Source organism: Eleutherodactylus coqui, chromosome 13, assembly GCF_035609145.1.
Source record: "Eleutherodactylus coqui strain aEleCoq1 chromosome 13, aEleCoq1.hap1, whole genome shotgun sequence".
NCBI lineage: Eukaryota > Metazoa > Chordata > Amphibia > Anura > Eleutherodactylidae > Eleutherodactylus > Eleutherodactylus coqui.
In genome coordinates this window covers 123,686,357-123,747,304 of record NC_089849.1, presented here as the reverse complement: position 1 = coordinate 123,747,304, position 60,948 = coordinate 123,686,357, and the positions used below count along the sequence as shown (strand labels likewise).

The following is a 60,948-nucleotide window of genomic DNA, read 5'->3' as shown; positions in this document are numbered from 1 at the left end:
TGAAACTGATGCTGGAAAAGCCGCTCCCACCATGAGTTTGCTGAATGCATCCCCAGAAGGAGTGGACAAGTCCTACACCCCCTTGAAGACCCTAAAACGAACCTTCAACGCGCTCCAGTTATAGGCTCATGCGCAGAGAACTGTGAAAATTAGATAGAGAATTAGAGGATAGACATTTTAAGGGGGGATTGTGATAGACAGGATGATCATTTAGTATAAAATGTCTATCGATTTGTATAACGTAAATGTATTTTGCTGTTGTAATGACTTTTAGCTCTGGAGTTTGATCGACACACAATCTAATCATAGTATTTACTAGACAATGGGATGGTGAAGGATGTCTGATCTAATGTTAGCTAAGTACATAGGGATTGCACAAGAGACCTCTAAGAGTTAAGGGCTATAGTGTTATGTGTATATCCTGTGTTCAATACTGAGTGTTTACCTAGGCCCCCTTCCACTCCTCACCCAAGCTAGTTAAACAATGACTTCAACTACACAGAATTCCTTAAGGCTGTCTGCATGCTAAAGAAGACAAAGTCCATACTATGGCGGACGTGAGGGAGGGTGGGCAGAGAGGTGGGAGATTCTATATGATCCGACAAATGAGAATCTTATATGTTACTGATGTAATCTGTTGCACGCCCATTGAAGGGCGGTTGTCATGTGTTATAATAAAAAGCCTGAGCCTCTACACATTGTAGAGACTCTCCCAGTTTTAGACCAGCATTTGTGTCTGATCTGGTTCGATGATGTGTGCACACGATACAATTCGGAAGCGGCAAAATACCCCAAAGCCTGCTGGAGAAATCATAATCCAGAACAGTTCGAGTAATTGGCTTTATCCGAGTATCGCTGTGCTCGGGGCTAAAGATTCGGGTGCCGGCACGGAGCGGGGAGGAACGGAGGTAAGATCTTTCTCTCCTTCTCTCCCGCCCGCTCTCCCCTGCTCCCCGCTGCGACTCACCTGTCAGCCGCAGCGGCACCCGAATCTTCAGGGACGAGCACAGCGATACTCGGATAAAGCCAATTACTCGAGCGAGTAGTGCTTATCCGAGTACGCTCGCTCATCTCTAGTGGCCATATTTACTTACCAAAGTACTAGTAGGACATAGATGGGAAGGCAAATACACCACCTCCCATTAGACGCAGACAGTCCCACTGCTAAATAGAGGAGCTTATAACAGGTGCCAAGTACTAATGAACAACTGGTCACATGTCCACTATATAAAGAGGAGAGTGGCTACACAGTGCTACACTTGCATATAGAAAAAGCATACAAAGGGTGGCAGGCCGACTGAAATGTGTTATGCCCCATGCAGATCCAAAGCCCACAATTTAAAAGCAGGCTGAACCGCACCCCAAAAGCAATCCACATTGGCACTGACACCCTGGGCTCTGCCAGCACCCAATGCCATACCACAAGATGCAGATGAATACTGATAAAAACAAACACGCAGGCAGCCTAAGTACATATGGAATGTGAATTGGGTAACACATCATGGGAGGGTTTTTCTGCTTTTGGCCTCACAAAATTTAAAAATCTGAGGCTGAACCTACATATTACTATTATGTGCGCAAACAGCAGTTTACGTCCACATGTAGGGCATTGCTAAAAAATGAAGAATCCAAGAATGGCCTCATGCCCACGGCCATGGCGGACTCTGCAAGCAGAATATCCCTGACACGGCGCCCCACAAAGACCCCATACTCATCTCTCTGGATCCGCCACACGAGTCCCAACCGCTGAGCACGCGTGTGCGCAGGGCAGCGCATGACGCGCCAGCGGTGGGTGATTATGCCTAATCACGAGATACTTACGATTATCAAATCAGCAGGGGTCCGCTACTCATGAATCTCCAGTGATCAGCTGTTCCCCCAGGCTGGTCAGTGTGTGTACTGAGCTATGTCTGTTAACACTTTATCATCTTCATTTGCGTGTAAAAGGGCCCCTAGGAGCTGTTTGCAGAGCCCAGCTATGCACACAGCTGCATTGTTCTTGTCAGGGCTGCTGGTAGAATACAATGTTATCTCTCAACTCCCGTAGAGAATACAGCATGCGGTCTTGTTGAGAGATAATTTATCTCTCTGTGGCTTAAAAACATCGTTTAGACAAAAAGTGTACAACGGCAGCATACGATTATCGCTCATTTGAAGTTGTTTGAATGAATTTTGAGTGATAAACGTTGCATGTAAATGGGCCTTAAGTCACTGAAAAGACTGAATGAACTGCATTCAAATGGAACAATTTCTCAGTAGGCTTAACGATGGATTTTATGCCGGCTAAAAACCAGCGCTGAAAGACAATTGAATGAATAGTGCACGACTGCCTGCGTTTACATGGAACAATTAGCGCTTACTTTCAGCCGTTTGAACAAATTTTGAGTAATAATTGTTGTGTTTAAAAGGGCCTTAAATTAATTTTTGCTCCAAAAGAAGCACAGGGTCTTATTTTCGGGGGATGTGTACCCCCTTTTTAGTTTCACTTTCAGAGGCAGCTTTAGTGCACCCCATCATTAACGCAAAAAATAGAACAGACCACTTGAAAATGGTGTTTGAGCGCATGTCTGTGAGGCTCCTATTGAAATCAATTGGAGCGTAATACCATGGTTGCCGCGGTCTGTGTGATACTTACCTAGCACGAACTGTATCCCTCATGCTGGTCTGTGGTTGCTTGCAGTCGCCGACATAACACTGCTTCCTGGTAACGGAGTTTGTAAACCACACCTCCAGGAGGATGGCATTGATTGGCTTTTAAACGCTGCGGCTCAGCCAATCAGCTCGATGAACCATTTACAGCTATTGCATTGAATGGCTGTGATTGGTTCATCGAAGGCTGTATTGATGAGTTCAGCGCTGGAGGCGGGGCTTATGAGCTGGCCCTCTGTGAAAGGCTGTTCCTCCCCATAATAATATAGACAGAGTCCGCATTTGATGTGTTCCCTGTAGAGATGAGCGAACGTACTCGGTAAGGGCGATTTCGCAATCGAGCACCGCGATTTTCGAGTACTTCACTACTCGGGTGAAAAGTACTCGGGTGCGCCGGGGGGTGGGGAGAGGCGTGGCGGCGCGGGGGGTAGCAGCGGGGAACAGGGGGGAGCCCTCTCTCTCTCCCTCTCCCCCCCCACTCCCCGCTGCAACCCCCCCGCGCTGCCACGGCAACCCCCGAATTTTTTCGCCCGAGTACGGAAGTACTCGAAAATCGCGGTATTCGGGCGAAAAAGGGGCGTGGCCGAGCACGTTCGCTCATCTCTAGTTCCCTGTGATTTCTCTGAGCTCGTGCTAACTGCAGCTAATATGGCCGCCGCAGTCTATCTAACAGCGGAATCGCACTAAGAGTCAGCAGAGCTCTCCTGGCCTAAGTTCCCTACAGAAAAAAAGGCGGCTTCTTCCCCTCCCCCTTCAGATAAAACTTTTCTTGAAACCCCACATATTTGGCATCATTGTATCCATAACAACCCGTACAATAAGCGGAACACTATTTATCCTGCGGCAAAAAGTGAAGAAAAAAGAGAGGAAAAAGGCAACCTCAAAACGGTAACAATAAAAACTACAAAAAACGGGCGGCGCAGAGCTGCGTCCGCGGAGAAATAAAAAGGCATGGGGCGTTTAATGCAACAATGTGAAAGAAGAATTTCCAAAAAAGGGGCTTTTTATTGTGAAAAAGTAGAAAAACCTAAAAAAAATAAATTTGGTATCGCGATCATACCAACCGGCAGAAACAATGACCGCGGCATTTATTCTGCATAACGCTGCAGGGAAAAAAAACGGCAGAATTCATGTTTTTTCTCTTTGCCCTCAAAAAAAAAATCTAAAGTTTTATACTATATTATATGTACCAAAAATGGTGCCAACAAAACTGCCGCTCGCCGCGCAAAAATCGGGCCTCATCCCGCCACGGGGCGGAGAAAGTAAAAATGTTATGGTTTGTGAAGAATGGCGAAGAAAACCCAAATAATAGTTGTGTCCTTAAAGGGGTTAAAGGGGATTTCCAGAAGGAAGTAATTTTAGGAACAGACCCTGATAAGGACCACCGGCAGGAGGGGCACATAGTGGGCAGCGACATACTTAGGTCATACCTGTGGCCAGAGAATGAAGGGAATAAGAGCGACACAACTGCCGGTGCGACGCCGTATACAACACAGCCAATGGGAACCGCGGCCACTGCTGTGTTGGGGAAAGGGTTTTCACCTAAATGCATGTATTTCGGGCCGAAAACCAGTTTTGCAACTACACATCACTGTATACAGACATTGCCTGGCAGGAGCTGCACTGCCTGCACTGCTCACACCTCAGTCACTGCCTGGCAGGAGCTGCACTGCCTGCACTGCTCACACCTCAGTCACTGCCTGGCAGGAGCTGCACTGCCTGCACTGCTCACACCTCAGTCACTGCCTGCACTGCTCACACCTCAGTCACTGCCTGCACTGCTCACACCTCAGTCACTGCCTGGCAGGAGCTGCACTGCCTGCACTGCTCACACCTCAGTCACTGCCTGGCAGGAGCTGCACTGCCTGCACTGCTCTCTCGTCAGTCACTGCCTGCACTGCTCACACCTCAGTCACCGCCTGGCAGGAGCTGCACTGCTCTCTCCTTCTCTGGCTCTCACGTGACCCCTTGCTGTCAGTCTCTACTACACGGCCGCCGGCCTCCAATCCACAAACCTGCGCTGTCTGAAGGGAGGATTGGACTACAAGAAAATGGCTTCCACTCCCCTGCCGGCAGACAGTCCGCCGCTCGGTGACGTCACTCCGATCACCCACGGGCTGCAGAAAGCGAAACAGCGCTGAGGGGGCGGGGCCACGATGACGTCGTCACTCGCATCCAGGAGGACAGCGCAGAGGCAGGAAGTGGAGGGTGACAAAGAGGAGGTAGCAGGTAACGGGGCAGGAGCAGCACTGTGTGATGGACGGCTGAGGGAGCGGCTTGTAGATTCCTGCAAGAGGTATCACCCATACAGACGTCAGTGTGCTGCCTGCAGGGGGAGCAGCTTGTAGTGTCCTGCCTGCCTGCAGGGGGAGTAGCTTGTAGTGTCCTGCCTGCCTGCAGGGGGAGTAGCTTGTAGTGTCCTGCCTGCCTGCCTGCAGGGGGATCAGCTTGTAGTGTCCTGCCTGCAGGGGAAGCAGCTTGTAGTGTCCTGCCTGCCTGCAGGGGGAGTAGCTTGTAGTGTCCTGCCTGCAGGGGGAGTAGCTTGTAGTGTCCTGCCTGCCTGCAGGGGGAGTAGCTTGTTGTTTCCTGCCTGCCTGCAGGGGGAGTAGCTTGTAGTGTCCTGCCTGCAGGGGGAGTAGCTTGTAGTGTCCTGCCTGCCTGCAGGGGAAGCAGCTTGTAGTGTCCTGCCTGCCTGCCTGCAGGAGAAGCAGCTTGTAGTGTCCTGCCTGCCTGCAGGGGGAGTAGCTTGTTGTTTCCTGCCTGCCTGCAGGGGGAGTAGCTTGTTGTTTCCTGCCTGCCTGCAGGGGGAGCAGCTTGTAGTTTCCTGCCTGCCTGCAGGGGGAGCAGCTTGTAGTGTCCTGCCTGCCTGCAGGGGGAGTAGCTTGTAGTGTCCTGCCTGCCTGCAGGGGAAGCAGCTTGTAGTGTCCTGCCTGCCTGCAGGGGGAGCAGCTTCCAGAGTCCTCCTGCCTGCAGGGGGAGCAGCTTCCAGAGTCCTCCTGCCTGCAGGGGCAGTAGCTTCTAGAGTCCTCCTGCCTGCAGGGGCAGTAGCTTCTAGAGTCCTCCTGCCTGCAGGGGCAGTAGCGTCTAGAGTCCTCCTGCCTGCCTGCAGGGGCAGTAGCGTCTAGAGTCCTCCTGCCTGCAGGGGCAGTAGCGTCTAGAGTCCTCCTGCCTGCAGGGGCAGTAGCGTCTAGAGTCCTCCTGCCTGCAGGGGCAGTAGCGTCTAGAGTCCTCCTGCCTGCCTGCAGGGGCAGTAGCGTCTAGAGTCCTCCTGCCTGCCTGCAGGGGCAGTAGCGTCTAGAGTCCTCCTGCCTGCCTGCAGGGGCAGTAGCGTCTAGTGTCCTCCTGCCTGCCTGCAGGGGCAGTAGCGTCTAGAGTCCTCCTGCCTGCCTGCAGGGGGAGCAGCTTCCAGAGTCCTCCTGCCTGCCTGCAGGGGGAGCAGCTTCCAGAGTCCTCCTGCCTGCCTGCAGGGGGAGCAGCTTCCAGAGTCCTCCTGCCTGCCTGCAGGGGGAGCAGCTTCCAGAGTCCTCCTGCCTGCCTGCAGGGGGAGCAGCTTCCAGAGTCCTCCTGCCTGCCTGCAGGGGGAGCAGCTTCCAGAGTCCTCCTGCCTGCCTGCAGGGGGAGCAGCTTCCAGAGTCCTCCTGCCTGCCTGCAGGGGGAGCAGCTTCCAGAGTCCTCCTGCCTGCCTGCAGGGGGAGCAGCTTCCAGAGTCCTCCTGCCTGCCTGCAGGGGGAGCAGCTTCCAGAGTCCTCCTGCCTGCCTGCAGGGGGAGCAGCTTCCAGAGTCGTCCTGCCTGCCTGCAGGGGGAGCTGCTTGTGGCGGCCCGCCTGCCTGCCTGCAGGGGGGAGCTGCTTGTGGCGGCCCGCCTGCCTGCCTGCAGGGGGGAGCTGCTTGTGGCGGCCCGCCTGCCTGCCTGCAGGGGGGAGCTGCTTGTGGCGGCCCGCCTGCCTGCCTGCAGGGGGGAGCTGCTTGTGGCGGCCCGCCTGCCTGCCTGCAGGGGGGAGCTGCTTGTGGCGGCCCGCCTGCCTGCCTGCAGGGGGAGCTGCTTGTGGCGGCCCGCCTGCCTGCCTGCAGGGGGAGCTGCTTGTGGCGGCCCGCCTGCCTGCCTGCAGGGGGAGCTGCTTGTGGCGGCCCGCCTGCAGGGGAAGCAGCTTGTGGCGGCCTGCCTGCAGGGAGAGCTGCTTGTGGCGGCCCGCCTGCCTGCCTGCAGGGGGAGCTGCTTGTGGCGGCCTGCCTGCAGGGGAAGCAGCTTGTGGCGGCCCGCCTGCCTGCAGGGGGACCAGCTTGTGGCCGCCCGCCCGCAGGGGGAGCAGCTTGTGGTGGCCGCCCGCCTGGCTGCAGGGGGAGCGGCTTGTGGTGGCCGGCCTGCCTGGCTGCAGGGGGAGGGGCTTGTGGTGGCCGGCCTTCCTGGCTGCAGGGGGAGGGGCTTGTGGTGGCCAGCCTGCCTGGCTGCAAGGAGAACGGCTGGTAGTGGCCTGCCTGGCTGCAGGGGGAGCGGCTGGTAGTGGCCGGCCTGCAGGGGGAGCGGCTTGTTAGAGTCCTCCTGCCTGGCTGCAGGGGGAGGGGCTTGTCGTGGCCGGCCTGCCTGGCTGCAAGGAGAACGGCTGGTAGTGGCCTGCCTGGCTGCAGGGGGAGCGGCTTGTTAGAGTCCTCCTGCCTGTAGGCACTGGGGCTCCTCTAGTACGCGGGACTCCCATTGGATACGATGTAGATGCAATAAGTAGGTGAATAATAGGAATTTAGTAAATAAAATAAAGATATAAGAATAAATATAAAAATAAGTGACACAAACCCTGAGGCCCAGCGCCCACGGGCAAAACAGAATTAAGAAATCCGCGCGGGTGTCCCACACACGTGATCTGCGCCCATGGGGAATCGTTGGACACCCACAGGTAATTACCCACGGATGTCATTTTTCTCTGGTGCGCGGCTCACATGTGCGGGAAACCACCCGCAGCATGCTCCATTTCATGCAGTTTTCCGGTACGGACGGCTCCCGCGGCACACCAGCCGCTGTAATAGTGCTATGCAGCAGGAAAGCAAGAGTTCCAAAAAAAAAGTGCCAAGCACATCCGCTGGGCCAAAGAAAGTAGATCCGGCCGCGACGGGGGGGAGCTTCCTGACAGGTAGGTATATCATATTTATTGGCCTCAAATCTGCAGGACAGGAGGGACAAATAGGCCGAGAATAAATCATTAGATCACTTCCCTTCAGTCTGTCCTCAAAGAAAACACAGGGGATCCAGGAGATCCACAAGAGCACCAATCACAGGAGGACGGGAACAGGTCTTCAGGACTAGGGTGACTGTATGGAGAGCGGATATCCCCTCCGCATGATTAAACTCGGCTGCTTGGACTCCAGATTCATGTTTTATAATAGTTGCCCATTAATTAGATTGTTAACTCCTTAAAAAAATGAATTCTTACTTACATTTCCTGTCAGTGTGATGTACTATAGTCGCTGCAGGTTGTTGTGTATTATCTGTATTATACTATAGGAGCAGAGTCCTGTCTGTGTGATGTACTACAGAAGCTGCAGGTTGTAGTGTATTATCTGTATTATACTATGAGGACAGTCCTGCCTGTGTGATGTACTACAGTCGCTGCAGGTTGTTGTGTATTATCTGTATTATACTATAGGGAGACAGTTCTGTCTGTGTGATGTACTACAGAAGCTGCAGGTTGTAGTGTCCTGTCTGTATTATACTAGAGGAGGACAGTCCTGTCTGTATGATGTACTACAGAAGCTGCAGGTTGTTGTGTCTTGTCCGTATTATACTACAGGAGGAGAGTCCTGTCTGTGTGATGTATTACAGAAGCTGCAGGTTGTTGTGTATTATCTGTATTATACTATAGGAGAGTCCTGTCAGTGTGATGTACTACAGAAGCTGCAGGTTGTAGTGTCCTGTCTGTATTATACTATAGGAGGAGAGTCCTGTCAGTGTGATGTACTACAGAAGCTGCAGGTTGTTGTGTATTATCTGTATTATACTATGGGAGGACAGTCCTGTCTGTATGATGTACTACAGAAGCTGCAGGTTGTTGTGTCTTGTCCGTATTATACTACAGGAGCAGAGTCCTGTCTGTGTGATGTACTACAGAAGCTGCAGGTTGTTGTGTATTATCTGTATTATACTATAGGCGGAGAGTCCTGTCAGCGTGATGTACTGCAGAAGCTGCAGGTTGTAGTGTCTTGTCTGTATTATACTATAGGAGGAGAGTCCTGTCAGTGTGATGTACTACAGAAGGTGCAGATTGTAGTGTCCTGTCTGTATTATACTATAGGAGGAGAGTCCTGTCTGTATGATGTACTACAGAAGCTGCAGGTTGTAGTATCCTGTCTGTATTATACTATAGGAGGAGATGTCAGTGTGATGTACTACAGAAGCTGCAGATTGTAGTGTCTTGTCTGTATTATACTATAGGAGGGCAGTCCTGTCTGTATGATGTACTACAGAAGCTGCAGGTTGTTGTGTATTATCTGTATTATACTATAGGAGGAGAGTGCTGTCTGTGTGATGTACTGCAGAAGCTGCAGATTGTAGTATCCTGTCTGTATTATAGTATAGGAGGACAGTCCTGTCAGCGTGATGTACTACAGAAGCTGCAGATTGTAGTGTCTTGTCTGTATTATACTATAGAAGGAGATGTCAGCGTGATGTACTACAGAGGCTGCAGATTGTAGTGTCTTGTCCGTATTATACTACAGGAGGACAGTCCTGTCTGCATGATGTACTACAGTCGCTGCAGGTTGTTGTGCATTATCTGTATTATACTACAGGAGGAGAGTCCTGTCTGTATGATGTACTACAGAAGCTGCAGATTGTAGTATCCTGTCTGTATTATACTATAGGAGGACAGTCCTGTCAGCGTGATGTACTACAGAAGCTGCAGATTGTAGTGTCTTGTCTGTATTATACTATAGAAGGAGATGTCAGCGTGATGTACTACAGAAGCTGCAGATTGTAGTGTCTTGTCTGTATTATACTATAGGAGGAGAGTCCTGTCTGTGTGATGTACTGCAGAAGCTGCAGATTGTAGTGTCCTGTCTGTATTATACTATAGGAGGAGATGTCAGTGTGATGTACTACAGAAGCTGCAGATTGTAGTATCCTGTCTGTATTATACTATAGGAGGAGAGTCCTGTCTGTGTGATGTACTACAGAAGCTGCAGGTTGTAGTATCCTGTCTGTATTATACTATAGGAGGAGAGTCCTGTCTGTATGATGTACTACAGAGGCTGCAGATTGTAGTGTCTTGTCCGTATTATACTACAGGAGGACAGTCCTGTCTGCATGATGTACTACAGTCGCTGCAGGTTGTTGTGTATTATCTGTATTATACTACAGGAGGAGAGTCCTGTCTGTATGATGTACCACAGAAGCTGCAGGTTGTAGTGTCCTGTCTGTATTATACTATAGGAGGAGAGTCCTGTCTGTATGATGTACTACAGAAGCTGCAGGTTGTAGTGTCCTGTCTGTATTATACTATAGGAGGAGAGTCCTGTCTGTATGATGTACCACAGAAGCTGCAGGTTGTAGTGTCCTGTCTGTATTATACTATAGGAGGAGAGTCCTGTCTGTATGATGTACTACAGAAGCTGCAGGTTGTAGTATCCTGTCTGTATTATACTAAACCGGGGGTTGTTCTGGCTGTGTAATGTACTACAGAAGCTGCATTTTGTTGTGTCCTGTCTGTATTTGTAACAACTGCAGATGTGGAACCACTGTGTCAACCTACTGGGTAGGTGATGATCCAGTTCAGTACGGTTGACAGCCGACCCCAGTGTGGGAGGTAAGATACCAGATGTACAAACCCTGTATTCAGATGGAAACTAGGAAGAGCATCTTACTGTGAACTAATAACCAGTAGCGGGATACCCCTGCTTGTAAGCGGAGCACTTGTCCCAATAAGGACGACCCCATGGTGTTCTTCTAGGTGCTGAGTGACCCTGACAGGACAAAACACCTATAAAACAAACGACAGAACAATACCGGGATGTACAAGAACAAAGGAGGTACAGACTGACAAGGATAAACAGAGAGGCAGACTCAGGAGGAAAACAGCTGGATACACAAACGGAGGACACAGAACACGAGCAGAAAGCAAGGTAGCAGGGAAACTGCAGGAGCAGCGGCTAAACATGGAGTTATGGACACGAATCACACAACAACACTACAGCAGTGACTGAAAGGCTCAGGGCAGCTATATAGGGAGGTGATTAGAAAAGGTGCATCAGCTGAGCAGAAGGCCCAGAAGCAATTAACCCTAGAAGTGCTGGAAGAGAATAAATGTAAGTTCAGTGAACAGGGAGAGCAGGACGACTCCCTCGCCTGCCAGACATGGAAGCAGAGGATTGTGTTTGAACAGTGCACCTAACAGAACCTCCCCCCTGCTGGTTCTTTGCAGAAATTCCTGAATCCGACGTGGGGCATTTATGTTTTCCAGATGGCTCCTATCACCTCTCCTCCGGTCCGTAACCCTTCCCATCCACTAGGAAAAAGGTCTTGTTTCTAACCTTCTTAACATCAAGAATATTCGTCACCTTGAAGATGTTCTCTGAACTGACCTGAGTGGCATATGGTCTGGGATTTTTGGAAAACCCATTGAGCACAATTGGTTTGAGGAGAGAGACATGGGGATAGGGAGGGAGTCACAGACTGTAACAAACAGAATTACTTCTCTCCAAAACTTTAAACTGACTTCAAAACGTGGGGCAAACTTATAAGACGGAACTCTTAGCCTGATCTCTTTGGAGGAAAGCCACACTTTATCCCCTGGGACAAATTGCGATGAGGGACTACACCTGCAATCGGCAAACCTCTTTATGGAAGTGACTGACCTCTCCAGATTCACCTTGGTCTCCTGCCAAATCTTAGCAAATCTCTATGCTGAAGAGGCTGTGGCTGAAAGCTAAGAAGTAGTGGAGACTGGCAGGGGAATTCTGGGTTGATGCCCATATACTATGAAGAAGTGAGAAGACTTTGTGGAGTCGCTGATGTGCTGGTTATGAGAAAACTCTGCCCAGGACGGTAGACTGACCTAATCATCCTGGTGGGCATTGGTAAAATGGTGGAGGTATAAGGTCAGGATTTGGTTGGTGTGCTCGACCTGCCCATTGGACTGTGGATGATAGGCCGAGGAGAAGTCTGATAATATATCCATCAATTTACAAAGTAGGTGTAAATTGCACCCCTCTATCCAACACAATATGCTTAGGAAAGCCATGGAGACGAAAAATGTGATCAATGAATTTCTCCGCAAGTTGACTGGTAGAAGGCAAACCGGGCAGAGGCACAAAATGTCCATTTTAAAAAATATGTCCACTACTACCCATTTAACAGTACAGCCACTGGACGGAGGCAAATCTGTAATAAAGTCCATGGCAATATGCTGCCATGGGACCTCAGATATAGGCAACGGACATAACAGACCTGCGGGTCTCAGTTTCTGCAGTTTATATTGAGTGCAGGAAGACATGAAATCGCAGATATCCTTTATCATGGACGGCCACCAGTACCGACGGCGAATTAACTTGCTAGTCTTGCGTTGCCCAGAATGACCAGCTAATTTGGAACAGTGACTATAGGACAGGACACCTCTTCGCTTGGCCTCAGGCACAAAGGTCTTCCCCGGCGGGATATCCTTAACCCGAACAGGAGCTATTGTTACCAATTTGGCAGGTTCGATGATAAATTGTGGAACCTCTTCATTGTCATTACAGTTAAATGCTCTGGATATCCTGGTCAGCAGGCTGAAAATACAAAATAAAATCGAACCGTGTGAAAAACAAGGCCCACCGAGCTTGGCAGGGCTTAAGCCACTGTGAAGTCTGAAGATACGTGAGTTTTTTATGGTTAGTGTAAATTACGATGGGACGAGAAGCTCCCTCCAGCAGATACCGCCAAAATTCCAGGGCCATCTTGATAGGTAGTAAATCATAATTCCGCTCTGCCGTGGAAAATGACTTCGAGAAAAAAACTCATGTCACCCTCTTGCCAGATGCACCTTCTTGCAGTAAGACTGCCCCTGCACCCAAGGAAGAAGCATCAACCTCCAGAAAGAACTGCTTTGTACCCTCTGGTCAGTGCAGCACGGGTGCAGCTGAGAAATCTACCTTTAGAGCTTGAAAAGCGGATTCTGCCTCCGGCGGCCATTGCCTGGCATCAGCTCTCTCCGTGTGAGAGCAGAGATGGGAGAAGTCAGGGAGAAGAAGTGCAGAATAAACTGATGATAATAGTTCACAAAGCTCAGGAATTGTTGGATTGCCCGAAGGCCAGAGGGACGAGGCCAATTGAGCGCTGCAGTGACTTTTTCAGGGTCCATCTCAAAACCCTGCCTGGAGGCAACATATCCCAAATAAGGAAGCAACTCGCATCCAAAGGCACATTTCTCCAATTTAGCAAACAGACGATTCTCCCCTAACCCTTTCCAATCCACTGTCTGACGTCTGAAGACATTATGATTTAAGGCTGTACAGCTCTGATGTTGGAAGACATTCGTCGGGGTTCTCTTACTGTATATTGCCAGCCTCTCTGCTGTTGGAGCCTATCCAACGTGTCACCTCATGCAGTACTGGCTTTAGCCAGCAGATAGCGCCGTTGTATAACAGCAGAAAAAGAGTAAGCCCCCTAGGAAAAGCGGGATACAAATTGGATTGGAAAGGGTTAATCGCTGGAGCACCCTGCGAACCTGTTTCCAGTGCGAGTGTATATCCAGGGGAAAACAGGATATCGTTCAAGTACACGACAACGCATTGCTGACAGAGATCTCCGAAAATGTCCTTAACAAATTCTTGAAAGACAGCAGGAGCGTTAACCAGACCAAATGGCATCACCAAGTATTCATAGTGTCCATCTCGGGTATTGAAGGTCGTCTTTCACTCATCTTCCTTGCAGATGCGGATCAAATTATAAGTACCACGCATGTCAAGCTTGGTGAAAATCCAAGCGCCCCGCAGGCGATCAAATAGCTCTGGGATCAAGGGTAACGCATATTTATTCTTGACAGTGATCGCGTTAAGACAACAATAGTCGATACAGGGCGGTAGCAACTTGTAATTCTATCTAACGAAGAAAAAAAAAACAGCCCCAGCAGGAGACAAGGACATACGGATGAACCCTTTGGCCAGGTTCTCCTTAACATATTTAGCCGTGGCCTGGGTCTCGGGCAGAGAAAGAGGGTATACTCTGCCGCAAGGAGGCACATAACCAGGCACAAGCTCAATAGGACAATTGTATGGGCGATGCGATGGCAGACATTCAGCCTTTTTCTTTTTTTGTCAAAGACGTCTGCAAATCTATGATAAGGCTCTGGTAGGCCTTGGAGGTTATATGATAAGGTGACCCGGTGAACAGGGCACAAGCACTTGGTATAGCAGGTGGTACCCCAACTTAATACCTCACCCGTACTCCAGTGCAAGGTGGGGTTATGTAATCAGAGCCACGGCAAACCTAGAAGTAGAGAGCTGGTCGCCATAGGCAGCACCAGCAGGGAGATCCTCTCAGAATGGAGGGCGCCAATTCTCAACTCCAGCAGCTCCTTAACAAACTGGATCGTCTCAGAGAGGGTACTACCGTTAACTGTGGTTACCACGAGTGGTCTCTCGAGACGCCAAACAGGAATCCAGTAATGGTCCAAGCTTGTTGGAGGAAGTTGCCAGCAGAGCCGGAATCCAGGAGACCGCCACTGAAACCTAGATACTGGACAGCACCATGGTTACAGGTAAGTTCAGCCTTGGAGAGGAGCAGTCCTCACCTAGGGTAGCCTCTCCAACTGGCCCTAGGTGGAGGAGTGTCCCCGTTTCAGGGGACAAGCATGAACAAGGTGACATGGAGAACCACAATATAAGCAAAAATTCTTAGTATGTCTGTGTGTGCGCTCCTCCCCAGATAGTCTAAACCGATCCACCTGCATTGGCTCAGGATAGCTAGACTAACGGTCGGCGGGGAACAAGTGATTTCTGGAACCGAGGCACCAGACGGATAATCTCTTTCATAACCTCCTTAGATGTTTCTTGGAACCGCAGATCAATCCTCGTAGCCAGAGAAATCAGAGCGTCCAAAGAGGTAGGGACCTCACGACCTGCCAACTTGTCTTTGATGCGCCCTACTAGTTCCTCTCAAAATGCTGCTACCAGAGCTGCGTTCTTCTACCCAGCTCTGAGGCCAATGTTCGTAATTGAATAGCATATTGGCCCACAGTGAGGTTATTTTGACGGAGACGTAACAGGGTGGAGGCAGCTAAAGAAGATCGTCCGGGCTCGTCAAAAACCTTCTGAAAAGGCTCTGAACAGACCAAGGTTATTAACCAGTGGATCACAGCACTCCTAGAGAGGATCGATCCACGCCAAAGCCTGGCCAGAAATGTGAGACATTAGGTGCGGTCTGACGGCAAAAAATGTGTCAAAAGCTCAAAGTACAAGTTACATTGGTTAACAAAACTGCAAGATTGTCCGGAGTCTCCATCATAACGAGGCGGTGCAGCCAAGCAAGGGCTGGAGCCAGAAACCGAGGCTGCTAGTGGGGATAGCACAGCAGTTGCTGCAACAGCAGAGGGCTGCGGTACCACTATGGCAGGGAAAAATATTCCAAGACAGGTATTCACATTGTGAAGATATGCCAGGACTTACTCTTGCCTCTCATGTTGATGCATCATCTCCTGGAAGAATTCAGGAAGACCTCTGTGGTTTGGAGCCAGCGGGATCCATGGCTGTACTGTACTGTAACGACTGTGGATGTGGAACTACTGTGTCAACCTACCGGGTAGGTGATGATTCAGTCCAGCACGAATGGCAGCCGACCCCAGTAAGATACTGGATGCAATTAACCCTAGGAGTGCTGAAAGAGAATAAATGTAAGTTCAGTGAATAGGGAGAGCAGGACGACGCCTTCGCCTGCCAGACATAGAAGCAGAGGATTGTGTCTGAACAGTGCACCTAGCAGTATTATACGATAGGAGGAGAGTCCTGTCTGTATAATGTGCTATGGAAACTGCAGATTGTTGTGTACTGTCTGTATTACATCATAGGAGGAAAGTCATGGCTGTGGGATGTACCACAGAAGCTGCAGATTGTAGTATCCTGTCTGTATTATACTATGGGAGGAGAGTCCTGTCAGTGTGATGGACTACAGTAGCTGCAGATTGTAGTATCCTGTCTATATTATTTTATAGCAGGAGAGTCCTGTCTATGTGGTGTAGTACAAGAAGCTGCAGATTGTAGTGTCCTGTCTATATTATTTTATTGGAGGAGACTCCTGTCTATCTGGTGTACTACAGAAGCTGCAGATTGTAGTGTCCTGTCTGTATTATACTATAGGAGGACAGTCCTGTCTGTGTGATGTACTACAGAAGTTGCAGATTGTAGTATACTGTCTGTATTATACTATGGGAGGAGAGTCCTGTCTGTATGATGTACTACAGAAGCTGCAGACTATACTATCCTGTCTGTATTATACTATAGGAGGACAGTCCTGTCTGTATGATGTACTATAGTCGCTGCAGGTTGTTGTGTATTATCTGTATTATACTATAGGAGGAGAGTCCTGTCTGTATGATGTACTACAGAAGCTGCAGGTTGTAGTGTCCTGTCTGTATTATACTATAGGAGGAGAGTCCTGTCTGTGTGATGTACTACAGAGGCTGCAGGTTGTTGTGTATTATATGTATTATACTATAGGAGGAGAGTCCTGTCTGTGTGATGTACTACAGAGGCTGCAGGTTGTTGTGTATTATATGTATTATACTATAGGAGGAGAGTCCTGTCTGTGTGATCTACTACAGAGGCTGCAGGTTGTTGTGTATTATATGTATTCTACTATAGGAGGAGAGTCCTGTCTGTGTGATGTACTACAGAGGCTGCAGGTTGTTGTGTATTATATGTATTATACTATAGGAGGACAGTCCTGTCTGTATGATGTACTACAGAAGCTGCAGGTTGTAGTGTCCTGTATGTATTATACTATGGGAGGAGAGTCCTGTCAGTGTGATGGACTACAGTAGCTGCAGATTGTAGTGTCCTGTCTACATTATTTTATTGGAGGAGACTCCTGTCTATCTGGTGTACTACAGAAGCTGCAGGTTGTTGTGTATTATCTGTATTATACTATAGGAGGACAGTCCTGTCAGTGTGATGTACTACAGAAGCTGCAGATTGTAGTGTCCTGTCTGTATTATACTATAGGAGGACAGTCCTGTCTGTATGATGTACTACAGAAGCTGCAGATTGTAGTATTCTGTCTGTATTATACTATAGGAGGAGAGTCCTGTCTGTGTGATGTACTACAGAAGCTGCAGGTTGTTGTGTATTATCTGTATTATACTATAGGAGGACAGTCCTGTCAGTGTGATGTACTACAGAAGCTGCAGGTTGTTGTGTATTATCTGTATTATACTATAGGAGGACAGTCCTGTCAGTGTGATGTACTACAGAAGCTGCAGATTGTAGTGTCCTGTCTGTATTATACTATAGGAGGACAGTCCTGTCAGTGTGATGTACTACAGAAGCTGCAGATTGTAGTGTCCTGTCTGTATTATACTATAGGAGGACAGTCCTGTCTGTATGATGTACTACAGAAGCTGCAGATTGTAGTATTCTGTCTGTATTATACTATAGGAGGACAGTCCTGTCTGTGTGATGTACTACAGAAGTTGCAGATTGTAGTATACTGTCTGTATTATACTATGGGAGGAGAGTCCTGTCTGTATGATGTACTACAGAAGCTGCAGATTATAGTGTCCTGTCTGTATTATACTATAGGGAGACAGTCCTGTCTTTATGATGTACTACAGAAGCTGCAGATTATAGTATCCTGTCTGTATTATACTATAGAAGGAGAGACCTGTCTGTGTGATGTACTACAGAAGCTGCAGATTATAGTGTCCTGTCTGTATTATACTATAGGGAGACAGTCCTGTCTTTATGATGTACTACAGAAGCTGCAGATTATAGTATCCTGTCTGTATTATACTATAGGAGGAGAGTCCTGTCTGTATGATGTACTGCAGAAGCTGCAGATTGTAGTGTCCATCTGTATTATACTATAGGAGGAGAGTCCTGTCTGTGTGATGTACTACAGAAGCTGCAGGTTGTTGTGTATTATCTGTATTATACTATAGGAGGAGAGTCCTGTCAGCGTGATGTACTGCAGAAGCTGCAGGTTGTTGTGTATTATCTGTATTATACTATAGGAGAAGAGTCCTGTCAGTGTGATGTACTACAGAAGCTGCAGATTGTAGTGTCCATCTGTGTTAAACTATAGGAGGAGAGGAGATCAGTGACAGTATGATTTACCTGCTGATCACCTAGTATATGGCCAGACTGTATTGCTGTGCGTCTGTGACTAAGCTTTAAATATGATGTTGATGTACTATGCTGCGCAATGACTATCATAGAGTCATTATACAATGGCTGCAGCAACCAGTGACCTCCAATACACAGGCTGCTGCAGGCTGTAAACAATGGAGCTGCATCGCAGGAAGTCGGGAGAGGTGAGGTCTAGGTTTCTTATTTTTATACATGAGGGGCCTGTTTGCATAAAAATTTAATAAGTCACATAACCCCTTTGAAGGGAACCCGTCGTCTCCTTTGGGGCCCATAAACTACATTACAATGCTCAGAGACGAGGGAACGGGGAGTCCGGGGAGCTGTGTTTTTTATGCTCCCCGATGCCCCGTCGCGCAGCTTGTGCGCTCACACAGCGCTGCTCTTTTTCATCTCCATGGGAGGTGCGTACACACAGCTGTGTGGAAAGAGTCATGCTGTGTGCATGTGCCAACCTCACAGGGCACAGTAATACGGGTGAGTGTGTGACGCAGCTCCCCAGACCCCTTAGCCCTGTAATGTAGTTTATGGGCCTTAAGCACTACAACTCATTATCATAGTATGCGTGGTCTTCAGGGCACGTCCACTTTTGGTTTACTACATACTTCTTCCTTTTTATTTTTTATCTTAGAAGTAGATATATATATTTTTATTCCAGACATATTTAACCCCTTCCTGCCCCCATGATGTACTGTTATGTCTTGGGAACCAAGCAGTTCCCTCCATTTGCCATAATACTACATCCTGGAGGTCATATGAGCACAGAAGCTGTAATGGGATCCCCCTGCAATGGCTTAGAACTCTAAACCCGGCCGTTGAACAGCTTACCAAGTTGCGTTTTTTTCTGTGTACATCTCTGCTCCCAAAAAATGCTATGAAGGGTGTGTAAAAAACCATCTATACGGCCAAATAGTAGCGATGAAAGAACTCATTCTGCAAAGAAAAGGCCCTCGCAGCGCTGCAGATGGAAGAGGTAAAGCTTTGTATGGCTCTTCCCCGGGAGAAGCGGCGGCGGCGAAGCGTGTCACGGTGGCGCAGGGCAATCCATCCAGTTGGTCTTCTCCGTCCCATCGTGGTATTCTGCATCCCGTCAGCATGTGTTTAGTTCTCATTTCTACTTGGTGATTTTCCACCATATACCTCCATGTGTTGTGATGCTGGTTGTCTTAATACTAGTATAAGATTGTCATATTTGTCCCTCTCATATATCCACTTTGCTATCTTACGCCTCTTTCTTGTGTTTGGCTGTTTATTTTTTTATGATTTCTGTGTTTTCAATAAACTCTTCTATTATTTGGTATTTGTGGATTTGGTGTATATTTTCTCTGGGAGGTATTGTTTATAATGTATGCTGGCCTATAGCTATTTTGCCCTATGGTGTGTATATAGGTGTTAATTGTGAATACATAGATTTGGGGTCAAACGTACATTTTATTGCAATTTTTCATATTAATGACCCAATGTTACCAAAATTCAGAAAACACGTTAAGGGTCTAAACACTCACTACACCCATTGATGAATTCCTTAAGTTGGGCAATTTCCAAAATGTGGTTGCTTTTGGGCTTGGTTCCCATGTACTGCAAATGCAACATAGCTACCGCAAATCATTCCAGCAAGATCAGTGCTCCTTCCCTTCTGAGCCCAGTTTTTAAAATGGGGGGATTTATGTGTCGTGTTTTTTTAAAAAATTATTAAGGCCTCTTATATCCATTTTATAACCGAATGGATTTGTTGGGCAGCCGAATGGTTAATTTGGCTACCTAGGGACTGAGGAGCGGAGATTAGTCAGGATTGGGCAACCATAGTTTAATAAAGTTTGGGGAGGAGCTAAAGAGATGTAAGCCAGAGTAGGGGTTATCAGGGAAAGTTCTAGAAGCGTGTATAGGAAAGAGTAGACGCCCGCCCAGGAGTTGGGTAGGTGAAGGGTGGTGTTGGACGTTGCCACAGCTGGGATAGCGGAGAGCTTCTCATGCCAGATTGGGTTAGAGAAAGGCGGGCCTTTTAGCCCGGTTTGAGACCTCAATGGGCTTACAGGCGCCTTATGGGACCATATTGGTTTCTTTGGAAAGCTTGGGAAGCCGGTTTAATAAGGTCAGGTTATTAAAAATATATTTAAATTCATGCTAATAAATGTTAATTTAATAAAGCTGTGGCCCACCCCACGTGGTAGAATGCCAGATGGTGTCATGGCGTTTTATTGGGTACAAGGGAGCCGTTGGGAAAAGGTGTAGAGTACCGAAATCCCCTAAAAATATAAAATGTTGAATTTTTCTTCAAAATGTGAAAAATTGCAGCTAGCCCTATGTTGGCATAGTTTATTAAATGTCCTTTAACATATAATGTAGATATCTGGTAAATGTTCGTTTTGTGTGGTATAGCTATCTGACTGGCTCCATTCGATAGCGACGGCCATGCAAGGTGTATTTTGATTAAAAATTGCATTGCTGTTATGAAAGTGCAACTCTCACGCGCGCGTCAGCATAGCAAGTGTTCTGCATTGACTTCAATGGGAAACATTGCTTCACATACGCATGCACATCGCACAACATGTGAGAGCCATGCAATGTGTTTTAAGGTCCCATTGAAAACAAGGGAACGCCCAAAGATAGAATGTGCGGCAATTCTTTTCTTTGCTCGTGTGATTGAAGCCATGAAACCAATGGACGCAGTGCGCAAAACCCATCTGAGAACATAGTTTGAATAGGCCCTACAGATGCATTCACACAGGGAGTCCATGACACTCAAGACTGATATCGCACTCCTAAACCTGCGTTTTTTTTTTGTTTTTTGTTTTTTTTTCACGTGAATCTGTGTGCGCACAAATCAGTTTTTTTTTTAAATAATAAAAATAGTAAAGTCTGCATCTGCACATGGGGGCGATTTTTGTTTCTATATGTGCTGCGATTTTTCTATTTCCTATCTTTAAAAAAGAATCGCTCATGTCAACAAACACATTGAAAAGAATGCGCCATTCTAAAGTCTGAGCCCCGCCCATAGCGCTACAAGATGGATCTCCTTAGTGTGAATGCACCCTTGGGCCAGATTCACATGCGTGTATCCATGTCCGGCACACGTCACACAGCCCGCGGTGCGAGCGGCCCGGACCCCACACATTGTATATCCTCGCCTTTCTTATAAAAATGGACAAGACGAAGGCACACTGCGGTCTGTTTCCTCTGGACCCCGGTCCGTGTGACGGATCACGTCGGAGCGTCACGCACACACAGTGCGACCAGCTGACATGACATTCTGCACACAGTGAAGGTTATGTGCTAAAAAAATTCAGAAATGCTGTTGTCTTGGCAACCTTCTTTGCATATTTTTGCCTTTCCTTGAATTTTAATGCAGCAAACCCCAAATTAGCTTTCCCGATGGATTCTACAACTCGATTCAGTATTCCTGGTTATTTCCAACAAGTAATTCCCACTAGAAGAGTCAGACTGAGCGGTGGACATGATCTGTCCACAGACAGGAATACATGGAGCAACCAGGGATTGAAAACTGTTGCCCATAGAAACCAATCACAGAGCAGCTTTCATGTTACCTCAGCGGTATAATATATAACACCCAATCACAGAGCAGCTTTCATGTTACCTCAGCAGTATAATATATAACACCCAATCACAGAGCAGCTTTCATGTTACCTCAGTATAATATAGAACACCCAATCACAGAGCAGCTTTCATGTTACCTCAGCAGTATAATATATAACACCCAATCACAGAGCAGCTTTCATGTTACCTCAGCAGTATAATATATAACACCCAATCACAGAGCAGCTTTCATGTTACCTCAACGGTATAATATATAACACCCAATCACAGAGCAGCTTTCATGTTACCTCAACGGTATAATATATAACACCCAATCACAGAGCAGCTTTCATGTTACCTCAACGGTATAATATATAACACCCAATCACAGAGCAGCTTTCATGTTACCTCAACGGTATAATATATAACACCCAATCACAGAGCAGCTTTCATGTTACCTCAACGGTATAATATATAACACCCAATCACAGAGCAGCTTTCATGTTACCTCAGCAGTATAATATATAACACCCAATCACAGAGCAGCTTTCATGTTACCTCAGCAGTATAATATATAACACCCAATCACAGAGCAGCTTTCATGTTACCTCAGCAGTATAATATATAACACCCAATCACAGAGCAGCTTTCATGTTACCTCAGCGGTATAATATATAACACCCAATCACAGAGCAGCTTTCATGTTACCTCAACGGTATAATATATAACACCCAATCACAGAGCAGCTTTCATGTTACCTCAACGGTATAATATATAACACCCAATCACAGAGCAGCTTTCATGTTACCTCAACGGTATAATATATAACACCCAATCACAGAGCAGCTTTCATGTTACCTCAACGGTATAATATATAACACCCAATCACAGAGCAGCTTTCATGTTACCTCAACGGTATAATATATAACACCCAATCACAGAGCAGCTTTCATGTTACCTCAACGGTATAATATATAACACCCAATCACAGAGCAGCTTTCATGTTACCTCAGCGGTATAATATATAACACCCAATCACAGAGCAGCTTTCATGTTACCTCAGCAGTATAATATATAACACCCAATCACAGAGCAGCTTTCATGTTACCTCAGCAGTATAATATATAACACCCAATCACAGAGCAGCTTTCATGTTACCTCAGCAGTATAATATATAACACCCAATCACAGAGCAGCTTTCATGTTACCTCAGCAGTATAATATATGGCCAACACATTCACCAGCATTAATCAGCATCGGTGCCTCCACATATTTATGTGTACGTTCTGATATCCTCTTTTCTTACATAAAATGCCCCGTTTTGTATCGCCCGTGTATTGGGTACCCGAGATATATATATATATATATATATATATATATGTAACGCACAATCTGTTTTTCTGTCATATGCAAATCCACAGTTCTGGTCCGATTTAGGCCTCATGTCGGACTGTGCAAGTGGAATATCGCAGTGGAGTCTGACACGGCGCTCCCCAGGGACCCCATACTCTCCCTCCGGATCCAGCGTGAATGCACAGTGCAGGGTATGACACACTGGCGGTGGGCGATGACGTGTAATCACGTGATACTTCTGCTCTGCTTACAGAAGTATCGTGTGACGGATGGCTTCCATTAACTACAATGGAAGCCGGCCGCGTGTTTTTCCATGGCAATTTGAACATGCCGCGATTTCTTTTATTTCAGTAGGAAATCCTACTTTCAAAGCCCTAAACTAAGTCCTGACTGCAGGAAAAATAAAAAACGACACATACATCACCTAACAGGCGCTCTCCGATGCCGCAGCAGCTTTTCCCTGGGTCCTGGCACTGTTTCTCTTCATCTTCTGACCGCGGATTGAAAAATCCCCACCCTCTGGAAGTGCTGGCTGTGAGTGGCTGAGCGTCAGCCAATCACAGCCAGTGCTTCCAGAAGGCGGGGATTTTTTAATCCCTCGCCAGAAGAGGATGAAGAGAAAGTGTCGGGGACCAAGAAGAAGCTGCAGCGGCGCCCCGGACAAAGCAGGAGAGGTGATGTATACTTATTTTTTTTCTTCAGCTACGACTTATTTTCGGGGTAGGGCTTATATTTCAAGATCCACACCCACCCCGAAGTAGGACCATATGCGACTTTGTAGCGCTACAAAGTCGCGGTATCACCGCGAGAAGACACTGCGATATCACACCGACCAGTGATGTGATATCGCTGCGAGTTTCTTACAGCAATGCCATGTCGCTCGTGTGAACGAGGCCTTAAAGAATACAAAAATTGCTTTGTTGCCATTTTGTGACGCCCATAACTTTTTTTCCCCTATCTATGGAGCTGTGCGGGGCTAGTTGTTTGGTATCATTTTGAAGTACATGGAACTTTTTGATTTGAGTTTTGAGCTTTATTCTTTCATTCCACCAGGATATTTGCTTGCACAATATACTATATACTATAAAATTCCAACCCTCATCTTAGGTGATTTTAACATCCAACTCGCCATCCGCCTCTCAGCTTCTTTCGCTCACCTCCTCCCTTGGTCTCTCTCAACTCACAGCCTCTCCCACTCACAGGGATGGAAACACTCTTGATCTGATCTTCCTCTGTCTGCTCTGTTCCAACTTCACTAACTCCCCTCTCCCGCTCTCAGATCATAACCTCCTCTCTTTCTCTGTCACGCTCCCTAACATCTCTCCAGACCCACCTGCTTACCGTACCTACAGGAACCTTAAGGCCACTCACACCCAGGACTTTGCTGAATCCCTACAGTCCTCTCTGTCCCCTATCTCTCTCCCCTCCTGCCCCAACCTGGCTGCCGCTCACTACAACACCGCTCTCAAACATGCCCTGGATGAAGCGACGCCCCCCATGACCCGAGCCATCCGATGTAGACCGCGGCAACCCTGGCTCACGCCTCAAACACGCTTCATCCGGCGGTGCTCTAGAAGTGCTGAACGGCTGTGGAGGAAGTCGCAAACGTCCGCAGACTTTCTCCACTACAAATTCATGCTCAGAACCTACAACCTCGCCCTCCACCACGCCAAACAAGTCTACTTCACCTCTCTAGTCTCCTTACTATCGCACAACCCTAAACGGCTCTTTGATACTTTTCACTCCCTTCTCAGCCCTAAACCGCAACCCCCTGTGACGGATCTCAGTGCTGTAGAGTTGGCTGCTTACTTCAAAAAGAAAATTGACGACATCCGTCAGGAAATAACTTCCCAATCCCAGACTAGCCCTGACCCTAGTCTTGTCAGCACTGCATCTAGCTCCTGCTCACTGCGTGTACTCAGAGCAGGAGCTAGATGCAGTGCTGACAAGACCAACGACAGAGGAAGAAATCTCCAAATTGCTCTTCTCTGCTCGCCCCAAAACCTGCACTAGTGACCCTCTCCCCTCACACCTCCTCCGATCCCTGTCCCCAGTGGTCATCTCCCATCTTACCACTATATTCAACCTCTCTCTGACCTCTGGCATCTTTCCCTCTTCTTTCAAACACGCCATCATATCCCCACTGCTAAAGAAGCCGACTCTTGATGCAACTGATGCTGCCAACTACCGACCCATCTCTATTCTCCCCTTCATCTCCAAACTACTAGAACGCCTAGTTTACTCCCGCCTTGTAAGCTACCTATAAGAGAACTCTCTCGACCCTCTACAGTCTGGCTTCCGACCCCAACACTCGACAGAAACTGCCCTTACAAGGGTATCCAATGACCTACTGACAGCCAAATCAAGGGGCGATTACTCCCTACTGATCCTCCTCGACCTTTCCACAGCATTTGACACTGTTGACCACAAACTCCTCCACAGTATGCTTCGCTCCATCAGCCTAAAGGACACTGCCCTCTCCTGGTTCTCCTCCTACCTATCGGACCGCTTTTTCAGCGTCTCCTTTGCTGGCTCTACCTCCCCTCCTCTTACCCTTGCTGTTGGGGTCCCCCAGGGCTCTGTCCTCGGCCCCCTTCTTTTCTCTATCTACACAGCCCCTATTGGACAAACCATCAGGAGTTTGGGCCTCCAATACCACCTGTATGCTGACGACACCCAGCTATACACCTCTTCCCATGACATCTCTGCACCTTTCCTCCAAAACATCACCGACTGTCTGTCCGCTGTCTCTAACACCATGTCCTCTCTCTACCTAAAACTAAACCTCTCTAAAACTGACCCACTGGTGTTTCCACCCTCCACTAACCGACCCCATCCTGACACCTCCATCTCAGTGTGTGGCGCCACCATAACTCCTAGACAATATGCCATCTGCCTTGGGGTCATATTCGACTCTGATCTATCATTTACTCCCTACATCCAATCTCTCGCCCGAACATGTCAGCTGCACCTCAAGAACATCACAAGAATCCGCTCTTTTCTCACTGTGGACACGTTAAAAACGCTTACTGTTGCCCTCATCCACTCTCGGCTCGATTATTGCAACTCGTTGCTGATCGGCCTCCCCTGCACCAGACTCTACCCTCTCCAATCCATCCTGAATGTGGCAGCCAGGCTCATCTGCCTGTCCAACCGCTACTCGGACGCCTCTGCCCTGTGCCGGTCACTGCACTGGCTGCCCGTTAAATACAGAATTCAATTTAAACTCGCCACCTTCATCCACAAAGCCCTGCACAGCGCAGCGCCCCCCTATATCGCCTCCCTCATCTCAATCCATCACCCTGCTCAGGCTCTCTGCTCTGCTAACAAAACCAGACTGAGCGCCCCTTTAATTCGAACTTCTCATTTCCGTCTCCAAGACTTCTTCAGAGCAGCACCGGTCCTCTGGAACGCACTACCAAAGGCTACCCGAGCAATCCCGGACTCGCAGAACTTCAGGCGTGCTCTAAAAACGTACCTCTTCAGGGAGGCATACCGCATTCCCTAAACAAACCCCTCTGTACCCCCCTGATAACATGCTTCGTGACCTACTGACTGCAATCCCTGCTAGCCATCATAAACCGCTCCTGCAGTCATACTGTTTCTGCCGTCACACGGCTAAATGTCTGACAATTGTCTATGTGTATAGCATCCCTCACTCTCCACCTCTCCATACCGCGCACATCTCCACCCCCTTTACCTTCTGTATCCCCCCATTACTTGTAGTATGTAAGCTCGTTGGAGCAGGACCCGCACCCCTATTGTTTCCATTAACTGATTACTATGTAACCGGGGTTCTGTAATGTTTGTACTTTTGTCTTTCTGTATCCCCCTGTCTATGTAAGCGCTGCGGAATATGTTGGCGCTGTACAGATAAAGATTATTATTGTTGTTATTATAAAAGACCCGGCAAACCCATGATGGTCAATGGTGTCCATTGGGTGCTGTTCATCATCATCATCATCATCGACACTTCTGAGAGTTTTGTTTATGAGCTCGTATGATGCGTGTGAATCAAGCCTAAGGCTCTCACACTGTTACTGGCCTCCATTAGGGTGACTACCCACTAGCATTTTTTTTCCACTGTGAATTCGCTCCGGTTTTTTTTCCAATTGTCAATGGGACTTTCTAATTATAAAAACGCAAACCAACTCAACTTGCGTTTTTGGTGTGCTGCGTTTTTAACATTAGAAAGTCCCATTGATAATTGGAAAAAAAAACGGAGCGAATTCACAGTGGAAAAAAAACCCGCTAGTGGGTAGTAACCCTTAGACAAGTTCGGTTGGAGAAGGTCCTGATGTAGACATGATCTGTGCCCAATGCTTAAAGAGAATCCGTCAGCAGATGCAGCGCTGCGATCTGGACCTTGTTCTGTTCTTCACAGGCCTGTTTAGCCTCATAATAAAGGCATACCTGAGTAATTGGTGTAAAACGTCTCCCCGGCGGTATGTAAATGATGTAGAGCGCTCCGGTGGCCAGGCAGGACCGTCTGTACTATCAGCTTGTTTGTCACCAAAGTCCACCGCTCTGGGCTTCTCGGACATGGATGACATTGTAGGTATCATCCACATAGCGCAGCACAGTCTCGTGCGTACGCCATGCGATTGTGCGCAGATGAACTTTTCCATTTGTGGGCAGCTTTGCCTTGCTCATCTGCATTGCATGTTTCTTGTGTGAGACTCTGCTGTGCTACGTGGATGATGCCTACAGTGTTATCCATGTCTGAGACACTGAAAGGGGCAAACTTGCATGCCAAATAGGCTGCTAGCTCAGCCGATCCAGCCGGCCCCCCGGACCGCTCGGCATCGTCTACACTACTGGTCTCGTACTTTAAAATGAAATCGGAGAACAAATAAATTAAGATGAAAACTTTGTTTCACCAACTAAATCTAGATTCCTGGCTCTTCCCCGTCGCCCCTCCCGCTGATATCTGTTTAACGTGACCTTCTGGTTTGAAGACCGCATTGTGCCCCTGGACCAGAGGGAGAGGAGTTATATTAGCTGCTCTTCTTCTTCTGCAGCCCGTCCGATCTCCCAGTTTCGGTCCTATTTTCCGCTGTCCAAGATGGCCAGCTTAATTTTCAGACTATATAATCCCCCCAATGTACTTCTACTGCTCTCTAATTGGCTAGTGCTGCTCATGTGATCAGCACAGACCAATCAGAGAGCCATGCACATTAGCTGGATAGAAATTGCAGTAGCCATCTTGGATGGATGCAAACCAGGAGCAGAACTGGTGGACTGGACGGCCAGTAGAGAAGGACAAGAGCAGATAATATAAAAACTGGAGGGTTCTGCCTAATCTATACATCATGAAAAGGTTCTACCATAACCACTGAATGGGTGGCCATAAGGGATGGCATACCGTGGCATCTGTCGCCTACAGATACGTTGTTTTACAGGATGCGTCTGGATTAACTGTTGCAGCTTGTTGTACTCCATCATCCAGAGAACAAATGATATCCGTGATGCGACACGGCTGACCCACACTAAGGCTATGTTCGCATGACGGTTTTCACTGTGGATTTGACATAGAATCTGCGATGAAATCCACATCGGAAGCGTCCCAATGGTTTTAATGGCAATGATTACGCTCTAGAATGTTTCTGCATGCGGAATAAAAGAAGTGACGTAACTTCTTAATGCGGATTCCGCATCAGATACTCTGCACCCAGTGATTGTCCTTGGGGTGGAGGGGTGAGGTGCCATTTCACATATTGTTTGTGCCAACAGAAATGCTGCTACCATCCATTGGTGTAATAGTCGGTGGCATTAGATTTTGTTACATTTAATATTCTTTTGCGCTGTTTTTACAGGCTGGCTCATAATGAATGGAGAGCAGCGAGATAACACTGAGATGATACTAAGCCTCACTCTGCAGATTATATACCTGCTGACTGGAGAGGTGAGGTGTCTCAGGTATAACAGTATGTTCACATGGTGGAATCAGCTAATCCGCATCTCGTTATTTTAAATGGGCATTGGTTTTTTCCTGCACATGGCTGTAAAGAGAGGTGATCTTTCACTTTTTGAAGTGGAGTCTGCGCCATATCTACATCAGGAATTCTGTATGTGGATTTGCCCAAAGGGCTAAATCCTCGTGTGGACCCGCAGCCATACATTTGCATAGGCCTCTTCAGAAATCTGTAGCTCATCTGTGAAGAAAAATCTGCGTTGGATTCCACCATGTTAGCATATCCTTCTACTGGCATTGGAGCATGGGGATATGCAAAGCAGTATGGATCATGTCTCATCATATTTATCTTTTCTTTGGGAACTTAGAATTATGGGCCTGTGAAGAAGTCAAGTAAACATATGAAACCTATATGGGAACCACACATGTCAACTAGTTGGAGCAGGACCAAAACTACTGTCATGGAGCCCTCGCTTCACTCGCCTGAAAGAGAAAATGAGCAGCAGATCCTAGAGCTCGCCAACAAGATCATCGAGCTGCTGACCGGAGAGGTGAGCGCCGCCGGGGAGGATGGGGCGTTACATAGTAACACAAGGGATACGATGTCTGGATGAGGACTGTATCATTGTGTTGTCAGGTTCCTATAAGGTGTCAGGATGTCACCGTCTATTTGTCCATGGAGGAGTGGGAGTATGTAGAAAGTCAAAAGGATCTTTATAAGGAGCTTATGATGGAGATTCAGCAGCCCCTCAAATCGCTGAATAAAGGTTAGAGCAGTTTTGAGAGTCACCAAGATGCCCAAAGCATCCAGTTATCACTTATAAACGATATAATCAGTCGCCGTGTGTTTCCTACAGATGGATTCATTAAGAAAAGTCTATCAAGGAGTCCAAATTCAAAGGAGAATCAAAATGTATTAAGATTGTCCCAGGATTGTCAAATTGGTGGAGCAAAAGTCTCACCTAAAAGTAAAGCCATGCGGTACAAGGGACCAGGTATTGCGGTATCATTTTATATATATTTTTTTATTATTAAGGTTTAGCAACTTTTTTAAGTGGAAGAAATTGAGAAGACACATGCTTGATGGGTCATAGAAAGCCTAACGAGAGGGAAAGCGGTCAATTGCAGTAACTACACAAAAGTATCATATTCTTTGTTTGGTATTTTTGCAATCATTATATACTCCATAAAATTCTACTACCTATCTGACCCAAGTCGTGTGTTTGACAAAAGATACCAATGTTTGTGCTTCTCTCTTGATCCATGTTTTGTCCTGACTAGATACAGCCTTCTCCTTTACTTGAAGAGTGTGTTTGAATTTGGAAAAAGACCTAGTTTAGACTTTCTTCCAGAAAAAGCCCCAAACCTGTCTGGACTGTATGCTCATTCATTGTGTGCATGTGATTCCTACAGTAGGATCTAATAAGAGAAATCCAGCAGAAAGATGTTATAAATCCAGGGATCGTCCCAAAAAACCCCGTCGTATTCCGCAGGCTGATCAGGTATATGGGAATAACATTTCAGTTACGCGGTTATTATGGAACATTTCGTATAGCGCGTTTCTATGTTTGATTCTTCAGGTTGAAGACCTAAAGATTATCAAAGTTGAAGTACTAGATGATGAAGAGGACATGTATGGGAATAGTAATCTGCACTGTGAGCAGGGCGAAATTGGTCTAGGTGAGTAGTATGGAGGGGTCCCATAGTCTGGTTCAATCACTATAACACATTCTTCTTCTCATTCTCATATACCGGAGTATTCTCCCAACAGTTGGACAATACAGTGAAATATCCTACAGGTGCTTTTTGTATCCAATCACTGAGTGTCTCTTACATATGGAAAATGTGACTGTTCCCAGCAAGAGAAACCAAGTAATCTTATAGATATGATACCTTTTAATGGCTAACAAAAATACATGATGTTACAGCGAGCTTTCCAACCTCTCTTGCTGGGAGCAATCACATTTTGCTCTACTGGCTAACCCGGTACCAAACTTTTTTATCATATCTTATAGATGGATGTATTAAGAGAACTCTACCAGAGAAGTGTTCCAGTCCTCTGTCTTCCCAGGATTCTCCAAAGGAATATCCTAATGATGACCATCAGGTAGATAAAGCAGATGTCTCAACTATTGTCAAAATGCCACACTATATAGAATGTAGACACTGTATGTTGTTGTTAGCCATTTAGTCATTCACGACCCTCGGCCACCCTAAAGGCGAGCTCCCTCCCTCCGTGTTTTTTGGCTTTGCTTATTTCAGTTGTGTGATATCCATGCCAGTATCTGCTTTGCTGTTTTTTGGGCCCTTCCGCTTGTACAGGGCGAGGATGATGCCCTCCTTCTACTCGACTGGGACTTTCCCACAAGACCAGACGCACAGAAATAGCTGATGTAAAGCAGTGCTTATCGGCTCAATTGCACATTTCAGCAGTTCGGGTAGAATGCCATCTGAGCCGCAGCACATCCATATCTAATTTTCTGAATAGCAGAACAGACCTCTTCCCGTGACATAGCATCCGTAGACATAGAATGCATGCGAGGTTATCGAGGTCATGGCACGGATCAGCCGGTGAATCGTTTAGGGCGGATGAGAAATGTTCACACCAACGTTGAAGAGTCTCGTCATGGTTAGTACAAGGGCTGCCATCAGATTTGTGGATTGGCGTATGCCGGCTGGTCTCTGAGGACCCTCGGATTCTGGCGACTGTATTGTATGCTGCTCTTAGATTGTTTGACTTCAGATCCTAAGCTTCATCAGCCAGAGCATTATAGTATTGCTCCTAAGGGGAAGGGCCCAAAAACAGCATGCACTAGCTACAGGCCGATAACGCTCCTTTCGGTTCCCGGCAAGGTTTTCGCGCACGTTCTATTCTCAAGGATACAACCACTCCTGACCTCCAAGCGGAGACCTCAGCAGTCAGGCTTCACAGCAGGCCGCTCCAACAAGAATGTAATACTTGCTCTTAGGCTCCTCTCAGAGATACATAGAGAATTTAACAAACCGCTCCTCATTGCATATGTCGATCTCAAAGTGGCGTTCGACTTGGTTGACAGAGAAGCCCTCTGGAAGGCCTTGCGTGGCATTGGCGTCCCAACATCCCTTCTAAACCTACTAAAAGACATGCATCAGGGCACATCCGCCAAAGTGCGTATCAATGGTTCAAACTCTGCTAGTTTTGAGACCTCATCTAGCGTTCGACAAGGTTGCGTCTTGGTTCCCACACTCTTCTGCAGGGCCATGGACTGGATTCTTCAGCGTATTGTCCAATGTAAGGGGGTCACTCTTACGGAGTACCACTTCACCGACCTGGACTACGCCGACGATGTTGCACTCTTGGATGTCGCATCTAAAAATCTGAGACACTCACTGGAGCAGTTCGATTTTGAGGCGGCCTGTCTTGGGCTTCACATCTCCTGGCAAAAAAACAAGCTGCAGAATCTAGGAGCCGGCGCAATCCCTCCGGACCCAGACCTAAACGGCCAGAGAGTTGACGCTGTCAGTGAGTTTGTGTACCTCGGAAGCGTTTAGCACACAGATGGGAGGGCGCTTCCAGACATCCTGCGGAGAATAGCGCTAGCAGCCTCGGTGATGAGGTCCCTGGATAAACTCTGCCGGAGGCAGAACATAACACTCAGGACTAACATTCGATTTTACCAGACCTGCGTAATGCCAATATTATTGTACGACTCGGTGACTTGGATCTTGCTGTCACAAACCACTGAGCGTCTGGAGTCCTTGCACATGCGATGCCAACTCTAGATTCTCTAGCACGGGGCTTGAGTCAATCACAAAAACAATAACAAGGAGACGACTTGCACTTTTTGGTCATGTTGCACGCTTGTCAGAAGCTGTTCCAGCCCATGGTGCTCTAAGCACAGCAATTGCTAGGAAAATCGAGAGACGACCTCTTGGTCGTCTGCGGCGCTCGTGGATGCAACAGATAGGCAACGGTACTTCCTTTGACATCAAACACTGAATGGAACAATGCTCTCGGTCGTGGTCATTCTAGATCGGCGCTATGGACCCTCGTCCAAGCGAGATAACTAACTATCTGCTTTGACAGTATCAGCCATCGTGTTCTTTGGCGCACGGGTCTTTTTTGCCACTGATTTGTCCAAGCATTATAGATTTTTCTTGCGACTCTTCTTGCATTTCATGGCCAAAATTCGTGAGTCCGAGCCTAGTCTGGTCATCTTCCCCTTCCAGTGATATATCGGGTCTTATTCAGGATTTCTCTGTTACTCTCGCTGTCCAGGGTATACGCAGCATCTTTCACCAGCAGCTCAAACGCATCAATCCTCCTTCAATCAGCTTTTTTCGCAGTTCAGCTTTCACATCCACACATGGCTCTGGGGAAACCGGTGGTTTGCACTATCCTGCGTTTAGTTGCCATGCCGATATCCCTACTTCTCCAGATTGTTTCCATGTTTAGCATCACGCTTCGCCGCAGTGCTATTCAATGTTTTATCGCTGGCTTAGATTCTCCATCCTGGTCAATTTTCAAACCAAGGAAGATGAAGTCTCGCACGCATTCTATGACATCATTGTCGATTTTGATTTTAATTTGGCCATTTTTTGCAGTTGTCATAATTTTTGTCTTCTTTAAATTCAGGTAGAGGCCCATTTTTTCACTTTGTTTTAATCATGCATATCAGCTGCTTCAGACCGGCTTCTGTTTCTGCAAGCAGAGTTGTCTTATCTGTGTAACGGAGATTGTTGATGTTTCTGCCACCTATTATAACCCCGTTTTCCAATTCATCTATGTCCATTTTCCTCATGATCACTTCTGCATATAGGTTAAACAAGAAGGGTGAGAGGATGCAGCCCTGTCGGACACCTTTGCCAATCCCAAACCAATCTGTGTCCCCATACTGTGTTCTCACAGCAGCTTCTTGATTGGTATAAAGTGATTTTATTAGCTTGACTAGATGTGCCGATACGCCAGGCTCTTGTAGGGGGCGCCATAGCTTGTCATGGTCTACGCAGTCAAAGGCCTTAATGTTGTTGATGAAGCACATGTAGATATTCTTTTGGTATTTTTGAGCTTTTTTTCATGGTCCATTGCGAGTTTGCAATATGATCGTGGGTGCTGCGTCCTCGCTGGAATCCTGCCTGCGCGTCAGGGAGTCCCACTTCCACTACTGATCTCAGTCTTTCCTGTATAATTTTGAGAAGGATCTTGCTTGCATGTAGAATGAGGGTTATTGTTCGGTAGTTGCAGCAATGCTGGGAGTCGCCTTTCTTTGCTAGAGGGATGAAGACAAATCTTTTCCAGTCCTGTGGCCATTCTGTGGATGCCCATACTGCCTGCCACACAGCTGTGATGGTTTTCACTGCTACTGGCAGCACTAGCTCTGCCGGTATGTTATCTATGCCTGGTGCTTTATTTTTGGCTAGTTGTTTCCTTGCCATAACCACTTCTGACTCCTTAATGGAGTCTCCAAGTCCACCGGCTCCACCTCATGCAATGGTCCAGGTATGTGGCTGCAGGCATATAGTTCGTCTGTGTATTCCCTCCACCTATCCTTGATACTCTGTTGGTCATTCAGTTCCTTCCCATGTTTCCCTTTGATTGTGCCGTTGCGTGCCATGAAAGGTTTTTGGGTGATCTTGACCTGTGAGAATATGGCCATTCCTGACTTCTGCTTCAAGTTGTTTGCAACGCTCATTCCAGTCCATTTCCTTTTCGCTGAACATTGGCATTTAGTTGCCAAACTTCGTCTTTGTTGCCGGCCGCTTTTGCTGCTCTTCTTTTATCAGCTATTCTGAGGCTTTGCTCGGACAACCAATAGTGTAGTTTTTCCTGCTTCAGGTGAGATGCTTCCTGGCTGTTTCCATAACTGTGGACTGTATGTCGTGCCATAGTTCCTCTGGATGCTTTTCTGATGTGTCAAGCAGTTGGAATCTGTTTGCTACCTCAATAGTGTCTTATTGGGGAATTTTAGAGGTGTAAAATGTTCTCAATGGAGCATTTTTCTTAATGCTACGAAATTTGATCTTGATCTTCGCTGCAAGGAGTGAACTTCGCCAACAATGATGACACAGGATGTAATCAATCTGATTTCGATGGAGGCCATTGGGAGATGTCCACCTGCACAGTCGGCGTTTGGGTTGCATAAACCATGTGTTTGCTATCCTGAGCCGATTTTCTTGGCAGTACTGTACCAGGCGAGCACTGGCTTCATTTCTTTCACCAAGCCCAAATCTTCCTGTAATGGTTGCTTCTGGCTGGCTGCCGACTTTGGAATTGAAGTCACCCTTAAAGTAAATATCCTTCTTTGGCACTTCGTTTAGACTTTTCTGGTTGTCGGCATAAAAATCTTTTAATGGTTTCCTTGTGTGCATCAGTCGTTGGGGATGGACCTACAAGACGGAGATGCTCACTGGCTTACCACGTATCCGGATAGCAATAATACAGTCGCTGATTGTTCTTAAACTTTCTACCGCCTTTGAGGTCTGCTTGTTTGTAATAAAGGCGACTCCATGGTGCAATGTGAAGTCATCGGACTGAAAATATCCATTACCTGTCCAGTTCAATTCTCTAATTCCAAAAATATCAATGTTAAGTTTTGTCATTTTGCGTTTTTACAATGTCCAGTTTTCCTAGACTCGTGCCACGCACATTCCATGTTGTTAGTATAGGTGGATTGCGAAAAAAAAGTCCTTATGCGCTCAGATTGGGAGCGGAGAGCCGATCGAGTTCTTGTGGATCCAGTAAAAGTTAAATAATCCGTAGATCATAAACGCAGGGTATTTTTATCCAATATTTAAAATAACAGCAGACACGGGTCTAATGCTTCATATAACAGATAGAAGTCCAATAACACATTTCGGCGTTCAAGACGCCTTTTTCAAGCATAAATGACGAAAACCAAAAACAAATATAAATAGTAAAAATCTTACTGTGGTGAGCTGAAAAGGTTTTGCCTGTAGTTTCCTACAGCGTGGGTGCCTGGCTCTCCGCTAACGTCATTGTGGCATGTCCGGCGGGTCATGTGACCGGAACCCAGTGTGTCTTTTATACGGTCTCCAAGGCAAAGTTTTTACAGGGTAGGTCGCCAGGTCTTTCCCTAACCCTTCCTATTTATCAAGGCTTTGGGACTGGCATCTAGGAAAGACTCCTACATAGCTGGGTGATAGGAGTATAGTAGAAAGCTGTATACTATAATACATTTGTTGATTATGGCTTATTTAGGAGGAAGACCAGATTGATATCAATGTCTGTATAGTGGGAGGAGCACATGACACATATGTGAGGGGAGATCGGTATCCTATGGAGGAGGACATCCCTACAGACAACAGCCCAAGTGAGTAACCGGCGCTAAGCAGAAGAGCTTCCTCCTTGGTTTACCCTATTTTCATCCAGTCAGTATTCACTCTCTCTACTGCTACTGTTTCATTCTCCACCTACAAGGTGCCCATCATCATATAGTTCTTTATTGATATTCCTTGTAGGCTGCCAACGGTCAAGATTATGGTTAAAGCGAATGTATCATCAGTCAAATTACATACTGCATCAACTAGTTGAATAATTAATATAATTATTCCTAAATTTTCATGTTATAAACTATATTTAAAAAAAACCCTTATACCCTGCAGTACTCAGAATGACCACTGAGCCGTAGCCTGACGCTTCTGTTGTGTAGAGATCACTCCTTAGGCTCTTTTACATGGAGCGAGAAACTGTTTGCCCGAGTAAAGGACGACAGGGTTCGTTCTTTCGCTTCTGCCGCCAGTTTCTACCGCAGATCTTTTACATTTCATTCGCTATGTCGTTGGGTCAGTCGCATTCACTCTACTAGTGAATGAGAAGGACTGAGCGATCGCTGTCACATGCAACAAGCTGTGAATGAGCGAATGATTAGTTTTATCCATGCATAAAATGAAAGCTGAATGATGAGCGCAAACGAAATCTCGTTCTTCATTCAGTCGTTGGCCGTGTTTACGCTAAATGTTTATCGTTGAAGTTCGCACAATTCAACAATTTTTATTTTTTAATCACATTTGTCCCGTGTAAAAGGGCCCTTAGCAGTCATCTCATTATCACAACGGGATCCACCATTCACAATAGGTTGATGGTCACAGCTGCCCTCATCCTCTGCCTGCACATTGACCACTACACAGGTCACTCTACCATAGAAGCCAACGTGTAATCTCTGGCCTACAGGTTCTCATGTTTATGTGACTACTCTAAAGCATATCTCTGAATGTTGTTTTATGGCAGCTCAGACAAGGTGGCCGCCGCTGGAAGTCATGGAAATAAAATAAAACAAAAAGCAGATGAGGAAAAAGTGTTTTTATTCTTTTTTTTTTATTACTATGTGTTTTTACTTAGTAAAACTATAGACAATACATTCCCTTAGGACTCGGTGAATTCTTCATTCGTTTCAATATATATATCCTCAGTGCAATAACTTTTGCTGAGCTGCCGAAAAGATCAGTTACTTAAAACAGAGCTAAAAATCCCATTTCTATTCCCCCCTTCCCCCATTTTGCTTTGTGTAATTCCTAGCAGGTAGACACAGGAACAGTAATTCGGTGAAGGGGCGTCTCGGTGCATCTTCACACTGTGGAACAGAAGAGGTGAACCTCACAGGACATTTTCCCGGAGGAAGTCTCATTCCCCCCAATATGCACTCATTCCCTGGTGGTTTAGACCTCTCATATGACCCAGCCATGCATGGAAGCTTTCCTTCTGATACATTACATGTAATTACTGACAGTTCAGGCCCCCTAAATAACACTATATATGCAGGTTCCTATCCTCATAATGATTTAACATTGGCCACTAACGCTCTCGTGAAATCATTTGCATGCCCCGAGTGTGGAAAACCTTTCCGGTATAAATGGCATCTCAACAAACATCTGAGGATTCACAGAGGTGACAAGCCATTTCCTTGCTACGAATGCGGTTTGTGTTTTAAAGAGAAATTTAATCTTGCAAATCACTTGAAGATTCACACCGGGGAAAAGCCATTCTTATGTTCTCAGTGTGGGAAGAGGTTCTCCACAAAGTCCAACCTCCTGGAACATCTTCGGGTTCACACCGGGGAGAAGCCGTTTCCCTGTTCTGAATGTGGGAAATGTTTCAAGAATAAGTCTCATCTGGTGGAACATCAGAGGATTCACACGGGGGAGAAGCCCTTTCCATGTTCTGAGTGCGGGAAAGGCTTTACAAGCAAGTCTAGGCTCCTGAAGCATCTGCGGGTTCACACAGGGGAGAAACCATTTTCGTGTTCTCAGTGTAGTAAAAGTTTTACCCAGAAGGCCCATCTCCTTAGACATCAGAAAAGTCACAATCATGGATGAAGACAAACTGCCTTCTGATGTGTCAGTCATTTTTGGACTAATACATAGAATTCTAGGTTTCTGTGGTTTTTCTGTAGGTTATTGTTAATGTAATCTTCTTGTTTCTCCTGCTAATAAATATTTTTATACAAACTGCTGTGGAAGGAATATTCTGTGGACAACGTCTGCCCGAGTACACAGGTAAGAATTAATGTTCAAGGTGGTTCCTGTCTACTGGTAAACCAATTGATCATGTGTAGCAGGGGCTATATGATGGGATGAAGATCATACCTCCTACGTGTTTTGGCGTTTTCAATAAGTCTTTTCTTTTATGTTACTTGGGGAAATATTAAAGCCGCCTTCACATGGCTGTATGTTTGTTCCCACCATAGCAAGTGGGAAGAATTTGTCTTCAGAAACTGAATGGCATTTGTTTCTTGGTTTCTACATGCAAAGAAAATATCAGTTTCATCCCATTGCTTCTAGTCTTTCCTTGTACTGATGAGAATAGGGCTGATCCCTCTGCACTGTGACGGCCCTTCAGATATTTGTAGGCCGCTATTAAGTGTCCTCTCAGCCTTCTTTTTTGCAAGCTAAACGTTCCCAGATCCTTTAACCATTCCTCATAGGACAGTGGTGGCGAACCTATGGCACGCGTGCCAGAGGCGGCACGCAGAGCCCTCCCTACTGGCACGCGCCCCATTGGCCGCTCACCACTTGTGAATACCAGAAGGGGCCGCGGCTCCCCTGCCGGCATTCACAAACGGCACTGCTAGCCGCACTGATCCCGGCACACACTTCAGTGTGCAGCTGGAATCCCTCTCCCCCCCTGCCCCGACGTCTCCTACTACTTGGTTCCTTGGTACTACTTGGAGGGGGGAGGCGTCCAGCAGCATGTGTGTCAGAGTGTGTTCCGGGAGCATATTAACACTTTCTTCCCCACTTCTGCAGCAATCAGCAATTCCCAGCAACCTGATTGGTTGTTTGGGTTGGCTGATTCACCAACTAACCAATCAGGTTGCTGGGAATTACCTATTGAGGCAGAAGTGGGTAAGAAAAAGTTAATATGCATGGCGGGACCATCGCTGACCAGAAGAGGAGCTGAGCTTCCAGGAGGAGGGGGAGGAGAAGGAGGAGGTAAGTATGTGGGTCTCGGGAGGGGGGCACTGTGGGGTGTCACTACTGCACTGGGGGGCCGCTGGGGGGGTGTCACTACTGCATTGGGGGGGCTGCTGGGGGGTGTCCCTACTGCACTGGGGGGGCCGCTGGGGGGTGTCCCTACTGCACTGGGGGGGCCGCTGGGGGGTGTCCCTACTGCACTGGGGGGCCGCTGGGGGGTGTCCCTAATGCACTGGGGGGTCACAATTATCGCTGTGGGGTGGGGGACACTATTACCGCTGGGGCCGCTGTGGGGTGGGGGTCACTATCACCGCTGGGGCCGCTGTGGGGGGTCACTATCACCGCTGGGGCCGCTGTGGGGGTCACTATCACCGCTGTGGGGGTCACTATCACTGCTGGTGCCGCTGTGGGAATCACTATCACCGCTGTGATGTGGGGGTCACTATTATTGCTGGGGGGTGGGGGGTGGGGGGTCACTATTACCGCTGGGGCTGCAGTGTGGTGGGGGTCACTATCACCGCTGGGGCCGCTGCGATGGGGGGGTCACTATCACTGCTGGGGCCGCTGCGATGGGGGGGTCACTATTGCCGCTGGAGGGGGGGTCACTATAACCGCTGGGGCCGCTGTGATGGGGGGGTCACTATCACCGCTGGGGCCGCTGTGATGGGGGGGTCACTATCACCGCTGGGGCCGCTGTGATGGGGGGGGGGTCACTATCACCGCTGGGGCCGCTGTGATGGGGGGGTCACTATCACCGCTGGGGCCGCTGTGATTGGGGGGGGGGGTGTCACTATCACCGCTGGGGCCGCTGTGATTGGGGGGGGGGGGGGTCACTATCACCGCTGGGGCCGCTGTGATGGGGGGGGTCACTATCACTGCTGGGGCCGCTGTGATTGGGGGGGGGGGGGGTCACTATCACTGCTGGGGCTGCTGTGTGGTGGGGGTCACTATTATCATTGTGGGGGGTCACTATTACCGCTGGGGCCGCTGTGATGGGGGGGGGGTCACTATCACCGCTGGGGCCGCTGTGATGGGGGGGGGTCACTATCACCGCTGGGGCCGCTGTGATGGGGGGGAGGGTCACTATCACCGCTGGGGCCGCTGTGATGGGGGGGAGGGTCACTATCACCGCTGGGGCCGCTGTGATGGGGGGGAGGGTCACTATCACCGCTGGGGCCGCTGTGATGGGGGGGGGGGGTCACTATCACCGCTGGGGCTGCTGTGATGGGGGGGGGGGTCACTATCACCGCTGGGGCCGCTGTGGGGGGTCACTATCACCGCTGGGGCCGCTGTGGGGGGTCACTATCACCGCTGGGGCCGCTGTGATGTGGGGGGTCACTATCACCGCTGGGGCCACTGTGATGTGGGGGTCACTATTATCGCTGGGGGGGTGCGTCAATATTACCGCTGGGGCTGCTGTGTGGTGGGGGTCACTTATCGTTGTGGTGGGTCACTATTACCGCTGGGGCCGCTGGGGGGGTTCACTATTACTGCTGGGTGGGGGGTCACTATCACCGCTGGGGCCACTGTGGGGGTCTCTATCACCGCTGGGGCCGCTGTGATGTGGGGGTCACTATTATTGCTTGGGGGTGGGGGCTCACTATTACCGCTGGGGCTGCTGTGTGGTGGGGGTCACTATCACCGCTGGGGCCCCTGTGATGTGGGGGTCTCACTACTATTGCTGGGGGGTGGGGGGGTCACTATCACTGCTGGGGCCGCTGTGGGGGAGTCACTATCACCGCTGGGGCTGCTGTGGGGGGGGGGGTCACTATCACCGCTGGCGCCGCTGTGATGGGGGGGGTCACTATCACCGCTGGGGCCGCTGTGATGGGGGGGTCACTATCACCGCTGGGGCCGCTGTGATGGGGGGGGGGGGGTGTCACTATCACCGCTGGGGCCGCTGTGATGGGGGGGGGGGGTGTCACTATCACCGCTGGGGCCGCTGTGATGGGGGGGGGTCACTATCACCGCTGGGGCTGCTGTGATGAGGGGGGGGGTCACTATCACCTCTGGGGCCGCTGTGATGGGGGGGTCACTATCACCGCTGGGGCTGCTGTGTAGTGGGGGTCACTATTATCGTTGTGGGGGTCACTATTACCGCTGGGGCCGCTGTGGGGGGTGACTATTACCGCTGTGGCCGCTGTGGGGGGTCACTATCACCGCTGGGGCCGCTGTGATGTGGGGGGTCACTATCACCGCTGGGGCCATTGTGATGTGGGGGTCACTATTATCGCTGGGGGGGGGGGGGGTGTCAATATTACCGCTGGGGCTGCTGTGTGGTGGGGGTCACTATTATCGTTGTGGGGGGTCACTATTACTGCTGGGGCCGCTGTGGGGGGTCACTATTACCGCTGGGGCCGCTGTGGGGGGGGGTCACTATCACCGCTGTGGGGGGAGGGGGGTCACTGTCACCGCTGTGATGGGGGGGGTCACTATCACCGCTGGCGCCGCTGTGATGGGGGAGGTCACTATCACCGCTGGGGCCGCTGTGATGGGGGGGGGGGTGTCACTATCACCGCTGGGGCCGCTGTGATGGGGGGGGGGGTCACTATCACCGATGGGGCCGCTGTGATGGGGGGGGGGGTCACTATCACCGCTTGGGCCGCAGTGATGGGGGGGGGGGTCACTATCACCGCTGGGGCTGCTGTGATGGGGGGGGGGGTCACTATCACCTCTGGGGCCGCTGTGATGGGGGGGTCACTATCACCGCTGGGGCTGCTGTGTAGTGGGGGTCACTATTATCGTTGTGGGGGTCACTATTACCGCTGGGGCCGCTGTGGGGGGTCACTATCACCGCTGGGGCCGCTGTGATGTGGGGGGTCACTATCACCGCTGGGGACACTGTGATGTGGGGGTCACTATTATCGCTGGGGGGGGTCAATATTACCGCTGGGGCTGCTGTGTGGTGGGGGTCACTATTATCGTTGTGGGGGGTCACTATTACCGCTGGGGCCGCTGTGGGGGGTCACTATTACCGCTGGGGCCGCTGTGGGGTGGGGGTCACTATTAACCCTGTGGCTGCTGGGGGGGTGTCACTATTACCGCTGGGGCTGCTGTTTGGTGGGGGTCACTATTACCGCTGGGGCCACTGTGATGTGGGAGTCACTATTACCTGGGGTATGTTTACATGTGGCGGAAATAGGCGGGGCTCTTTCAAAATAGACAATGTGCAGATTTTGACTGCTTTTTGGATGCGGAAATGCTGCAAAATTTTCCACAGTAATTTCCACTGAGGACATTCTGCAGTATTTCTGCATCCCAAAAAGCAGTCAAAATCTGCACGCTGCCTATTTTTAAGCGGCCCGATCCTTTTTAGAACGACGGGGGTACAATTATATGTCATGATAAGCCCCGCCCCCTGACGTGTTGGCACTTTGCGATTAAATAAGTGGGTTTTAGGTTGCAGTTTGGGCACTCGGGCTCTAAAAGGTTCGCCATCACTGTCATAGGACATGATTTGCAGACCGCTCACCATCTTGGTAACTCTTCTCTGAACTTGCTCCAGTTTGTCTGTCTTTTTTAAAGTGGGGTGCCCAGAACTGGACACAGTATTCCAGATAAGGTCTGACTAAGGAAGAGCAGAGGGGGATAATGACCTCACGTGATCTAGACTCTATGCTTCTCTTAATACATCCCAGAATTGTGTTTGCCTTTTTGGCAGCTGCATCACATTATTGACTCATGTTCAGTCTGTGATCTATTAGTATCCCCAAGTCTTTTACACATGTGCTGCTGCTTAGCCCAATTCCTCCCATTCTGTATGTGCTTTCTTCATTTTTCTTGCCCAGATGTAGGATTTGCATTTCTCCTTGTTAAATACCATTCTGTTAGTCGCTGCCCACTGTGCAAGCTTTTCTAGATCTTTTTGAATACTCTCTTTTCCCTAGTGTTAGCTATCCCTCCTAGCTTTGCAAATGTTAGCCCTATCTTCTGGGACTTCTCCTGTTCTCTAGGAATTTTCAAAAATTATGGTGAGTGGTTTAGCAATTACCTTTGCTGCTTCCTTTAGTATCCTTGTGCCCCATCGTATGCAATTTATACCTGGGCTGGTGGGAGGAACGAGTTGTCTTTTCGGAAGAGAATGCGCAATGGACTCAATACATTCTCTTCTGGGCACGCTATATCAATGACATTCTGCTCTTATGGACAGGAATGAATTACAGTTCCAGAAGTTTGTTCAATTCCTGAATTCCAACGAGCTCAATTTGAGATTTACGTCAGCAATAAACAAAGTTTCTATCGCGTTTCTCGACGTTACTATTGTACTGAATCAAGATGGATCTATCTCCTCAAATCTTTATACTTATCTTTTTTTCAGTAATAAGTTGTCTATCATCTTTAAATCTATAAGTCACTGTATTTAACCAAACCGTGGCACCAGATAGTAAAATTCTCCAATTTTATGGTTCAAAAGGAGTTTTATTGTTCTGCCATGCATGTGCATCAAAAACAGTGTTACATTGACAAAATTAGCAAGTTAAAAACAAATCCGTGTACAAACATTATTTGTCATTGTTATTCTTAATTTCTTGTAGTAAGGCAGTTTATTTTATCTAATGAAGCAATCCTGAACTTCTAAACATCTTTGAAATATCTAGCACTAGCATTTCGGTTAATTATAAACTTTTAATAATCTCGTTATCTCCTGCAAACATATGTAGACGTTAGGAGTCTAGTGAAACGGGGGAAAAAGAAATAGAAGATGAGAAAGATTGTAGAAAGGTGGGCTAGACGGGGAGGGGGGAAGGTCTAGGTATGGGTGTTGGGGATCCGGTCTGTATCTCTTAAAAATGGGTATGCGTGATTGATACGTTATTGATTCAAGCGACATGTTGGCCTTAGTTATGGTGTGTTCCCGTTCCTGTTCAGGAGGGCCCCAGATTCTACCCATGTGGGTAAGTCCGAAGAGACTCGGAATTGGATCCAAACCCACCAGGTCGTAGTGTACTTTTCGTATCTTAGTTCATCCCTGGCAATGAGCTCTTCCATTTGTTTCATTTGGTCTAGGGCTTCCAGCCACATCAGTCTAGAGGGGGGTGTCGTGGACTTCCACTTTTTAAATTCTCCAATTTTACAATCAGAGACAATATAGTCTGTGTGAATTTTCTATGTGGAGCACTACCCACGTGTATCAGTGCAAAACACAGTATTTGTCCTACGTGTACTAAATGTGTGTCTGTCAGTTTTTCTAACATCACGGTATTTACTTTAATAATTTTGTTTTTTCTTTGTCTACCTTCTCTGCGTATATATGTATTATAGTGTGCGACTGTGCATATATATGCATAATGTGTGTCTGTGCGCATATACGTATAATAGTGTGTGTCTGTGCAGATATATGCATCTGTGCTTATATACGTATTATTGTGTTACTATAACATACAATGAGACCCTTATGAGTTCAGTGAAAAGGAATGCAAGGGAGGCAGTCTAGAGACTTGTCTGTCTACCCTGTAATGGTATAGAAAAGGTTTTGTTTAACCCCTTCACTACTTATACTAGTACCATGCTATATCTTTCTAGTCTACAATCCAATAAAAGAACAATTAACTGATACATTGATCTACAATTTTCTTAACATTCCCCACTTTAGATCAATACATCAACACAGTATAATAGTAAATACACATATAAAATAACTCTACCACAGACCCCCTGGCTTCCTCCGGCCCGAAGCTTTATTACCAGGAGGCCTGGGTTCACACTTCAAGACTAAGTATGTAATTATTTTATATAAAAGTATTACATTGATGCATATATATCTATCTCTATATAATTAGGCCCGCCTCCAAGAGAAGCTTGGCCTTGATTTATTATGAGATTGATGTTCCTTTCTCCATATATAAATTATTGTCCATCATGATATAAAATCTTACTTATTGAAGTGTCCATCAGTGATTTAGAGCAATCCTCCGGTACAATGAGGACACACTGGAATCAAAATGTCACACTTCAAAATCATCAAAGTAAAATAGCGCTTCCTTCATAGAACTTTTACCCATCACTTGTCAGACAGAGGTGGTCACCTGACCCAGTAAGTCATCTTGTTCTTCGTCATCTTGTATATTTTGGAACATAGTTTTGGTGATGGGAGTGTTAATAAGGTTTTGTAACAGTCCTCGGATACACGGAATACAGCAGCAACCACAGAGTGCTAGAATGGAGGCACATACTGATACAGACTAGTGTGGAGTATATGACTTGTGACCAGTGTCCGAACAAGCTTTCAACCAGTCCCTGAATGGATGTCTATGCCAGTTATCAGCTGGTTCATTTTATTATGCATTTAACCCTTCCAGTGCTCAGGTATCATCTGGTTCAGTGTTATTAGGAATGATAGTACAACAATATCCTCCAATCATTTTACAAACTCCTCCTTTTTCTGCTAGAAACCTATAACAAGAGCCATTCTATTTTGCCATGCCATAAGTAAGGTGTGTCCTAGTTGTTCCTCTAGGCCCCTGATTGCATCTCCTGTATAATTAACAAATCTCTGTTGGTTATAAAATATAATTATATATAATCCAGTCTACATCTTTATTCACTGTTACCCACCACCATGCAAGAAGAGACTCAAACCCCATGCAGCCATCTGATTTCTCGCCCTATACTCGTCCGGTACCCCCCTTGGGACCCCGATGGCGTCAGAGGAACCTTTGGGAGAGGAGTTCCTAGTTCTCCAGACAACAGCAGGTATTTGGTCCCTGCTCACAGGTGGAAATGGCAAACTCAATGTATAACATGGATCACTTATCTGTGGGGGGTAGGTACAGTTAAGAAGCTTAATGACACATTTTACGTTCATCACAGCTTGAAGACTTGTCAATAACTTTTATCGTGGGGTCAAGTCTTTCTACCTCATATAATTATTAATAACATTCTCTATACACAATATTTTCTGCATAACAAAGATTCACACAACTACTACTACTCCAATCATCTGCAGAGTCGCTTGGTCCTCCAACCTTAACAACCCCCCCCTCTGGAATTTCTCTTATCAAGGAGAGGTGATGGAGTAAGATAAACAGAGCTTTAACTGTGTCTGGACTCCTACAGCTAACTGCAGTATCCTTGGGATATTCTTCCCTTAATAGGAACACTCAGGTCTCACATTATCAACAACTTCATTATTATTTTTCTCTTACATGACATCATCACATTGAAAACACCATTTAACAATCAAACTCACTGCAAACCAATCACAGAACTGACATGTACACAAATAGCAGCAAGAATGTACGTTCCCTATTCACACAGGTTTACACTAAACTTCATTCATGATCATCTTCATTACAAGTCTATTCATTTCAAGCAAGCAGAGCATTGCTAGAGTCTGTAACCCCCCCCCTCCCTTCTTCTCACTGAACTCTAAAACTGAAAGGTGGGGGTGAGGGTGAAACAAGCATTCCCATGTAACAGATGATTTAACCATTTGTGAGCTGACCCCAGCACACAGAGCAGCACTCAGGCCATTGTCATCTTCATCTAATACTGCTGTAAACCTTCATTCCTTCACTGTGTGATCCCAGGACTGTCTGCATCATGTAATCATCCCTGCTGTCCTGCTGCCTACTATCCCTGATCCTTGTCAGCAACACCGTCACCCATAGCAACCTGTCCCCTCACTACCGTCACCCATAGCAACCTGTCCCCTCACTACCGTCACCCATAGCAACCTGTCCCCTCACTACCGTCACCCATAGCAACCTGTCCCCTCACTACCTGACACTTATCTGAAGGAGGCCATACATATTCCTCTGCTATGACTAAATATCCCGCAGTATCATACTGACCCTATCTTATAGCACACACTTAAGATGAACAACATATCATCAAGACACAGAGGACAGTGATGGAGGCTGCTGACTATTCCTATGCAATTCAGAGAAGGCACTACTCACTGGTGTTGTGTACTACAAGTGCAAGCATTGGGATGCTGGGTAAAAGGTACATCTATGGGAGGTGAGAAGCCAAGATGGCGTCTGGGCGGCGGCCGAAGGTATTACAGCAGGTACTAAAATGGCTGCAGGCCATGACTAGCACTAAGATGGCCACCAGGGACGTGGCCTGACTAAGAGTACTATCAAGCCAGGCAAGCATCTAGTCACGCCTTACTCCTTTGTGTGCAATGCCAACTAGTCCCTCATCTGACACATATCACTAGTAATCTGTATTTGTATAGCGCCAACATATTCCGCAGCGCTTACATAGACAGGGGGGATACAGAAAGACAAAAGTACAAACATTACAGAACCACGGTTACATAGTAATCAGCTGATGGAAACAATAGGGGTGAGGGTCCGCCTCCAACGAGCTTACATACTGCAAGCAATGGGGTGATACAGAAGGTAAAGGGGCTGGAGATGTGCCCGGTATGGCGAGGTGGAGAGTGAGGGGTGATATACAGACAGACAATGGTCAGACATTTAGCCGTGTGACGGCAGAATCAGTATGACTGCAGGAGCGGTTTATGATGGCTACCAGGGATTGCAGTCAGTAGGTCAGGGAGCAGATCTACCAGTATGGCGCTCGTCACTCCTATACAAGTTACACTCGGAGCTCTCCCAGCATCCCCCATCGTGTAGGATCGGCTAATATGATGATCACCTCTGACAATTTCAGGGCTGTCATCAATAGTATTTCCCAAACTCACCAATACACCAAAAATAAATGCTATTCCTGTCATTTTTGTCCTTACCGAGTAGGCCTTCGGGGAAGGGGTGTGGATTTCTTCACCGGGTTGAGACGAAGACCACCTAATGTGGCCCCCCCTTTTTAGCGGGCTAAACCAGACCCCCTCGGCACACTGTCCCTGCTCTGCCTGTGTTACCTTATTACAGGTAGATTGGTGAATCTAGATCTGCCATTCAGCAATCCTTATTGCAGTAGGAGTGGTTAGGAGTACCTGGTAAGTACAAGTGGTACCTAGTAAGGTCTTTCTCACTTTCGGGTCTTCCAGTTCTTTTTCTTTATCCCCTTGATGAGGACCCAATCACCTGGTATTACTTCCCTTAGTAATGCTTTAGCCACTGTGGCTGCATCCGCTGACCGGTGGGAAACACTTCTATCCACTTGGCTAAAGCATCCATGATAACTAGGCAGTATTTCTTACCCTCACATTTGTATAATTCTATGTAGTCCATACAAATGTGTTGGAAGGGATACTGAGGTGTAGGACGGCGCCCCTCCTTGGTCTTATATTCCCTTGTGCATTGTGTTTAGCACAACTAATACAAGACAAACAAAAAAATTTTTTTCAGAGTAGTTTGTAAACCCATAGGCTGTGAATACTTTAGATATGAGTGCTACCATCCCCCCTGTTGAGACATGACACAGGCCATGGCTTAAAACTGCTGCATATCTAAAGAACGATTTAGGTAAGATAGTGTTTTGTTTTTTTTCTCTATAGAGATGTACAGCCCATCTACAAAGTGTATTCAGCATGTACCAGAGGTATATCTTGCAGATCTGGTCGGGGTAACACCTTATGTGCCATCTCTCCTAGACTGTTATATGGAGGACCGTCTGAAGAAATAGGCAGTAAGATAGATGGATGGAGTGTAGTACATCCCTCAGTTGTCAGGTGTGGCTTTGAGCAGTAGTGTCCTGCAGGGGGATGTCTACAAGGACTGAGATATGAGTATAACTAACTGTGTGCGGTACTCAGTGTGTGGGGGGACAGCACTATAGTGGCAGAAGGTCTGACTGCTTCAGCTGTCGCTACTACCGCTTGTACACAGGGTGAGAGCGCTCAGCCACTGGATCTAGTCTGCAAGAGTAGTATGCCAGCGGTCTGTTTCCCACCGTGTTCCTGAGTTAACACAGAGGTCATATATCCTTCCCCTGAGTCAACAGTAAGCACAAAGGGCTTGCTGTAGTTCGGCAGTCCCCCAGACTGATGTGCCCACCAGAGTCTGCTTTAACCTGACAAAGGCTTCCTCACAGGGCGCATCCCACTGGATCCTGTCAGCTGCAGCCAGAGGGTCATCATAGATGAGTCTGGTAAGAAGCGCTGTCAGAGATGCAGAATTTGGGATCCAGGCTCTGCAGAAGTTTGTCATTCCCAAAGAGGACATCATTGGCTCATAGTTTTGGGACCTCCAGAATTGCTTGCCTACCTTCATCTGACAGGTTATACCCCAAATATTTAACCGTTTGCTGACCGTATTGGAGTTTCTACCTGTTTACTTTATGGCCTTGCTCATAAAGAAACCTCAAGAGTGCGACTGTGTCCCACCACAATTCTCTCCACTGTCTGCTGCTGGCTACCAACATACAGTAGTAGCTGACTACCTCTAGGAGGCTGGAACTGGGCTAAGTGTGCTGACATAGCCTGGGAGACAATTGTTGGAGATTCACAGCAGCCCTGAGGTACCTGGTGAAGGTATACCTAATTCTATCATAATATCTCATCTCAACAATTTTACTGGACATATTCAAGACTACATAATCTGACATTCACAGGCTTATTTGTCTCTAGGTCTGTTATAACGGGTTCAGAGAGGGATTCCCTGTGGGTCCGGCCATTAACCCCTCTTACCATGATATGACTATTACTACATTTTACATGGGGTACATATTGGGATGTATTAATGCCCTGGTGGCTCCTGAGCCCACCAGGAAAGTAATCATCCGCCCATTCACCTGGAGATCTATCTCAGGCAGAGTAAAAATTGCCAAGAGATCCTCCAAGTGTTGTACATCCACCCCTCTTAGTCATTTTTCCCCAAGGTGCCTGAGAACATTGTTTCTTAGGGCATTCTTGGGCAAAATCACCAGACTTCCCATAATTCAAACACACATTTAAATCCCCGAGCTACATCCCGCCTCTGCTTCTTCCTCTGCCTCTACTTTCACATCCTCTCGCTGTCCAATGACCTTTCTGACTTACTTGAACCATCGTATGAGATTCCTCTCCCTGTATAAAAACTCTCACTTTCTCACCCTTTTCTTTGTAAAACTTTTCTGCATGTTTTGCATATTCCCAAACATCCTGCAATGATCCCATCCTAAGGGTAACCATGTACCTCATTATTTAATCTCCTATTCCCTTCTTTACTCCACTTACAAATTCATTCTTTAATGGCTGATTATATGTAGCATTAGGATCATCTCTCTCCCCCTGATTATCCTATGAAAGGGGTCTACCATCTCCTCCCCTCCCATTCTAATTTCCTTCTACACAACTCCAATCTGGCTCTAGAATTCGTCTATCTGCTCTCTCTATTTTTCATTCAATTGGAACTCCTCATTAACCCTTTGAATTGTTCATCAAACTGTCGGGGTCTATTTTTATATGGGCGTGACAGTTTGGGGCTTCTTTTAACCAGGCTTCAGCAGCGGATAATCCGTATTTCTGCTGATCTTTTAGCTGATTTTGTCCGTATTTTATCACATAATTCTTTACAACTAGGAACTTTTAATTTATTTTATTTTTTTTAAATCCATATTTCTTTTCCCACTTATGTCACAATATTTGACATAGTCAGGATCTAACTTGTGTATGTACTTCTTATCCCCTTGAAGGGCTTCCTGTCATTGGCAACAACAACAGACACATGCACAGGAGAATGCCTTACAGTTTATATTTCCCATTGTTAGTAATTATGTTCTTGGTGCCGATTTACAAGACAAACAACATAAAACAAGCCTCTGGCCACTAAAATGTTTAGTAAAAACGCAAAGGTTTCTTACCAGAATCAGTGGTTCGCTATATACACGAAGACTCCTTTTTGCTTTACTGAGTAGGGCCTGTGAACATTGAACACAATAAGGGATTTGTCCGAAAACAACCTGCACACCGAGGTTGGTCCTTAATGTGTGTTAGAGGTCAGTGCCCACGTATCGGGTCCGCTTATCTCAATCACTCACACATTCGCTTCATGCAGTATAAGACAACAATACAAATATTACATTATGTTAGTAGGCGGCCGCCCTCTTTATATTCTTAGTTACTCTATAACACAATATCAAAGAGAAAGTAATAGAAAGATAAGAAGTAAAGTTCCTGGACACCCCTGTGTCCCATGACGTCATCTAACCGCTTCTTTTTACATGCTGCATGGAGTAATTCTTTCCTGTAGCCTTCTCACAATGGCTATGGTCTCACATAGACTACTGCTATTGCCCCTTGGCAACCCATTCGTCTATACTTCTCATTTACCTTACACATTTCACATAGACTACTGCTATTGTCCCTTGACAACCCATTCGTCTATACTTGCCTCTCATTTACAATACACATTGTAAATTCTACTAACACTAAAGTATACAGAAGAAGAAGAGAGAAAAAAAGTTCAACCATTGTTATACTTACTACACGTTATCTGGGAGGCTTCTAAATTCTCAGGCTAGTTCGGAAAAACGTCACTGTTTCAGACAGAATGCCCGACTGGCCTCTAATGACGTCTAAGCAAGACAGAGGTCTTTTAAGGATCGGAGAGTACTTCAGACCCACCTTTTCACAGCCAGGCTGTCCCCTCCCTCTGCAGTGAGTCTTTCCGGCTCGAAGGACCAAAAATGTAAGGAGAATTTATGTGTTTATCAAAGAGAAGATGATCCCAGATCCCGTGCAGAAGTCTGGGTCCAGGAGAAATACAAATCACACCAGCCTGTGCGGTATCAGACGATTTCTAATTTATTCTAAGGTGTATTTGGTTTTTATACTATAAATTACATCACATGAAAAGTATATACCTCCAAGATTAAATAATAATACATAATAGGCTAAAACTAAAATGATTAACATAAGTTACACCTTTTGAGGTGTTATTATAACATACAATGAGACCCTTATGAGTTCAGTGAAAAGGGAGGCAGTCTGGAGACTCTTATCTTGTCTGTCTACCCTGTAATGGTATAGAAAAGGTTTCATTTAACCACTTCACTACTTATACTGGCATTATGCTATATCTTTCTAGTCTACAATCCAATAAAAGAACAATTAACTGATACATTGATCTACAATTTTCTTAACATATACGTATCATAGTGTGCTTCTGTGTGTATATATGCATATTAGTGTGCGTCTGTACGTATATACGTATAATAGTGTGTATGTCTGTGCGTATATACGTATAATAGTGTGCATCTATATATATATATACACACACACATAGAATCGTGTGCGTATATATGCATAATAGTGTGCATCTGCGTGTATATATGCATAATAGTATGTCTTTCCGTGTGCATATACGTATAATAGTGTGCTGCTGTGCGTATATACATATAATAGTGTGCGTTTGTGTGTTAATGTGTATTGTAGTGTGTGTCAGCATATATACGTATCATAGTGTGCTTCTGTGCGTGTATATGCATATTTGTGTGCTTCTGTGCGTGTATATAAAGCATAATTGTGTGCTTTTGTGCGTGTATATGCATATTTGTGTGCTTCTGTGCGTATATATGCATATTTGTGTGCGTCTGTGCGTATATACATAGAATAGCGTGCGTCTGTGCGTATATACGTATTATAGTGTGCGTCTCTGCGTATATTTGTATCACAGCGTGCGTGTATACGCATAATAGCGCGCGTCTGTGCGTGTATACGCATAATAGCGCGCGTCTGTGCGTGTATACGCATAATAGCGCGCGTCTGTGCGTGTATACGCATAATAGCGCGCGTCTGTGCGTGTATACGCATAATAGCGCGCGTCTGTGCGTGTATACGCATAATAGCGCGCGTCTGTGCGTGTATACGCATAATAGCGCGCGTCTGTGCATATATGTGTATCACAGTGTGCGTCTACGCATAATAGCGTGCGTCTGTGCGCCAACGCATAATAGCGTGCGCCTGTGCGTGTACACGCATAATAGCGTGCGCCTGCGCGTGAACACGCATAATAGCGTGCGCCTGCGCGTGTACACGCATAATAGCGTGCGCCTGCGCGTGTACACGCATAATAGCGTGCGCCTGCGCGTGCACACGCATAATAGCGTGCGTCTGCGCGTGCACACGCATAATAGCGTGCGCCTGCGCGTGCACACGCATAATAGCGTGCGTCTGCGCGTGCACACGCATAATAGCGTGCGTCTGCGCGTGCACACGCATAATAGCGTGCGTCTGCGCGTGCACACGCATAATAGCGTGCGTCTGCGCGTGCACACGCATAATAGCGTGCGTCTGCGCGTGCACACGCATAATAGCGTGCGTCTGCGCGTGCACACGCATAATAGCGTGCGTCTGCGCGTGCACACGCATAATAGCGTGCGTCTGCGCGTGCACACGCATAATAGCGTGCGTCTGCGCGTGCACACGCATAATAGCGTGCGTCTGCGCGTGCACACGCATAATAGCGTGCGTCTGCGCGTGCACACGCATAATAGCGTGCGTCTGCGCGTGCACACGCATAATAGCGTGCGTCTGCGCGTGCACACGCATAATAGCGTGCGTCTGCGCGTGCACACGCATAATAGCGTGCGTCTGCGCGTGCACACGCATAATAGCGTGCGTCTGCGCGTGCACACGCATAATAGCGTGCGTCTGCGCGTACATAGGCATAATACTGTGTGTCTGTGCGTATGTGTATAATAGTGTCCGTCTGTGCGTATGTGTATTACAGTGTGCGTCTGTGCGTATAGATGCATAATAGTGTGCGTATATACGTAGAATAGTGTGCTTTTGAGTGTACATATGTAGAAAGTGTGTGTCTGTGCATATATACGTAGAATAGTGTGCGTTTGTATGTACATATGTAAAATAGTGTGCGTCTATACGTATAGTGTGCGTATCTGTACATATAGACGTATAATAGTGTGCATCTGTGCGTATATGCGTTGAATAGTGTGCGTATATTTGTAGAATAGTGTGTGTCTGTGCGTATATATGCATAATAGTGTGCGTCTGTGCATACATACGTATCATAGTGTGCGTCTATGCGTAAATACATAGAATAGTGTGCATATATATGCATGATAGTGTGCGTCTGTGCGTATATACGTAGAATAGTGTGTGTTTGTGTGTGTGTTTGTATATGTGTGTGTATGTATGTATGTATGTATGTAAATAGTGTGTGCCTCTGGGCATATATGCATAATAGTGTGCTTCTGTGTATAATAGTGTGTGTCTGTGCGTATATACATGACATACTGTCCGTCTGTGCATATATATACGTATAATAGTATGCGTCTGCGTGTATATACGTAGAATAGTGTGCGCCTGCGTGTATATACATAGAATAGTGTGCGTATATACGTATAATAGTGTGCATCTGTGCGTGTATATAAGTATGTGTGTCTGTGTATTATAGTGTGCGTCTATACATATAGTGTACGTCTGTTTGCATATGTGTATTATAGTGTGTATATGTGTATAATAGTGTGCGTCTGTGTGTATATACGTATAATAGTATGCTTCTGTGTGTAATACTTGCATAATATATGCATAATACTGTGCATCTGTGTGTATATGAATATAATAGTGTGCAGTTGTGCGTACATACGTATAATAGTGTGCTTCTGTGAATATATATGCATAAAAGTGTGCACCTGTGCATATATACATATAATAGTGTGCATCTGTGCGTATATGTGTATAATATTGTGCGTATATATGCATGTGCGTCTGCGTATATACATAGAATAGTGTGTCTGTGCGTATATATGCATAATAGTGTGCGTCTGTGCGTATATATGTGTCCGTCTGTGCATCTATATATAAGGACGAAAGCCCTCACTTACTCACTGACTCGCCACTAATTCTCCAACTTCCTGATGTCGTAGAAACATGAAATTTGGCAGAAGCATAAATTATGTCCAAAATAGTAAAAGTAAAGGGGTCCCAACCTGATTATTTAATTCTGGCGCAAAAGAACTAGCTTCTAAATTTTACGTATGAAATCGAATTCTCTCACTTCCCGATGTCATAAAAACGTGAAAATTGGCACGAGCATTGATCATGTCATATATGGGAAAAGTTAATGGGTCCCAAATCGATTATTCAATTCTAAGCGCAAAAGAATTAGCGTCCAAATTTTACGCATGGAATCTAATTCTCTCACTTCCCGATGTCATAAATAGGAAAACAGGACTTTTCAGTCACCAATACCATCTACTGTGACCATTCCGCAAGAAGTTAGGTGGAGTACTTATACATAAAAAGGTGTATTACACCAATATAAAAGAAGAGTTAAATGCACACACTGATCTAAGAAGAAAATTCATGAGTTAAGGATACTGGACATTGGTTTTTCTATATGATATAAACCAATAGTATTTTTCTGGATAAACCAATTGGTGACTGAAAAGTCATATACAAAATCAGTTATTCGTGGTTATCCACTGATCAAAAGTAATAACCCCCAAAGAATGATCTATATTGAATAACACAAGGGATTGCTCCCAACAACTCCTAAGTGATTATGTGAAGTATTGGGCAGAATCCACAGCACGTTGTATTGATGAAATTGACCAAAACGTGTTGACTACAAAGCGAAATTTGCTTGAAATATATTACCGATATCTTGCATCTACTCTCTATTCACTACAGTAAGGGTCAAGAATTGATTGACTTCCTGATGAACCGCATTATTCGCGGGGAAACGCGTCAAAGCTGTATAAAGAAAGATATCAAGTACAGAGAAGTAGTGTGACATGAGATACGAAATACAGAAACTGCCCACCTTGTGAGATAATGCCACCACATTGTCCTTAAGGGCTGGAATTGTTTGTCTTTATTTTTGTTTGGTGTGCCCCATGGGTTATATTTTAACGAGTTATAATAAAATTGAGTTTTAATAATTAATCTATACTGTGAAAGACCTTACAATTAGAATATATTTTTGCCCCTGTGATTCTATGCATAAAAGTAAGTGACCCCCTATGTAATGTCACTAATAACACACATCTGTACTGCACAAACTTTTGGCATGACCATTCCTATGTTATGTAACTAATAACATATCTGTACCCCGCAATATATGAGACAGTTATCTTCTCAGCAAAACAAAACGCATTTAGAAATAGGAGTATATACTGACAGGAATAAAACTGACGGTCATATGTATTGTAAGGCTGTAAAGTACAAAAGGGAAGTGGGCATGGACTGCTGGGATGGAGTATGACTAAGTATAACAAGGGTCTGCAACCTTCAGTCTGGGTAGGGAATTTGAATAAAAAGGGGCGTTACCTTTCAGGGTAAAAATGAGCAGCGTGTGTGAGGTGGACATTCTGTGGGGTGACATTCTCACATACAGTCTGAGATAAATCTCTCTCCTATCTGCCTATACACTGAGAGTAATCTATCTGATCTGTGTGTTATGAGCAGCGTGTGAGAGGTGTACATTTTGTGGGGTGACATTCTCACATACAGTCTGAGATAAATCTCTCTCCTATCTGCCTATACACTGAGAGGAATCTATCTGACCTGTGTGTTATAAGCAGCGTGGGAGAGGTGGACATTCTGTGGGGTGACATTCTCACATACAGTCTGAGATAAATCTCTCTCCTATCTGCCTATACACTGAGAGGAATCTATCTGACCTGTGTGTTATAAGCAGCGTGGGAGAGGTGGACATTCTGTGGGGTGACATTCTCACATACAGTCTGAGATAAATCTCTCTCCTATCTGCCTATACACTGAGAGTAATCTATCTGATCTGTGTGTTATGAGCAGCGTGGGAGAGGTGGACATTCTGTGGGGTGACATTCTCACATACAGTCTGAGATAAATCTCTCTCTATCTGCCTATACACTGAGAGGAATCTAGATATCTGATCTGTGTGTAATGAGCAGCGTGTGTGAGGTGGCACATTCTGTTGGGTGACATTTTCACATACAGTCTGAGATAAATCTCTCTCCTATCTGCCTATACACTGAGAGGAATCTATCTGATCTGTGTGTTATAAGCAGTGTGTGTGAGGTGGTACATTCTGTGGGGTGACATTTTCACATACAGTCTGAGATAAATCTCTCCTATCTGCCTATACACTGAGAGGAATCTATCTGATCTGTGTGTAATGAGCAGCGTGTGTGAGGTGGCACATTCTGTGGGGTGACATTTTCAGTACCAAATAAACTCGGGCGAAGCCGGGTATATCAGATAGTATATACATATAATAGTATGTGTCTGTGCGTATATACGTAGAATAGTGTATGTCTGTGCGTATATATGTATAAGTGTGTGTGTGTATATGTGTATTATAGTGTGTCTGTGTGTATATATGTTTAATAGTGTTTCTGTGCGTATATACGTATAATAGTATGCTTCTGTGCGTATATACGTATAATAGTGTGCTTATGTGCATATATACGTATAATAGTGTGCTTATGTGCATATATACGCATAATAGTGTGCGTCTGTGCGTACAATAGTGTGCGTATGTGTGTACAATAGTGTGTGTCTGTGCGTATATGTACAATAGTGTGTGTCTGCGTATGTGTACAATAGTGTGCGTCTGTGCGTATATGTGTACAATAGTGTGTGTCTGTGCGTATATGTACAATAGTGTGTGTCTGCGTATGTGTACAATAGTGTGCGTCTGTGCGTATATGTGTACAATAGTGTGCGTCTGTGCGTATATGTGTACAATAGTGTGCGTCTGTGCGTATATGTGTACAATAGTGTGCGTCTGTGCGTATATGTGTACAATAGTGTGCGTCTGTGCTTATATGTGTACAATAGTGTGCGTCTGTGCGTATATATGTACAATAGTGTGCGTCTAGGTGTACAATAGAGTGCGTCTGTGCGTATGTGTACAATAGTGTGTGTCTGTGCGTATATTTGCATAATAGTGTGCGTGTCTGTGCGTATATATGTATAATAGTGTGCTTCTGTTTGTATATATGCATAATAGTGTGCACCAGTGCATATATACATAATATAGTGTGCGTCTTTGCGTATATACGTAGAATAGTGTGCGTCTGTGAATACATATATATGTATAATAGTGTGTGCCTGTGTGTATATATGTATAATAGTGTGCGCCACTGGCCACAATGGGGGACCCTATTACCAATCGGGCCACTATGGGGTTCACTTTTACTATACTGTCTTACAATTAGAATTGGCCCTTTGAAGGCAACCATAAGGCTGATGTGGCCTCGGTGAAAATGAGTCTGACCTGGTCTAGATCATGTGAGGTAATTATCCGCCTCTACTGTTCCTTGGTAAAACCTTATCTGAAAAACTGTATCCAGTTCTGGGCCCCCCCTACTTTAAAAAAAGACATCGAAAAACTGGTACAAGTTCAGAGAAGAGTTACCAAGATGGTGAGCGGTCTGCAAATCATGTCCTATGAGGAACGGTTAAAGGATCTGGGAATGTTTAGCTTGCAAAAAAGAAGACTGAGAGGAGACTTAATAGCTGTCTACAAATATCTGAAGGGCTGTCACAGTGCAGAGGGATCAGCCCTATTCTCATCTGTACAAGGAAAGACTAGAAGCAATGGGATGAAACTGAAAGGGAGGAGACACAGATTAGATATTAGACAGTGAGGGGGATCAATGAGTGGAACAGGTTACCACAGGAGGTGGGGAGTTCTCCTTCAATGGAAGTGTTGAAACAAAGGCTGGACAAATATCTGTCTGGGATGATTTAGTAAGTCCTGCACTGAGCATGGAATCTCACGCTGTATTAAAACCTTACCAAACTGTTATAAATAACCGACCCAGACACCAATATTGGATAAAGAAGGCCGCGGTGTTTATTAACGGGGTTACAAACATTGGGGAGAAATGTAACCAATAATAACCATAACACTTGCTGTAAACTCTGTTTTACAGACCAAGTTTATTAACCAATCAATAACCAGAACAGTTCATGTAAACTCTGTCTTTACCCCCACCAAACTCTCCCCAAGTTTACCTGCCCACCCGCCTAATGTGGGCGACAATCCCCCACCAGGCCATGGCATCCACTAATGACATGGCCCCCCCAACACCCGCAGCCTCCTAAACCATCTACACAAATCCATATTAAAGATACCAAACGCAACCTCTGACAAGTCTACTAGATCATTCCTATGGAAGCCTGGAACCAAACCTTCCATATCAGCATGTCTAAAAAGAAAACGTCCGCTCCTGGCATGAGCTCTACCACCGGGGTAACCCTTCTCCGAATTCTCACGCTATATACAGACCTCGGCAAGGACCATAATAATCGAGGAACAATATCTGAAAAAACTATCACTGTATCTGGAACCTTGTTTAATGTCCCATGACATATGAATGTCTTCTCTTCTATGTCATTAACCCCTAAGTGTAAAAATAAAACATCAGGACAGGGCCCACGTGACCCTCTATGCCCACGTGACCCTTTATACATCAGTTCAGCCATTAATCCACGTTCTCCATGCCCGGTACACCTAGGAGGGTCCAACAATCCACACAATACTTTTCTTCATTCCTAAAATGAAAAAAAAATTAGTACCCCATATTATTCAGGCGCCTGTACAACTTAAACCGAGATGATCCCCATCTGTTTACCTTTTGCTTCAATAAAACCGCACCTGTAAACAATTTTAAGCCCCATTATACATTAAAAGCGAGATAATGACTGTCCATCATCCCTGTCTCCCCGAAAACAAGACATGGAGCAAAAATTAGTAGAAGACCCTAAGATATTACCTTTGCCCTGTATAGCTGCCTGGACACTATTTACATTGACTTTTTTTCATTAACTGCAACTAGGGCTTAATTTTAGAATAGGGCTTATAGTTCAAGCATCCTCAAAACTCCTGAAAAATCCTGCTAGGGTTTATGAGCCTCATGTGGTGCAGAGTGTATACTGTATATTGCCAGCCTCTATGCTGTTGGAGCCTATCCAACATGTCATGCAGTGCAGGCTTTAGCCAGCAGATAGCGCTGTTGTATAATGGCAGAAAAAGAGTAAGCCCCCCCCCCCCCCCCCTAGGAAAACCAGCATACAAATAGTATTGGAAAGGGTTAAAGTCTGTCAAAGATACCAACCATCCGGGCATGTGATGTATGGGACTTCTAACCGCACATTACCACACATAACCTGCGGGAATACCTGCGACCAATAATAATCACCTGAGCAGCAAAAAAGGACTGACCTGCTAACGGCTGCAACTCCCTCCATACATAATGTCTGACTAATTAACCCATAAACTACACACCCCTGACATTGGCAATTACAACAACCATCACAATGCTATCAACTGAATACCTAAAAACTCCAACAGAGTACAGGGCCATACCGTTTTTTCCGTTAGCCAGCGGCACCCCAAAATCCTCCATCCTGACCACATGCCCTCTAAAACTTGTGCCCCCCTCCTTACCCTGATGCCCCATAAACAAAATCATCTAAGTAGTGTATTACACCAACATCAGGGGATTCCTTCCTCCCACCTCCTCTAACAATGAGGACAGTCCTAAATAATAGTAGGATGCCTTAGATCCCATCGGTAACGCCAAACCGGAAACCGAAAGAATTAACACCCCAACCAATAAGAAGTTATCCGAATATTGCATCACATGACCGCAGTGCCATAATAAAGCCAATGTAGTCACATGATGCATATCTTACTGCCAGCAGCTCAGGAGCGCCTCAGCATTCAGAGACCACTGCTTGGGGTAAGATAGATGACAAATAACCAGGAGATAGACTCCTTCTGTGGTATCACCCTTAAAGGGGACAACCTCAAAGGGGGGAATGACCGGCAACTCTGCCCTCAGCTATGTGCTTAGCAATTTAACTACCTCAGGATCATAAACAACTGAAATTAACTTATTAACCCCTTCACAGCTGAGTCCCTTTAACTCATGCACATATAGGCCGTACTGGGAGCCTTCTTTAATGAGCCGGGCCT

The 60,948-nt window shown here is 46.5% G+C and overlaps 1 protein-coding gene across 1 annotated transcript; it reads left to right on the top strand.

The window, feature by feature from the left end:
* The first annotated feature begins 4,805 nt into the window (after positions 1 to 4,805).
* Positions 4,806 to 38,212, top strand: LOC136588084 (gastrula zinc finger protein XlCGF53.1-like). Its single transcript, XM_066587027.1, has 10 exons — positions 4,806 to 4,878; positions 28,671 to 28,759; positions 29,137 to 29,319; positions 29,406 to 29,535; positions 29,626 to 29,763; positions 30,182 to 30,270; positions 30,349 to 30,448; positions 30,784 to 30,875; positions 35,967 to 36,078; positions 37,284 to 38,212. The coding sequence occupies exons 1-10, from the start codon at positions 4,806 to 4,808 to the stop codon at positions 38,078 to 38,080; spliced, it is 1,803 nt and encodes a 600-aa protein (XP_066443124.1). The 3' UTR covers positions 38,081 to 38,212.
* Positions 38,213 to 60,948: the final 22,736 nt, after the last annotated feature.

Excerpts from the sequence above, each read along its gene's own strand:
- LOC136588084 (XM_066587027.1), top strand. The coding sequence starts at position 4,806 with ATGACGTCGTCACTCGCATCCAGGAGGACAGCGCAGAGGCAGGAAGTG. Across the intron at positions 29,764-30,181 it reads CATGCGGTACAAGGGACCAG|TAGGATCTAATAAGAGAAAT; the intron begins GTATTGCGGTAT and ends TGATTCCTACAG. Across the intron at positions 30,876-35,966 it reads ATCCTAATGATGACCATCAG|GAGGAAGACCAGATTGATAT; the intron begins GTAGATAAAGCA and ends TGGCTTATTTAG.